Raw genomic sequence first — 60,948 nt, 5'->3', positions numbered from 1 at the left:
CACATGCGGCCCGTGGCCCCCCCCCCCCCCAAACTACCTGCTGTGTTTGCTTACCTGTTATCCCAAGTAACAGTGTCTTCCCAGAGGCTATCATCCCTAGTGCTGCTATAGGCACCATCTCTCCCTATTATACCTACTATCCCACAGCCCCTTCCCATAAACCAGGGCTGTCCAACTGGCGGCCCACGACCCCCCCCTCATGTGGCCCTCCACATCAAAGTCTGCCTGGTGTGTCTGTTTACCATATATAAAATTTAAAAGGTATCACTACAGAGATTAACTGGCCCCTGCATTGTTTAAACCTCAAATTCAGACGAATCCCCTGTATTGTTCACACTTGTGACACCTCTATTGTTCACACCCTAAAGCCCCATTCTGTTCATACCTGAGACCCAGACTGAATTTGCCCACATTGTTCAACTGTTCACACTTTATAGAAAAAGCTAATTGGGCACCAGTACTGTGTCACTGTATGTAGTATATCTTAGTGTGGTCCTGATCAGTGGAAACTGTCTCCTACTCTGTTCTGCCTGCCCTATGATCCCTGTGTGTGTCCTGCTCTCCCTGTGTGTGACATACTCTCCCTGTGTGTGACATACTCTGCCTGTGTGTCCTGTTCTGCCTGTGTGTGACATACTCTGCCTGCATGTCTGCCTGCGTGTGCCCTGCTCTGCCTGTATTTGACATACTCTGCCTGTGTGTGCCCTACTCTTCCTGTGTGTGACTTTCTCTGCCTGTTTGTGCTCTACTCTGCCTCTGTGTGACATATTCTGCCTGTGACATTCTCTGCCTGTGTGTCCTGCTCTGCCTGTGTGTGGCATACTATGCCTGTGAGTGCCCAACTCTGCCTGTTATTATTGCAGATCACAGACCACAGAAGTTGGACAGCACTGATCTATGTCATCTTCCAGCAGCCCCTCTGGCATTTGCCACAACCCACGGATTGTCAGTCTAGGCCTGGATGTAGGCATCACTCAAAACAAGTTATTACTGAATGCCACAGAGTGTGATAAAATTACAGTATTCTATCTGCTGGTTATAAATAACAGGTCCTGTTGCCTTAATAAGGTTCTCTTTTGATTTTGCAGACAAGGAGTAGACCTAGTATAACCTGCACAACATCCACATGCAATATGAGTGGGTGATGAATTTGACTGCTCATCCCAAACCACTGAATACACAACTGTACCCACTGCTACTATAGACACAATCTCTCCAACAGCCACTGTCCCTTCCCAGAGATTATTATACCACTGTTGCTATAGGCACCAAATCACCGTACTATACCTGCTATCCCACATTCACAGTCTCTTCCCAGAGACTATTATCCCCACTGCTACTATAGGCACTATTTGTGTTTGTCTAGCGATCAGTTGAGGACTTCTGTGACTCCGATGGAGAATCTGCATTTTTTTCAAGGAAGAAAATGATGAACAGCAATAACAGGGTCCTAGAGGATTTCTCCTTCCTAGATTCCGGCTGTCAGGAGTAAGTGCCATGTGACATCCAAGGTAATCGGCTATTGTCATCTGCACCAGTTCTGAAAGACGTGTACAGCTGCTGCGTGGAAACCAACCATCGTCTTCTGCTGCAACTGCCTAAAATTAACATCTAAGGTCTCTCCTGCTGACTTCCAAGGAGGTGACGGGTAAAGAGGAGAAAGATGGATAAATGTTTATGCTTTATAATTATGCTTTACTTCAATAAATGTTTATTGTTTTTATCAACATCTGTGTACAGAACATTATTTCCATAAAATCACAAGTGATTCCAGCATCAATGTTACTTTTACAGCAGTAATAATGAAAACAAGGGACACAATCTGTAACATATAGTATCCAAACATTTCATAACTGATTATAATTTGATATGATATTCTAACGGCATAAGAGCAAATGGTACGAGTATTGCTTCACAACCTCCTATGCTTGAGAAGGTGATGATGGAAACAAACCAAAACAACAGTTGCCACGATAAACCTCATTACCCCCAAAAAGAAAGAAACCAAGAAATGTTGAAGTTTCCACTCAGCAAAGAAACTCAAATCCAAACATCTGAAACGGAGCAATTTCCAACAATATCTTCTCCTAAAGAATCAGAGCACATGCTTCTCTTTCACACAGACATTGCATTTCACATCCACACGAGATCAGCAAAAGTGAATAAGCTTGAGTTTCCTTGGTTTCCCAGCATTCCACGAGTGAGACATTTCAGGAAGTGGGCTGCGTACAGGATTTAAAGGAACAGTTCAGTGTAAAAATAAAAACTGGGTAAATAGGATGTGCAAAATAAAAAATGTTAGTTAGGCAAAGATGTAATGTATAATGGCTGGAGTGACTGGATGTGTAACATATCAGTCAGAACACTACTTCCTGTTTTTCAGCTCTCTAACTCTGAGGTAGTCAGCGACTTGAAGGGGGGCCTCATGGTACATATCTGTTCAGTGAGTTTTCAATTGATCCTCAGCATTCAGCTCAGATTCAAAAGCAACAGATATGAACCATGTGGCCCCCCTTCAAGTCTCTGATTGGTTACTGCCTGGTAACCAGTCAGTGTAAACCAAGAGAGCTGAAAAGCAGGAAGTAGTGTTCTGACTGACATGTTGTACATCAAATCACTCCAGCCTTTATACATTACATCTTTGTCTAAATAACTATATTAGAAACATTTTTTATTTTGCACAGCCTATCTATTTACCCCGTTTTTATTTTTACACTGAACAATTCCTTTAAAGGTAGATACAGAAAAAAGGTTTGTATTTCTTCAAACACAAATACCACATGCACACCGCATCTGTCGTTACACAGACCTGCAAAGGAGACTGCTGCTCGTATCTCACTGTATTAACACAGGGATTAATTCAAGACATGAATAGGCTGGTAAGAAAATCAAATAAAGCAGACATTTACGGGGGGAGGGTTAAAGACATCTCATCTATACCAACCGTACACACACAGTTTGCTTGTAAACAGATGCAGACATTAAAAGGCTACAAGTGGTTTATAAACAATATTAAAAAGGACTAGAACACCATTATTATTATTTATTATTTAACCTGCAGTTAGTGAAGAGTTTTAGGCTGCGACTGAGCTAGCAGACACAAACACAAATGAATAAGTTTAAAAGCTCAAATCCCAAATATACTGCAATACAAGGCTAAAAATGTATATGAAAAAGTAAAACTGACCATGGTATCATATTTGGATGGCAACTTGCAAGATTAGCAAATAGCAAAAAAAAAAGAAAACTCAAACTAAAAGTCTAAAGACCAACAGGTGTTAAAATAACTTCCTTCTGTCGCACAGAAAGTCAGCTCTGCAGTTCTCCAACATGTTTGGCCGATATATTCGGAGCCAGCAGAGAGTTCAGCGCTTTCCACAGGCTTGATGAGATGATCACGTTGTTTCCCGCAGCAAAATGCTCCCACATTTCTAAATACAATCTCTCCAGATCCATTGTGTATTGTTTAGTGTTGAAAAGTGGGCTGGATATCCTTTGCTTCCAGACTTTAGCGCGGATCTTTTTCAGGCTGCAAAACAGGTTTCATTTCATTAATAATGACAGACTGCACCAAAGTATCAAATCAGAACTAGACAGATGACAGCTGGGCTTTGAGGTCTCCTCCCACAACATTTCTTTCACTATCTCCATGCACAAAATTGAGGGCCCTCTGTTGCCCCCAGAGTGTGGGGTCTGTCCCCTCTATAATTCCCACCACTGAACAAAACACAATCCTACACTTACATAACTGAAAATAATTCTATGTTGTAAATATGACTGGTTATGTGTTTGTTGTAAACTAATTTCACATAAGGAAGAAAAGAACCACAGACCTGCCATTTTCTGGCTAAACATCTTTGTTTTAGAAATAGCCAGCAGTAGGGGATATATATTTATATCTATATCTCCACACCAGGGAAAAGTTCAGCTGTAGAATTCTGCATCACCTTATCCATATAACCAGGCCACCCTTGACAGGCAACAAGGGATATGTCGCCGAATAGATTTCCTTCTTGTACCTTTTAGCCTGATTTTCCTTCTACAATGAAACCTCCGCTTTACACAATGTAATTTAAAATTCTCTCTGATTTTTATTCTTTTTTTGTGGTCCCACCAATATATGCATTTTCCTGATTTTACACCCATTTTTATGGCTGTCCAGCCTAACCCATTGCTAACTGCTTTAATTTGCTTCCAGTAATCATGGAAAAGTTCTCCATGCCTGAAGGTTACAGCCTCCATATTGTCTCCGCTATGCTATCATCCAAACTAGTACGTTGGGTCAGCATATGCACAAAGCCATAGTAGTGTTTTTACTAGAGGTATGTTCTGATGGCTATTTGCTCTGCTACAAAACAAAGGACATGCTATAGATCTAAACAGGGAGGACTCTTGGAAGCGGGATGTTTGCACTTCTATTGGCAGGAATACTGTTGAAGGTGGGCAGTCTGGATCTACTACACCACATTAGTAAGTAAGTGAAGTAAGTAAGGCTTAGTAAGTGAATATGCACCCTAACAGATGGACAACATCCATGTGTAACAGACAGGAAGAACTGAATTCCATCTTCCAATGTTTCTGATTTAAATCTATATCCACAATACTTTCAACTTACTGTTCCAGATCAGTTTGCAGTTTCATAGCAATATCCCCATGATCTTGCCAACTTTTAGCGATTAGTTCAGGGCAGCCAAAACATGAAAGCTGTGAAGCAGCCACTCTTGATGCAAGTGTATCGCCTGCAGAAGGGGAAATGCGGCACATGTTAAGTTCATCAGAAAATATACAGAAAATCATGCAATAAATAAAGCCAAGTTATGTTACCTTACAGATGATAAAATTCAAGTCATTGACTATACATTATTTGATTATTACACATTATTAAAAATATACTACGTGGCAGTGGTTCCCAAGTGGGACTGACAGCTATAAGGTCTAGATCTGAAGCAATTGCTTATTTACAAGAGTGAGTAAATAGATCTTAAGAGGCACCTATCAGCCAACAATTGTTTCCTCCACTGAAGGTGCTGGCTAGCAGAGCCTGTACTCCGGACGGGGGAAATAGAAAGCTTCTAATAAAATCCCAGATTCCTGTGCAGCAGTCATGTTGGAGCACACGCACATGTATAATGAACAGAGTGTGGACTGTGTTGGTCGGCAGTGCCTTTTCAGAGGAAAATACACCCTGCCTATGTTCTTAATTGAAAAACCAACACGTTGCTGGTTTAGGGCTTACTACCTCCCCTGTAACAAGTAGAGTTAATTTAACACAAGTGAATGAGCTTTGTATAAACAGCCCCCTTCCTCCACCTCTTTGTTGTAAGTATTCTGAATTAGACGTTATATTCCCAGCAGACACGAACTGCCCAATGGGCACAATGATTCCATTGCAGCTGTGAGGATAAACCTGATTACGGTTTCTTATGTTTTACATCTTAGGCATCAGCCGCCTTTACTGAGGGAAATACCGTGATTGGTGTAGAGCGGCAAAGAGCCAGAAAATGTCTGTATTGTGGAGAGATGAATATGCAGAATTGGCAGGGACGGGGAGGGTCTGAGTGCGTGTGACAGGGATGGCGGCTTTTACTGGAGGGTGAGGGAGCGCATCAGGGATCCGCACAGGTGGATCAACAAGGGCGATGCTTGAGGTGCCTGAAATGGCAGGAGAAATGTCGTAAAATTGCTGCTATTAGGGTAATTACGGTAGACCGTGATGTATTGGACGAAGCTGATTTTGGTTACTTATATTTTACATTTTAGGGTTTTCAGGGGCCCATATAAACATATAAATATAAATACATTATAGATTATTTATTAGTAAGACCACAAAAAAAAGAGTAAAATGAGGGAAAACGTAAAATGAGGGGATGTATTTTGATGCTTGAATACAATGTTATTAGTAGGGATGAAACTGTGTATGTGGCATATAGAGACAGCCAAAATAAAAGTAATGTATATGAATTATCATGGCTGTGACTTTTATTATTGGAATGATTCAATTTATTTTATACATGGTGACAACAGCAAATCGTAAGGTCACTCCAGAAAACCTACATTTTAACATTCTAATAAATGTAAAATGGGTAATTATGCTTTTCTACTCCTCACAACCAAGCTCCAAAGCTTTGCTAAACATGGAGACATATTTATTAGTGTTTGAGCAATTGGTTATAGACAGCGCAAGTGAGTTTCTGAAGTGAATCGCATTTTCTATTATTGATTACTTTGGCTGATTATTACAGAAGCAAACTTGCTGGGAAAAAAGCTTTATTTATTTTATCACTTATTTTACAATCTGTTTGCTAGTAAGCTAATGGGTTATACCTTCTATAACCGAATACTCATTTGTGCAGGCTTGAGCAATAATAAATAATATGCTCTGAGATTTTTGTAAAACATTCCGAAAATTGCCTCATATCTTGCAATTTACAGCAACTTCCACATGTGCTCCCACAAACAGACTCATTTTGGGCAACTGAAAAAGTGCACTTTAAGGTAGAAAAAAAGTTGAGTTGAGTTTGAAACATACAACCTTCAAGTTCATTCCTTTTATCAAATACACAATTCTCAAACTTCTGCTTGATCCTGGGGGAAAGGTGAAATACCCATCTGTAGCTCTTTCCAGCGGAAAATCTTTTCTGAAGGCAGCCAGTCCTGACAGTATCCAGCCAACAATACAAGACTACTTTTATGAGGTAGCTTGTATATTAAGGGTATTTTTGCTATTTCCACTAGGGATTCTGCCTTTTTTCAGCAGGATTCAGATTCGGCCGAATCCTTCTGGCGAACTGAATCCTAATCCTAATTTGCATATGCAAATTAGGGGCGGGAAGGGAGATTGCGTAACTTTTTGTCACAAAACAAGGAAGTGAAACATGTTTTTGCATATGTGGATTCGGTATTCGGCCGAATCTTTCACAAAGGATTCAGGGGGTTCGGCCAAATCCAAAATATTGGATTAGGTGCATCCCTAATTTCCACATTAGGAATGGTTTTAGCAGTGCTGAACTTCATCCTAGCTCTGGATACTAATAGGACATGTCACATGCAGAAACATTAGGAACCCCTTAGTCTCCTTAAGAATCATTAGTAAAGATATTCCACCAACAAGTAAGTCTCTTGGCTGCACTTACTGCTGACACCAATATGGCACTGGACAGGGTCTTCTTTACTAACAACAGGTCTTATTAGGCTACTGCTCCTACACTGAGCCTTGTGTTCTATAATAAAGACAACAGGCCAGGGTGTTGGTTATCTTTGCATGATAATTCCATTGATTCCACACGAATTACATTGTATTGCGAAATTCGAATATTTGACTATTTATTAATAAAATAGAGTATGTAAAACTTGGACGAATTTTACCGATTCGAAAACTGAAATCGAATTCAACCAAAAAAGAATCGAATATCAGGAATGCTACAAACATCACTAAATTGATTACTGGACCTTTCCCATTGACTTATACAGTAATTCGGCAGGTTTTAGGTGGGGAATCGTCAAATTCAAAGTCTTAAAGGGCCAGGGTATGATAAATCTCGAAAATCTAATTGTCGTTGTTTTAAAAACTTAAAACAAGTTTGGATAATTCCCTAGATGAATTTGAGAATTTTGATCATAAAAAATTAGAGAATTTGAATTTTCAATGCGACCCTCAATAAATCTGCCACTTAAGGGCAGATTTATCAAGGGTCGAATTTCAAAGTAATGGGAGTTTTTTTGAACTCCCAAAACAAAAATTGAGTTTTTTTCCTGCGGGTGAACAGACCATATTCAAATCGTTCGAATCGAAACATCTTATTCGATCGAAGTCGATTCAAAGTTTTTTTTAAAAAAACCTTTGATTTTTCAAAGTCCACCAATGGACTCCAATTGGGTTCTAGGAGGTCCCCCATAGGCTTAAACAGCAATTCTGCAGATTTTAGATGGCGAATGGTCGAAGTTGAATTTTCAAAGAGACAGTAAGTACATGATACATTTCGATATTCAAATTTTTTTAAAATTCAAATCAAATTTGTACTATTCCCTTGTCCAGTACACAAAGATAGCTCAGAATTCCCCCAAGTGTCCTTTGACTTTTTCAGCAGTTACAATCCATTCCAGAAACTGAACTTGTAGCTCTTGTAAAATATAATGTGTGAGATTCTTAAGGGTATTATCTTTTATCTATATAGCAGTGATCAGATACTTATCCCTTTTCATTACTACTTATATGCAATGTAGAAGTCAGCAGTTTCTGTAGGAGGGACTAGATCCATACAGAATCCCTTCATTGTATGAAAGCTGTTCTCTTCTTTTTTCATTTGGTTAGGGGATGCTATGGCATATGCACACTGAATATAGAACCACTAAGCATAAAAATATGCCAAACTTTGTGCACTTTACACCTGATTTTTCTCACACCTAGCACTAATGCAGCCATTGCCCCTGTAATGTGAAAGAGGCAAAATGTGCGCAAGAATTCAACTGAGCCCTGTACTTTACCTGCGAGTAAGGGGAAAGGGGTCAGGGAGTAGGCAGCCGTGGGGGGGGGGGGGGGGCCATACAGAGAACACAACTGAGAACTGAAAAAGCTAAGGGGAAGAGATGACACCATCTCAAAAACACCTTTTTATATATTATCCCATATGTCTTGAACATTTCATGCCTGTTGTTTTGTCCAGTCCATACCCAATTCAGCCTAAATCAAACCATGCCCTGTTCCATATAGACCCCCCCTATGAGTATGAATATTGTTAGTTCCTGAAAACAACTTGCTGGGATGACAGATCTATACTTATGATGTGATAAACTATCCTCGTATCCCTTTTCCTTCCACTCTCACCATAATAACCTTGCATTCTACAAATATACTTTACTTTACTGGAAACTCTTTCATTTCAAACCTTAATTATGGTACCATACATTTGGAAAAAAAAGCTGTACAATCAAATAGTGAAATGTTTAATATATATATATATATATATATATTTACACACACATATATTTATATATAGATATATATATATATGCATAACCATACACACACTTATGAATATGACTTTTGGCACTGTGAGTTACAGCCAAGCATTTTATCTAAAGAAGACAACCAACCAATAGCACCAACCAATATAGTATTGCCATAGTAATGTCTTCAGCTCTCAATTGCATGCTTGTTGCTCCATGGTAAACCCAATGATGCCCGCATGCCACTGGTCACATGACACACCTAGCTTAACTGTTACTTGCTGGTTCAGACCAACCGCCGTTTGGACAGTGAGTAGGAGAGAATAGGAGTTTTTGATCAGCGATTGCTAAATTTATCCAAACCGTGAGTAAAAATAAAAAACCGTATAGGAGGAGTAGTATAGGAGTAAAGAACAACATGGATTTGAGTGAGAGAAGGAGATGTCCGGCTGGACAGGTAGTGAAAAGCTGCATAGAAGGTAAGACCAACAAGGATTGGATCAAGGAGTCAGGAGAAAGAAAATCAGATGCAGCAAATGATAAAAAGATTTGCAGAAATGCACAGACAAGTCTGGATAGGAGCATTAAAAGGAGATGGAGAGTAGAGAAACAGACAGAAAATAAAGAGAAGACCATTAAAAGGATAAAAAATGAAAAAAGACAGATTGAAAAAGAAAGCCAGGCAGAGAAAACCAGTGAAGATGAGAAGATTAAAAGGAGAAGATTTGAAGGAGGAGATATAGAAAAGGAAAGCCAGGCAGAGAAGAAGACCAATGAAGATAAAATGATTAAAAGGAGAAGATTTGAAGAAGGAGAGATAGAAAAGAAAAGCCAAGTAGAGAAGAAAACTAGTGAAGGTAAGAGCATTAAAAAGAGAGCAGTTGAAGAAGGACAGTTACAAAAGGAAAGACAAGCAAAGAAAAAGTCTAGTAAGCTTGAGAGAATTAAAACAAGTCAGGTTGCTAAAGACGATAAAAAAATCAAAGAAGACAACAGTAAAGAAAGAAATTTAGAGCAAAATGAAGGGAATAGCAGAAGATCAAGACCAGAAGACCTATTAGAAGGTAAGGAAAAGACATTACCCTTGTTGTATGTATTTAATAGAGGCATATACTGTAGGTACATAATCACTGAATGTGAAATTGCTCAGTGCCGTTATAAGCACTTTTGCTAAGCCCCTATCATATTACAAGCATGGGACCTGTTATCCAGAATGCTTGGGACCTGGGTTTTTTTCCGGGTAAAGGGTCTTTTGGTATTTTGGATCTCTACACCATGTCTACTAAAAAATTATTTAAACATGAATTAAACCCTATATGATTGTTTTGGGTCAAAAAAAGATTAATTACATCTTAGTTGGGTTACCTTTACCTTTATTTTTTTAAAATATAAATTATTTGATTCAAATGTCTATGGGGGATGGCCATTCAGTGATTCAGAGCTTTCTGGATAATGAATTTGTGGATAACTTATCCTATACCTGTATTATCCATTAGGATGAACATACACATTTCTTTAATTCCTAGCTGAAATTGAATCTAAGTCCCCAGCACTATAACTGTTGTCCCACCATTAATAGTATATGGGCTATTGTAAATTGAAAAAGTGCTTATAATAGCAGGCTGCGCAATTTTACATTGTACTTACCGTATGTACATTTTATGTCCCCTTCAACCTATCCCCTCACTTGCTAACAAACAGCAAACTCAACTGCTAATTTCCCTATATAACTTGTGCTGGAAAATTCCCATTGATCCTTTATGCAACACTGACAAACGTAGGCACATCCATTTCTGGATAAAGAGAGAACGGCACGACTCCATTTTGGGCCCTGTGAACAGATTTGGAGAAAGTAGAAAAAACATGGCACTTTGCAGTACAGCTGTTTTCTACAATTTGCCCCTCACATTTGTAAATGAGCCGTTGGGTCATAAAATGAGGTTGCGAGTGGCCATACATATAAGTGGGTAGGTATCACCTTCTCAATTATATGTTATACTGTAAATAAGTACCTCCCAAGAAACCATTTATACATTTAAAAAATACATTTAAAATACATTTAAAAAGTTTGTTTTTTAACATATACTATTATGTACATTTTATAAGTTTTTCACTAAAAAAATTGAAAACTGCAGCAAAATTAGCCAAATGGCGAAAAATTTGCAAAATGCATTACAGTCTATGGGTCACAGCGACTTTTTGTTAGCAAAATATACTCTAGTCCAAATGGGTGTTTTTTCTCACTCCAAGTGCATTGTCAATGGGTGTTTTTTCTTACTTTAAATCCATTAAAGCCAATGGGCTTTTTTTCAAGTTTTTTCTCACTCCAAATGCATTGAAGTGAATGGACGTTTTTTATGATTAATTTTTTCGTGGCAGATTTTTGCTGCAGTTTCTTGAAAAATCCACCATTGGCAAAATTTCATTACAAATCCATGTGTGTTTAAAAAATTGGCTTATCACTACAGTTTGTGGTGTGATCTGTTAATGGAATTTTTTTCTCTTTAACAAGGTGGAAGCATACAGAAGAGACCCCGTCTGGACATTGAAAGACCTGCTCCCCTGGATAGTAACAACTACAAGTTCCACACTGTACTGGGACAAGGAGGCTTTGGCCAGGTAAGTGAAGGATTTCCCAAGTCATGAAGCATGTTTGCATAGCAAGTTACATTGTTTCTGTCTCTATGAGAGACCCCATGATATGAATCTCTTTTCTTATTTTTATTAGGTGATGTTGGCTTCTTTTAGACCAAATAAACAACTGGTGGCAATTAAGATCTTGAAGAAACAGAAGAACGACTGCTATTCCATCGCTAAAGAAGCTCGTGTATTGAAGATCAGCAGAGAATGTGCATTTTTATGCCAATCTTATGCAACTTTTCAGTCAGAGGTAAAGCATACTGATCCTTATGCACAATAACAGGTTAAAACAGCACTTTGTATGTGTCTCTGAGATTTAATTCTTGGAACTCGCAGTCCTTATTTTCATCTAGTACTAACAGCATAATCTACTTGGTCATTGTCAATATATTCTTGTTGGTATAGAGTGGTGGTACCTTCATGGGGTGTATTACAGGGGTACTTATTTAACATTTAAATATGTTAAACAAAACCTATTGATTGACTCACTTCCTGAAATGCACCCACACAGCTCCCAATACTGCCCTATTTGCCCTGTTAATGTTGATGCAGTTGGGGAGGGGGTATGAGATCATTGCAGGGGGCCCAAGTTACATAGATGGTTTTGTTCCCCTTAAACAAGTCCCTTTAGCCCTTCTTTTAACCAGCTCTATTTTTGTATAGTAATGTCTCATGTCTCACATTCTTCTAACCTGCACTTACCAGCTTGAAGCCTTCTTTGTCCTGGAGTATGCCAGTGGGAAATCTTTATGGCAAATGATTATGCGTGAAGGAGGTCTGCCAATGTCGACAATCATGTTCTACACAGCAGAGATGGTGGTTGCCCTCCAGTTCCTGCATTCTAAGGGAATCATTCATCGGTCAGTAAAATCTCAGTGTATTGTGTTTGTGTTCTTTAACACTTGTAAAGTTCTTTGAGGTCAGCTAATAAAATACAGTTTGTCTGGGGGGGATTAGATACGGCTACTTATCAACTATAAGTTGCAATCGTGTAGAACACTCTATTATGCCCTCAATGAATCAAGAGCAGTGGCACACAGTGGGCTTTGTTGTACGCTTAATTTAAATTAGTTTATCACCTTCTTTTGTGGTTAATTTAATTGAGGTAATTTTTAACAACAATTAACTTTCTTAAATAGAAGGGAATGAAATATGTGATCGCATTTAACTTACAAAGACTTCACTTATGTGATAAAGCTTGACCTCTTTCCCAGAATTCTTTCTATATTTTTCTGAAAGTAAATTGTTCTTATGTTTAACCTACAGTGATCTGAAGCCGGACAACATATTAGTGGATAAAGACGGCCACATAAAGATCTGCGACTTTGGCATTGTAGAAGAGAACATCTTTGGCCAGAGGAAGACCTACGGCTTAGCAGGAACCCCTGGATATCGGGCACCAGAGGTAACATAATTTGTTGTAAAATATTTACAATATATGCATAGTAGCATATATAATAGAAAGGTGTGTATCAAAAAAAAATGAGAGAATAGTATCAACATCTTTGATGATCCCATTCCCATCTATCCCAATCTATCACCTAACAAATGCTGGCACAATGCCAATTCAAACAATTTAGTTTCTTAGAATCTATTAGGGTCCAGTTTAGATGTTAGAATTTTCACTGATCTGAACCCAATGTGACCTTTCCATGATTACAGGTATGGGATCCGTTATCGGAAAACCCTGTATCCAGAAAGGTCCAAATTACGGAAAGGCAGTGTCTCCCATACACTCCATTGTATCCAATTAATCCAGATTTTTAAAAATGTCCTTTTTCTCTGTAATAATAAATCAGTAGCTTGTATTTGATCCAAAATAAGATTTAATTGATCCTTATTGGAAGCAAAACCAGCCTATTGGGTTTATTTCATGTTTATATGATTTTCTAGTAGACCTAAGATATGAAGATCCAAATTAAGGAAAGATACATTTTGCCAGAAAACCCCAGGTCCTGAGAATTCTGGATAACAGGTCATATACCTGTATTGAAATGAAAGTGAAACTGTCAGTCCCAATGTTATAACCTTTAAACTTGTATCAGAAAATAGACCAAATTTGTACTATTAACATTTAAACATGCCATACTTCAATATATTTATTAAACAACAGGTTAACACTACTTCCCACCTTAAAATCACTGGTGGCTAATATAAGGCACCCCTCCTGTTGCAATTAAACCTTAATTAACACAAAGCATTCTAAATGGCATTTAATACATTTTATACAGCACAGAAATGTTAGTTATAGCTACAAAGTCTTATATGGTATCTTAGTATTAATATGTACTTTGTAACTGCAGAACTGTAATTCATCCAGCTGCACAGGCTCCTACTGTGGAAACACATTAATCCACTAGTAATTCCTGTTGTACATCCAAAACTCCAGTGCAAATATATCCAAAGCTTGTGTGATTCAGTTTGTTAGTTGTCATAGAATGTTAAATTGCAAATTAAATTAAATGCAACACCCCTGGCGTCTTTTTCCCATTCTCATGTGTTCCTCCTAATTACCCGCCAGTGATTTAAGAGGTGGATTAAATTTTTAGGCCTGTTGCTTAATAAATATATTTGTTTTAATATTGAAGTAAGGCGTGTTTAATTGTTAATATTACATGTAGTTAAAATAACGGAGTCCATCCCTTTTCTGATGTAGTTTAGATGTTCCAATATGTTGCAAACAGACATGTCAATGTACCCTTGTAATTAACTTTCATTGCTTGGTTATCTTTACTAACACAAATATAAGGCGTAAAGTTGTTTGTTGCTATAATTCATTTCATTTTTTTCTTTTCAAAGATTCTATTAAAGGAAGACTACAATACAGCCGTGGATTGGTGGTCTTTCGGGGTGACAATGTATGAAATGGCCACAGGTGAATTGCCATATTCAACATCAGGCAGCATTTTAAGGCAGCGCTATATGATTTTGAACAAAACACCAAAATATCCATGTTATATGAGCGAGGAAATGCTGGACCTCCTGCCTAAGGTAAATAGATATACTGGCATACTGCTTATGTGCCTGCCAATAATGCAGGGAGTTACCTAGTATAACATCTGCAAAACTCTAACATATGACCATGTTTCTCTTTAGCTTTTGGAGATTGATAACACCAAACGAATTGGACAGAATGGGAACATCAGGGAGCATCCTTTCTACAGCACTATCAACTGGGATGATCTGGAAAATCGAAGACTGAAGACACCTTTTCAGCCAGAAATGGTAAATAAATGTGATGGAGCAATCAATGTCTTATCAATACTATTTCATGAAACAGTAGGGCAGAGGTCTTCTGACTTATTATACATGTATGATTTGTATGAAAACATAGTCATAAGCATCACTCTCCCACTGCATAAGACCCCTGTTATTATTGGGATGGAGGACAGGTCAGTTGCATAATAACACCAGGCAACTGAGTTCATCCTTTTCTTCCTTGTAGTTAGGAAGCCCTCAGTGACTTATAAGATGTGATAACAAATTACATTTAACCACTAGTGAAATTAATACAAAATTCTGCCGTGTGAAATGTTGTATAAAAGGTTAAGTTCTTTTTCTTTGTTCACAGCCATCTGCGGACGACTTAGATGAATATCCGCTAACATTCTCCCCTCATAGTTGCAATGAAAAGAATTTGAAAGATTTCTCGGAAGTTGATCCCAACTGGAATTGGCAGGAGTAAGGCATTACCTCTGTTCTAACATGGGATACCATCATTAGTTGCTGCCTGTAACAACCTGAGGCCTTTAACATCTGTGGCAAGCTGCACCCCTAAACAACCAATCCACCTGTTGTACCAAACCTAAACCATCTCCTGTGAATGTCAACTGGTTCTACCATCAAAGCCAGCACCAGACGGGATCTCTGACTGTAGCTTCTAAAGGATGGAAAATAGGAAGGTACTATGGTAAGGTTACATCTTGAATGAAAATTGCTAAATAAAAACAGGTTAACCCCACCCTCCCCCAAACATCTGCCTCCCTCCTATTCCCTTACCTGTGATTAACCCCTATCCTAAGTGGCCCACTCCAGTGGCATAACTATAAAGGAAGCAGACCCCATGGCCGCGGGGGGCCCAGGTCTACTTCCTTTATACTGTCTCCCTCCTACTCCCTACTCCCTTATCCCTGATTTGCCTCTTTTTTAATCACTAAACCACACCCCAAACTTCAGTCTCTCTCTTATTCTCTTACCCATGATTGACCCCTTTCCTAAGTGGGTCACACCAGCAGCATAACTTTAAAGGAAGCAGACCCTCTGGCCGCGGGGGGCCCGGGTCTACTTCCTCTATATTGTCTCCTCCTACTCCCTTTCCTCTGATTTCCTTCATTCATAATCACTTCACAATACCCCAAACATCTGCCTTCCTCTTATTCCCTTACCTGTGTAACCCCTTTTCTAAGCAGTGGTGTAACTATGAAGGAAGCAGACCCCCTGGCCGCGGGGGGCCCAGGTCTACTTCCTCTGTACTTTCTCCCTTCTGCTCCCTTACCCTTGATTTCCCTTCTTCCTAATCTCTAAACAACACCCCAAACTTATTTTTCTCCCTTATTTCCTTACATGGCATAACTATAAAGAAAGCAGACCCTGCGGCCGCGGGGGGCACTGGTCTACTTCCTCTATACTGTGTCCTCCTTTTCCCTTTCCCCTGATTTCCTTATTTACATTTCTCTCAATCCCTTTCCCTATTCCCAGCTTCTTTACCATCCACTTTTAATCCCTCCAGGTTTTCTTCCATACCTTAACCCTAGCACTTCCCATACCCATGCCCTCTTTGTCCTCTCCCCAACTTCTCTCCCAACTCTTCTCTGTGAGTGTGTGTGCTCTATGTATTTGTGTGTGTGATTGAGTGTAAGTCAGTTTAGTCATTTGAAATGCTCACCCATTTGTTGAACAGGAGAACACTGAGATATATTTCTTACTATTATCCACTAGTATTTCTAGGTGCGTCTAGAGTCATTTTACTTGCAGTCCATAGCCAGTTCAGAGGTCACTGTATTTGTAGAGCTTGCATTAATAGCGCAGCAGCTGCTGACTGTACTGCAGGTGAAATTGGATTAGAAGCACCTTCACATGCCCCTGTGTGTATCATCCTTACTGTTCTCCTGTTCAATGAATCAGTTACCAGTGCCAGGATATTTTATAACCTGGTACTTTCCCAAATGTATGCTAATACTGAACCAACCCATATGCCCTGAAGGTAGCATTGTACTTACTGTACAAAGCTACTGGTTTTAGTAGAATTAGGAAACCATTGATCCAGGGATTATACCGATTGCCATTTTGGAGTCAGGAAGGAATTTTTTCCCCCTTCTGAAGCAAATTAGAAGCTGCTTCAGACGGGGTTTTTTTGCCTTCCTCTGGATCATCTAAAAATTAGGTAGGATTTGTTTCAGCAAAAGGTTGAATTTGGACACCTTTTTTCAACCAAAAAATCAATGCCACACCTGGCTGAGAAAGCTCCCATTCACTCCATGGTATAAGTGCAGTGACAGTCATGGAACAGATTTTGGTGTGAAAATGTATATTTATGCTTCTCTGCACCAAAATCCACTCCGTGTGTATCAATGCACTTACACCATGGAGCAAATGGGAGCGGATCTGCTTTTTCACAGCCTGGTGTGGCATTAGCCTCACTACTAAGTAACTGTGTCAGTGCACATAAGATAATTAAAATCACCATTAGAATATAAATTAAACCAACTAAAACAAAATCTCCTAAAAACAAAAGGGGTACTAAACTGAATCAAATAGGAGGGGGTTCAGTGCTGGCTTTTTCAAGCCGGCAATTGGCTACATATGAATCTAGGATTAGGGACTATTCCAGCAAACCACAGCAATTATATTAACTTTAATATACCAATAGCTCACTATGTGATTTGCTTTAATATGCATGTATGTTGTATGGCTTTGTGAGACGTATGAGCATTGTAAAAACAAACCCAAGATATTGAGGGCTGTGTCTGGCATAAAATGCAGGGAAGAGCTTGATTAACCAAAACGCTGCCTAGGCACCACCTGTTTTGTACCCCCAAGTTTGAATAATTTGATCAGCTAAATAGGGACATCATTAGTCATTCACCAGTATTTAAAATCTAAAATCCTTACTTGTTAGGGGAGTATTGCAGCAAACCATATGGTTAGCCAAACAGCAGAGGTATAAATCCCACGTGCTCTATGTGTCTCAATGTGATTTTACAAAATAGTCAATGTTTGTGTGATGAAAGTCAGTTTTGTGTCTGAAAATCCCAGTGAAGAGCTTTAGGGACTAAATAGGGAATCATTGCAGCAAGTCATATGGTCAGCAAATCAGTGAGGATTTCATCCTCCTTATGCCTATGATCGCCAGCTGATTTGCTCCAACAAATAAAATTAGCTAGCGTATGTTTGAATGAAATCCAATATGTGTATGTGTGAATATTTAGCTTGTGCCTCTCAGTCATTACTGAGGAGGAAAGGTCCCATGACGGTTTGTCACTCAGTGCTGGACCAGCTAGGGAACTATTGCAGCAAATTATAGGGTGAGCCATTTGCTGCAATAAATGGACAGTAACAAGAGTTGAAGCCTTGACGTGGCGTTACTGCTCACATGGGTAACCATGTGCCAATTCAACCATTTATGAGGCTGTGATAGTGATTGTGGAGTATATTTAGTATTTAGACTATTGAACAATTCTTCATTTTACTGAAAAACTAATCTTACGCTTACATTTTGTTTTCTAAGCTATTTTTATTTTAACTGAATCTATGTAGAAAAAAAGGAAATATACAGTTTGCAAAGTTATTCAGTTCCCACACTTTAATATAATGTAAAGTTGTCTTTTGGCACAATAACAGATTGAAGCACTTAAGTAAGCATATACCAGCAGGAGACTTGGACTGCAAACAAAAGGGACTGGGCTTCCTACATAAGGTGGGAGGCTGGTTAGGGTCAGAGTTTTGGAGGATGAGGGGATGGGATTGAATAATCAAGGTATTTCCAGGTGGGATTGAACCCTAATTGTAGGGCAATTATTACAGGAAAATTAAACCTAAACTCATTAGGAGTGGCAAAACTTGAAGTACCCCTGTTTTATGACAATCTGTAAGTTTTTCTCTGAATTGACAAGTTTAACTTTCTATATATGCCGCAACCATTTTCCCAGATTTAGACTTCTGCCTGCACAGTAGAGTAAAATCAGTCTTTCCTGATGAAAAGCAGCTCTTTAGGGAAGGACCAATTCCGTCATTGCTGCACTCTGCTTATAGGGAGTGGAACCAAATGGAGCATTTCTGATTGGTTTGTCATTGATAGCATGTGCCGTGGATAGAGTGTTTCCTACTCTATTTTTGGGACATTTTTACTACCTGTTTTCTTAGTATTTCATTGAGCCAGTTAACAAACAGTATCAATTTCTAGACAACTACAAGAAACAGCTGCTAATCTGCAGGTTTAATATAAAAGCCTTCATGAACTTCTTCCTCTGATTCTACCAAAATATTTATACAACCATTCACTATTACATTCAAGTTATATAAATTAATGCTGTGGAAGACAGTGCAGGCTGAAGGCAGTGCAGGCTGCAGTGACACATACACAGAGAATTAGGGATTCCTGGGTAGGAGAGAGCAGAATGCGAGACATTTGAAGTCATTTTCCCCTTCTTTGTGCACGGACAGTAATTTCCAGCTGGGGCAGCTCAGAGCCAGACACTGACAGTGGGAAATGATTTAGCAGGCCCGGGTGGGATTAGAGCGGAGACTCTTTCTCCTCACACAGTCCTTCTCTTTCCCCTGTCACGGGAGAGGGTGGGCCGGAGCGGTTTATGTTGCTCACCCGGGGACCCGACTACCTGCGGCAGATCACAGTGCCTGGGGACCCCATTATCTATATTATAGGCAACACTAGAACAATATGGAGTAGTGACCCGGAGCCCACACAAGACACACACCTTTAGTGTCACAATCACACTGTGTATAGTGTCACACTCCCCGGCACAGATGTGATAGTAACTCAGAGTGAAACACAGATGCGCCTCTAATACAGCAGCAGCTTTTAGCAGTGTGAGAGTGGAGCGGGCGCAATACAGTGTGGAAGAAGACTCTGGGGAAGCGAGGTTTGTCTCCCCCGGCTCCGGAGATCTTCCCTGGTATGTGGCAGTGCAGGAGTGGGAGGCAACGGTGAAGTTGGCCCCGTGCTGTGGGGGTGAGGGCCCTGCACTCAGGCTTGGGGCACATCGGGGAAAACTTTGCCAGTTTGGAGCATCAGTCAGCGGCCAGCAGGATCCAGCAGCAGAGAGCCAGGGAGGAGAAATCGAGCGCCACTAGATGGATGGTCGCCCTGTCCCCTTTTCCGAAGAGGAGCGGAAGCTGAGTTATTTCTTAATAAAGACTTTGCAATTTTAAAGTATAATTTGTCTTTGTGTTATTTATTCATTGTGTACTAAGGAAATCTTTTTTTTCAAAAAATTTGATGTTACTGGTCCTTTAACAACATCAATTATGACCTTTAATATAACGTCATCAAAAGTGCCAATATTCCTTCCTTAGGTAATGTGTGATTAGCTTAAGACAGGAAGAATCTATATTGAATATTTCTCATGTGTTTGACTTGCAGACTATAAATGGAGGACAATTCTACGATCAATTTTGTGTAAACATGAACTTATAGTTTTAGTCATAAGCTTAATTGTATTTTATTAGCAGTGAGCAGTGTCAGCCACAAGTGGGAGACATTTATGTTTCTGCACAAACACAACATACATCCAGCTATAGATGAAATATACATTTTTAGCTGCTTTTTTTAAGAAATTGGGAGAGCGTATTTAAATGGAAAAAAATCAAAGCTATTCAACCCTGAGTCAAAATAATGATTAATCCAATAGTGATGCAGTATTGGAAATAACGAAATGCTAAGGGGTTCTATGTAGGGTAGGGGGGTAGAGTTTGTTTTTAAAGTTTAAATAATTCTTTTAGTAGACTTAAGGTATGGAGATCCACAGAAAGAACCCTTATCTGGAAAACCCTAGGTCCTGAGCATTCTGGATAGCAGGTCCCATACTTGCACTATATATTGGGTGGTCAGCTGGTATTGTCTTTGGAAGTACTAGCCTCCATTCTCTGCCTGCCAATAAAGCTTAATAATATTCCTTGTCATTTGTACATTTTTAATAGCATAGTTTTGCTTTTATAATGCCTTTACTTGAAAAGTTTCAACCAGGTTTTTTAATCATAAAGGTTATTCTGTCTATCATTTTTCAACACGGCAATCTACAATTTCCCCATAACAAAAATCACAGTTAATATAGAATGTTCAGGGGCGCTCAGGCGAGTTGAGAAACTTGTCTCATGCGGCAGCACCCGCTGGTTGCCAGGGGCAGCAAATTAGCTTCTCCTGGTAAGTTTAAGAGCCAAATTCCCATTTTTCAACCAGGAAATTCTGCTCCTTTAGTGCAGCGAGTGCAACTGCGCTCTTTGCACTAGTGACATGGACCCCCCGACCCCCTCCGCTGCTGAAAAGGTGAGTGCCGTGGGGAGGGGCGGCAGAACAAAATGGCCTGGATCGCACCTGAGAATGTTGATCTAGACTTCCATGTAGTTTAGCTCTTACGGAGAGACACTACATTAGCAGTGGAATGGGGACCCAAATAACTACCGCGTCTAGGGCTATTCTGTTGTCTTATGAATTAAATTGACAATTTCACTGATTAAGACCAGTAATTAAGAATACAATTTCAGGTTCCACTGTAATTCAGTAAAATTCCCATGGTTGAAGTGCTCAGTGTAGAATTAAACAATACCTCATACCTCATTAGTGAATGCAATGTCACTTGCAATTTTCAAACCTGCTTTATAAGAAAAGACGTTTCTGGGCACCCGATAGATTGCTCAGTACTTAAAAGGAAGAAATGCAGGAAATGTACATAAGATGTGAAATATGTTTTATACATTTTGTTATGAAACCTTATAATGTGGACCAGGTGTTGTAAGAACCCCATCAATCATCAAAAATGCACCTAATGGTTCACCATATTGCAGGACATGTAAGCACGAGTGTGTATATAAAAATCCAAATTTATTTAGAATTTTCCAATAAAATCATTGCATGAGGACAGACAAATAAAGCAGGCAGTGGAGATCAAGGCTTAACGCGTTTCGTGACTGTGCTAGTCACTTCCTCAGAAACCAGTGCGCCCTCTGCCGAAATAACACCTTTATAGTCACATATATAAAGGATTGGTCTAAAGGCTGTTATACACAGTCACATAAAGCGATAGTAGTCATGATAAATACTGTGGATATCGTAAAATTAATTATTATCGTTGTACCATTCCCTAATTAATATGTAATAAAACAGCAATATTTATTGCGGCAGTGAACAATTTTAAACATACTAAATGGAGTTATAAATATTGCTATAAATACAATATAAATACATATAGGTAAGAAATCCAGGCAAGCCAGAAAAAATATAAATATATATGTACATGACAATATACAGTATCCTCAATGTGGATTGAAAGTAATGGGCAAACATGGAAAGAGCATGTATAAAGAGGAGAATATAAGGAAAAACATCAAGTTAATGCATAAATGGCCACTTTCATAAAATAAGCCTAAAAAAAAAAACGTTGATAAATTCATTATTATATTATAAATACAAAGGGTACCCCCAAATTAATCAATAATGCAATTAATTTCCCAATCTCCATGAAGCCCTCCCAGGGTAACTGTGCCAAGCGTGTAAATCCAAAATGCTTCCCTCTTCAAGAGGGATTTTCAAGGTTTCCTTTCCTAACCCCAGGGGTATCACCCTGTCTATCACTTGAAAGGAGACACATTGTTTTCCACCATGTTTTTCTATCAAATGTTTGGCAACTGCTGAGCTCTTATCCCCCCTAGAGACACAGCTCATGTGCTCAGAAATACGTTTTCTCACCGGTCTGATCGTTTTACCCACATATTGGATCCCACAAACACAAGTAATTAGATATATTACCCATTTTGTACTGCAAATGGCATAATATGTCATCTTATATGTACGAGAGCTGTCCCTAGAGCCAAATTCCTTAGAAGATTTCATGAGGTTACATGCATGACAGTGCGACCTACCACATCTGTAGCATTACATTTAACCAGTAAGAGTTCCTAGTTTCTTTACAATCCAAAAATAAACTAGGGGATAGTTGTGAACCCAGGCTTTTACCCTTCTCAGCAGTGTTCCTAGAGGGGGGCAGGCCCTGGTGTGTGATGCGCCGCTGGGCCCCGCCCCCCTCAGTACGGGTTGATCTCAGTGGCGTGCGGCGCTGCCGGGGGGGCCTGAGGGGGTGCGGGCCCTGCTCTCCCGGTAGTTTTGCCACGGACCCTTCTTAAAAGTAAAGCACGGTCGAGGGGATAATATTGTTTTCAAAGCCAGGTCATGTCTCAAAACACCCCAATGTTATTGTATTATTCTTTGTAAAAGGGGGGTGTCCTTTGAGTATGTAGTAATTATACGGGGGCAAACTGGATTGGCCTTGCGGGTAAATGTCATCCTACAATGCAACATAATCCCACAAGGTTATTTCTTAAACAAATACAAATAGCTAAAATATAGCTCTTTGTAGTTGATGCCTATATGCTTGATAGAAATTTCAAATGCCTCAGACCAAGTTTCTGGAAGTTTTGGTTTAGTCCCCAGCCATGCCCTGTTCTGCCAAACCCCATACAATTATGGCCAAAACACAACTCCGTATACCCCATCAAAGCCCCTTTGCTCCACCCAAGTACATAAATATAGGAGATTAATGAAAAATACAGGAGGCTTGACGTGTAGTTTTAACTAAAATTTATAGAGGGATTAAGTAAAAGAATTAAGAAACAGTCAATGTTCCTTTGATAAGGTTGTTCACCTTAAAATTTACTTTTATTATGCTCTACTACCTTTTATTATAACCATTTTATGGCCTTGGGATACTTGTTCTTGTGCCGTACATTAGACGGCCAATATTTTCATCAAGGTAGAGCTCCTGATGGGGCCAGGTGTCGAGAGTAGATCCCAGGGTAACAAAGTCTGGGCACCCCTGCCATAGCCCCATAAAGAGATTCGCATACGAGGGTGCAAATCGTGCTCCCATTGCAGCTGCCTTCTTCTCTAAATAATATACATTATTAAACATGAAATAAATAGTACTAGATAAAGTAAAGCCTGGATCAAAAATTCATTTTGTATATCCACATATAAACCGAAATGTTTTAACCAAAATCTGACTGCTAATATGCCCCTATCCTGCTTAATAGACTATTAGATCTATAGACTATAGCATAGATCTATGCTATCCCTCAGATAACTTAATAAACTTAACACCATGGACAGCAACAGACAATCAACATATTCAGATAAAGGTTCATTTAGGGAGCCAATGCCAGATACAATTGGTCTGCCCCGCACCTCATCTAGACTTTTATGAACCTTAGGTAACCAGTGAATAATTGGAACGTGGGGATTCACTCTGTTCAGATAGGTACACTCTTTATCATTCAGAATCAAATGGAATTGAGCCCGATCAAATAAACTTAACAACCGGGTACGAAACTCAGTAGTGGGATCTAGTTCTACAACCCGGTAGGTAATATTATCCTGAAGCTGTCGAAGAGACTTGGAAAAATAATATTCTGCATCCAATATCACTAAAGAGCCTCCCCTGTCTGCATTTTTTATAACAATGGATTTATTAGAGGTGAGGTCTAGTAATGCCTTGATTATTCAAATTCCCAATAGTAACAAGGGGGTTACCTTTTCTATCAAGTTTACATAAGTCTAACGTGACCAGTTTCTGAAACAAATCAATATACGAACCCCTACTCTCTATTGGGTAAAACTCGGACCTCTCTCTTAATCCTCTATGTATAATGGGAAGAAACACATTATCCTACAGTTTAGATTCGGACTGAAGATCCTGCATCATGTTAATCGCGCGTACATCCTCAAAAGTAAAATTTGACCAATCTACACAATTAACGAAGTGGGCCTCATTATCAATACTAGATGACATGTCCTGATTCCCATCAGTGTCAACGGGGCTCCCCGACTCCTTTGTTATAGAATTATAGTGTCTTACTACGGTAAGTTTACGAACAAACTTGTTGATGTTCAAAATAATGTCATGTAGGTCTTTATCAGAGACAAAGTTCAATCCTAGACTCAATACTTTTAGTTCAGCATCAGTTAGAACATGTTTGGATAAATTGATGACATTGCATGTGGGGTCATATATTTTACCCCTACTCTCTCCATTATTGCCAGATTTCAATAGTGCCTGCTGTATCCCCGGTCTCTGCTCCCCCTCCAAGTCCATTCCTGGTCTCCTGAATACATGGCTTCCGCCTGGCTTCGTGTTTTGACCCGATCTCTGTGGAATGGTGTTCACCTGTAAGGCCTTTCTCTCATGTAGTCTTCTATTTCACCTCTGGAAAAATCCCCCTCTGTATGTAAAAAAGAGGGAGAGGAGGCCGAGCTGCCTGATGCTTGGTTATCTGTATCCTTAAATCGTACTCTCTTCTCAGGTTTCCTGTTAACAAAGGGTTTCCTTGAAAATATTTATTCTGAGTCATAAAGGTCTTGTTACGAAAATTCCAGTCGTATACTCGGTTAAGCTCATAATCCTTCTTATCTCTGAGAAATTTATCTATCTTTGGGGCAAATTTACTAAAGGGCGAAGTAACTAAAACGGGAGAAAATTCGACAGCTAGCGAAGGAGATAGACTCTAGCGGTACTTTGCTTCCTAACGCCTATCGAATTTGCGCTCTGGCATATGGACGTAACTATGCAAATCCACTAAGATACAAATTTTATTGAACGCTACCTCTTAGCAACAGTTTCAATTATTCGTCAGGACGAAGGGAGGTTGTACCCCCCGAAACGTTGATATTGGTGGTGAATATAAATAAAAGGAAAAACTGCAGAAAATTGGTGTGTGCGGATCCATAATTGAAACTGTTGCCATTGGAAGGCCACGTCAGGCCGAAGGATAACCAGCACCACTAAAGCAGATAAAGTGAGTAAAATTCCAGGTGTGCGGTGTAACCATTTCAATACTATTGACGTTACCTCTTAGGCCAGACTTGCCTTCACCACCTCAGACCAGGCAAAGTGCAATAGAGTAGATAGGACTTCCTAAAAAATGCTAGTGTCTTTTCCTTTTTCAGGGTAATGGGCTGAAAAAGAGCGTAATTTTTTTGGGGGGGTAACTGGCTTCCCCCCTACATTTCCTAACATATGGCACATAAACTAAACACTGGGCCCATGTGTAGAGCAATATAACAACTTTATTTTATTAAGGTTTCCCGGGTAATGTATTTGCTGCAACATATACCTCCATTGAACTTTAACTTCCCGCGGTATGCAAATTAGGCAACGCTAGTGAAACTTTGCTTTGCTTGGCGCAGTAATGCTAGTGCAACTTTGCCAGCGTTCGGGCCCGGAAGCAATTTCGGATTTTAGTGAATTAGCGTTGTCCTAGCAAATCTATGCCTGTCGAAGTATTGCGCTGTGAGCGAAGCCGTCACTGGCGAATTTTCGAAGGTTAGTGAATTTGCCCCTTTGTGTGTTTGAGCTGTGTCTCTAATTTGTTAACACGATGTTTGATGTTATCCAGCCATTCAGCTATATCCACGTCAGCTTCCCGTTCAGCCAATTGGACTGTAAAGGTGGCCATAGACGCAGAGATCCGCTAGTTTGGCAATGTCGCCAAATGAGCCAATCTCTTCCTGATATGCCCACATTGAAGTGGGCATTATCGGGCAGATCCGATCGTTGGGCCCGCATTCCAAACGGGCGGGAGGATCGCGGGACCGCATACACGTGGCTGCGCTCCAGCGGGATTTTTACCCTGCCCGATTCAGATCTGCCCGACTTTCAGCAAGATATCGATCAGGGAAGCCCGTCAGATAGCCTAATACACGGACTCGGCATGTCGGCAGCCTTTATCGGCCCGTGTATGGGGACCTTTAGTCCTTAATGTTCGCCTGTAAGAACCCAAACAGTCTAAAAACCTGTTGACATTTGCTCTTAAAATTAAATGACCCAAACACTCTAAAGTATGTTCTTATAGTAAAATGATTGCTGTATGTAGGTAATTATAAAATACTAAAATGAGCTAACTCACAGACCTAAAAACTGCACGTAGTTTAAGCACTCCATTACATAACATGGAATGTCTTTACTTATACAAAACCAGTGGTCTTTCAGTTGGACTGCTGTAAACAAGAGGTTTGCACATTTAAAAGGACAAATAAATATGAGAAGGTATATGTATCTTATGTGGACCTACAGATAACTCTTCTTTTTATTACATTAGTTATCCTATAGTGAATTGTAGCCTGTCCATTTATGAGTATCCTCCAGCTGAGTTCTTCCCCCTGCCCTTAAATACATAAATAGATAAACAGTTAAAGCAATGTTCCCTCTAAGTGAGCGCTCGTGCACGAACAGGGCCAGCACACACAACAAATTGTGGTGTGCACAAAAACACTTGTGTGAAAACACAAAAGGTTGTATTAATATCAATAAACTGAGCACACTGGTTGTAAAAACTGTGCACACTTGTTTAAAATGTGTGCACAAAATACATTTTTAGCCAAGTTAGGAATTAGAAAGAACATTGCATTTAAGGTATATATAACACATGCACACTAGCCTAGAACAGTGGTTTTCAGACTTTTATTGTGTCTAGCACAACTCTGAGACCATAATTAACCCTGAAGTTGGACTTTCAGCTGTATCTAAAAAGACAATCGCATACTTCCCAAATTTCTCTCAACTCTCTTTATTCTGCCCCATCTCCATTAAAGGCTTTGAGGCCAACCCCACACCAGAATCACTAGAATGAAGACTCTAGATCACTGATCCCCAATCAGTGGCCCATGATCAACATGTTGCTCACCAAATCCTGGTTTGGGGACAAGTTTTGGTTGCATAAAAACTAGGTGTAGTGCCAGAGTCTCCTGTAGGCTACCATTCCATATAGGGGCTACCAAATAGCCAATCACAATCCTTAATTGGCAATCATAGGAACCTTTTTCATACTTGTGTTGCTCCCCAACTCTATTTATATTTGAATGTGGCTCATAGGTAAAACGTTTGGACCCCTTCTCTAGATTTAATTGAATGGAATTAAAACGTTGCCGTTTTCTCTTGAAAAGAGAGCCAGATGTAGTGGAAGCTGCACCAGACTCCTGAAGATGTAGTGTTTCTATGACTGATAAGATCAGGGCATCTATCATCTCTGCGGAACGTGGAACCAGGTCATCTTCCTCTTCGTCACTGAGGGATAGTTCCCCTTCTTAGAGAGTGTTCTCAGGCTGTCGAAGCATGCACCTTAAAGGCGGATGACCTAGAGAATAGGCTCCTCCGTAACAATCTCTTGTTTATTGGTTTCCCTGAGAGAACGGAGGGAGAGAACCCGGAGCGCTTCATAGAGACTTGGCTAATAGATCGATTCAGCCGTGAGGCTTTTTCACAAGTTTTCGTGCTCACAGAATAGCAACGAGACCACTTATACCCGCAGCTCCACCACATCCATTAATTGTCCAACTACTGAGCGCCAGAGATAGAGATCGCGTGTTGGCCCTAGCTAGGAGATGGATACCCTTAACCTTCAGGATGCCCGGATCTCGATATTCAGTGATTTCTCATCTGAGGTACAAGACAAAAAGCGGCACCTTCGGGGCCTGGGATTACAATACGATATGCTATATCTGGCAAGGCTGCGTGTGGTGGCAGATGGATGGCCAGACCCGATTCTTCACGGAGCTGCAAGATCTCAGCCGCTGGCTGGACACGGAGGGCAGATCACCAGCTAACCCCTAACCGGATGGAAGGAGACCGCAACATTACCCTGTGACCGTTCACGGTCCTAGGCCCCAGATCTGCATTAACTGGTAAACCTGGCCTGAGTTACTCCCCCCCACCACCTTGCTGGGCCCAATACCTGTTGACTAGTCAAGACAAAATCGGAGCCACTGGGAGGCCTCACCACGCAAGACGCGTGGATGGCGAGTGCCTCACCCGGTGTAGCTTGGCACACAGGGAAAACATGCACCCTTTGACTTTAAGTTTTAGCCCCCTGAAACTGACATCACCTATGCACGAAACCCAGACCAGGGACGGTGGGTCCAGGTTGGGCTCCTGTCTAAGACACCCTCGTCCACCACAGGACAAGTGGCCTAGCGCTCGTTGGCACCCCCATAGTTTATTATGTGTTACGGGTTGAATTCTGCCAAAAGTTGGGGATCCGGGCAGAAAGGGAGGGTTATGAAGCTTAAGTTGGGGGAAGCTCTAAGGTTAAATGTTATGTGTTCATCCTCAAGCAAAATGTTTATACAAAATGTTGTGCAAATTTTAGTTAGTTATGGCACAATTTCAGGTACAATACATATGAAGAATGCTACAGATCCAAAGCCCAAGGCAAAAGCAGTAACATATCTGACATTGTATTTACTACTGTGTATAATAAGAGATTCACAGCCGCCAGCTGGTAAAGGTAAAATGCGCATGATGAAGGGTTTATCTCCAAAATCCAGTACCTGTCATTTTATTCATAAATGTATGCAATATGGGACTTAAGGTTATAACCTGGAATGCTAGGGTTCTAAATGATTGTATAAAGCGCAAGCTAGTTCTGGAATTTCTTAGGAAAACAGGGGTAAATGTTATCATGCTCCAAGAAACCCACCTAGCGGGATGCAAAACGCTGGCCATAAAACGCCCCTGGATAGGATGGTATTACCACGCACCGTACTCATCTCACTCCTCAGGAGTAGTGGTGTTAATAACTAGAAACATCCCCTTTAGAATGGACTCAATAAAAACGGACAGTAGGGGCAGATTTATCTTTATTCATGGCTACATTCATGCGCAAGAGGTTGTACTGGATACTATATACATACCCCCTCCATTTAAAGATGATTGTCTGGTGCAGCTAATCAGCTTCATGGCTCAGTATGAACATGCAGTGGTTTATGCACTAGGGGACTGTAATACAATCCTAGATGCCACACTCGATAGGAGCCCCCTACCAATATAAATGAAATTACATAAGTGGCTGGGTTAACTGAGGCATGGAGGCACTTCAACCCCGCCCACAAACAGTATAAATGCTTCTCCAGCTCACACACTGTGTTATCTAGGATAGACCACTGCTTTGTTAACCAAAAGGCTCTGACGCAAATCAATAGTATAAGATACCTTCCCAGAGGGATATCGGACCACGCCCCCATTGAGCTTATTCTCACATTAGAGGAGAAGCAGAATAGGCCCAGGTGGTCCCTTAACCCAACTTGGCTGAACCTACTAGAGAACTATGATACCCTGGAAGCTGAGATCTTAGAATTCACTAGAATGATTGAAGACACAGCAGATCAGTGTACATTTTGGGATGCCATGAAGGCTTACTTGAGGCGGGTGTTGCACGCACAAATCTATATATATAAGAAACAGGCTTCAATGGAGGTAAAAGGAGTAGAGAACCAAATTACATCCCTAGAAAGTGGCAGTCCTGAACCTTCAATCGCAAAAGTTTGAGGAGCTTAAATGAAATGGTTCAAATATAAGCACTTATTTGGGAAAATTAATGTACTGGAGTACGGAGAGAAAGCTGGTAGAATGATAGCCCATCTCACTAGAATACACTCATCCCCCTCCACAATTATCCTTTTAAGAGGTGCACAGGGATCACTCACCACGGATCCACAAGAAATCCAAGAGAGCCTAACTAAATTTTATGAGAAACTATACTCCTCTACACTCCAGGGTACTTCGCTAAATACTATAGACGATTTCCTAGAGAACCTAGACTTGCAACAACTACCGGAGGACTATCAATCATACCTAGACTCAGAATTAACACTATTGGAGGTGCAGGAAGCCATTGACTAATTTCCCAACGATAAGGAGGCAGGGGCTGACGGGCTTCATATTGAGCTATACAAAAGACATAACTGTAAGGAGTTCTTACCTGGCGTCCCAAGATGGCGGAGTCCAAGATGGCGGCGTCCTCCATGTGCTTCCTTCTGGTCGCAGTTCTGTGACATCACACCAGCGTCAGAATATCCACCAGCATCGGATTGGTCGCCGGCGCCTAAGCGCCAGCGTCAAAACGCCTGCGTGAAGACGCCAGCGTCATGACGCCACTGCGTCCGTTTTGGCGCCAAAGGAGGCCTATAAAAGATGCTGAAGCACTGCAGACTGTGCCCTACTATAGGTTCTTCCTCGTGAGTTCCTGGGTGTGCTTCCTGTGATTATCATTCCTGATCCTGTGTATTGACCTTTGCCTGATTTCGTATTCTGAACCTTTGCTGTCTGAACCGACCTTATTGCCTGGACTTCGACCACTCTCTTTCTATACCCTTGCCTGTACCTCGAACTATTGGACTGTGCTTCCTCCTTGGTCCGCTACTCCTGGCTGAGCCTTCGGGCCCCTTACAAAAACAAAACAATGGGGCCCATGCTTCTTAAAGTGTATAAACATACTATACTAGCCACAGCCCTCCCAGGCTCCATGTACGAAGCTGCAATAGCCTTAATAGCAAAACCTGGCAAGGACCCCACAGAGCCAGAATCATATCGTCCCACATCGCTCCTCACAGCTGATGTTAAAATATTCGCCAAAATAATAGCAAACAGATTAAGAAAGGGAATACACAAACTGGTTAAGGACGACCAACTGGGGTTTATGCCGGGGAAAACAGAACCCAGAATAAAGGGCTGGAAATCTAAATCAGGGGTTGATAAGCTATACACAGATGATACCCTGGTGTACTTGGGTGACAGAGGAGGCTCGCTTCGGGAGCTTGTTGCCATGACCAGTCAGTTTGGTACCCTATCAGGCCTAAAGGTTAACCCCTCAAAATCCATGCTATTCCTAGTAGATCAACAACTACCTGCTAAGGACTTGGGGAGCTGCACTATGCAGATCTTGTCTTTGTATATTTAGGAGTTAAAATTGCACTTCCAATCTCAACTTATTACTCATTAAATGTGGCCCCATTACTAGAGTGGGTCAAAAATAAAGTTGAGGCTTGGACCTCGTTACCACTGGGACCGGTGGGCAGAATAACTCTAATGAAAATGTTTATTCAACCAAAAGTCGCATATACCCTATGGCATGCCCCCGCTACTCATACCAAAATCTTTCTTTAAGAAACAAGAGGGTCTGTTTAGAAGTTTTATATGGGGTAACAGTTGACCTAGACTAGCTTTCTGCACCTTGATCAGACAGCAAGGCAAAGGTGGTTTGGCTGTACCAGACTTCCACATACTTTACATTGTATTACAACTATCCCATGTGGCTGCACTGCTGGGTGGAATGACTAGCTCTGCTGTGTTACAGTGCTGGACCTCTATACTCCCCAAAGATCATAATACAGCCCAATCATTGCTCACTCCCTATAAAAGGGTTTGTGAGGAACTAATTCTATCCTGTTGGCTACAGCAGAAATCTTCCTCAAAGCAACTACGCAAGTGTTAGTTGACACACTGGACACCTCCACACCCCTATGGAGGAGTGGCGGCTCAAGCGACGTGACTGATCTTGTCCCCCCCCCTAGTGGGCGGAAGCAAAAGGGCATCCTTACATTAGGGCATGTTTGGCAAGATGGAAATATCATCTCCTTCTCAGCCCCATTAATAAAATTTGGCCTACAAGAAACTCACTGGTTGAGCTACAGGATGTTGCACCATCATTGGCACAGACGTGTACCAATTAAAATGGAGACCCATCCACTCCTCCCTATACTAAGCCCCAGGTCCCCAAAGGGTATAACATCTAACCTGTATAAAAAGAGATAAGTGCTCGCCACCTCAAGGAAATTCCGAACAAATCTAGAACTGCATGGGAGATAGATGTGGGAGATATAGCGGATGAGCAATGGGCGGAATTTCTTAAATCCCCCAATAGAGTCTCGGTGAATCCTAGATATAAAATCTTACAGCTCTACTTGGTACATAGAGCATACTTTATTCCTTCCCGTCTCCACAAGTTCAACTCACCCCTATGTCTGAGGTGTAGGAAGGCAGGAAGGCACCTTGTTGCATACCACCTGGTCCTGTAGGGTGATACAACCATACTGGAAAGATATAATAAATGTGGTATCATCAGTCCTAAAACAAACGATACCTCTTGACCCACTCATCTGTATCTTGGGCATATTCACAGGTCTTACTTAACAAATTCTCCAAAGCATGCTAGTAAGTAAAAAAAAAACAAGATCATTGAAAGAACGTATTAGGGAACATATCAATCAAGTAAGCAATACTAAACTAAGCAGCAAAACCAATATCACTAGACATTTTCAAGAATCCAATAATAGTAATTTACAGTATTTTTCCATACAGGGAATTGAACAAATTAAGACAAGCATTAGAGGGGGAGATCTCCTGACGAAACGAAAGAAAAGAGAGGTTTATTGGATTTTTCACCTACAAACTAGGTTTCCACTCGGTCTCAATTATATGTTTGATGTGACTTGCTATATTTAACTATATGTATACTATTTTTTATATTGTATAATTATACTTTTATAAATGCCCTGTAACATGAATTATCTAACACATAGATCATTGTATTTGAACAAAGCCATTAGCCCTATGGATGATATATGGCAGTTGTAACACATGTTTTGGATTGTAATTGGTTTTATTGAGGGGAGGGACTTTGAGAGCTAGTATTTAAGGAACAAAGGAAAAGAAACTAGTTAGATTCTGCCTATGACTAAGTGCTGGGTAAGCATGAAACGCGTTAGGCGCTAGAGGGGTTATTTCCTATGTATTTTAATAACTGATGTAAATAAAGTATATTTTTTTTACTTACTAGCATGCTTTGGAGAATTTGTTAAGTATATGGTTATACCTCTGTTTGGTCACTAGAGGTCTCCAGCATGCTTATAATGAATGTTTACTGGCTTCTACCTCCAATTTGACTAAAATATTCACAGGTCTGCCAACTACCCCACAGATTAAGGCCTTCCTTAGCAAAGCCATGTTTCAAGCTTGTAACGCTTAATTGGAGATCAAACAGCCCATCTGACCAGGGCCAGTGGATTAGCTCAATGACCAACCTAGCCTCAGTGGAGAATCTTCTCTCCAAAAAGAAGGGTTTATTATCTAAGTATTACAGAGAGTGGTCCCCTTGGATCAGTAAATTTCCCTGCCCCACCATTCATCACTCTAGTGACCACCCACCCAATTAAAGTGGGGACACCTTCCTAAAAACCACCTCAGATTTGTGCACTATAGTAGCCTTCTGGTAACTAGCTGTAAAGCCGTTTTTCATATATACACCTGTAGATACAGACTGCTTAAATATATAAATAAGTTGAAGTGGATGAATCGTCTGTTAACTCATATGCGACTCTTTATTGCCAATTGCATACTGTGCACGCTTGTATATACTATTTTAAAGGGATTGAATAAAGTTGAACTTTTAATTTATTCTTCGGCTCCACCGCTGATTATATTCATCCGGATGCTACCCCCTACGTGAAGCGCTTGTGAAGACTAAAAACAGCATGTCTGTAATAAGTGGCAACAATTCTTCATTGATGTATGTTTCAATACATTTACTTGAAACAAAAAAAAAAATTAATTGTGCACAGCAATGAACAATACATACATACATACATAACATTTCAGGACTGGTGGCAGGACCCCAAATTTGGAGGGACACAGCAACTTAACCCCTGAAATAATACCTAACTCTGAGCAACCAGGGATTGAGGAGCAGCAACTTAAAGGTTCTAAAAAATCTTTATCTAAAGGTGGCCATACATGTAGAAATATGCACGTTTGGTGATCTCTTCCCAACATTGAGGTGGGCCATATCGGGCTGATCCGACCGTGGGCCCTAGAGCCCAACGATCAGATCATAAGGGTTGTAGCACACGGCCAGATTCGGGAAGATTTAGTCGCCTGGTGACTAATCGCCTCTTCTGCGGGGCAACAATCTCCACGAACTGCCTTCCCCCTGCTATAATGTGAAAACGCCAGCGCCAATGCACTTGCGGCATTTCGATTTCTGAAGTCGCTCCAAGTTGCCTCACGAGGAAACTTGGGCCACTTCTGAAATCTAAGTATAGTGAGTGCATTGGCGCTTTCGCATTATAGCAGTCTGAAGGCAGTTCGGGGAGTTTGTTGCCCCGCAGAAGAGGCGATTAGTCGGCAGGCGACTAAATCTCCCTGAATCTGCCCGTCTGCTAGCTCCATAATGCATCCGATACGGGCGGTTGGATCATGGGACCGCATATACCCACAGATGCGGCCTCAATCCAACAGGATTTTTTAACCTGCCTGATATCGATCGGGGAAGCCCGTCGTATGGCCCCACACACGGGCCAATAAGATGCTTACTCGTTCTGTCAGAAGCAGTATCAATAGAATTATCAAATAATCTGTTGCTCCTTGGCAATTTGCTTTGCCATTTGTCACTTACCTTGCTAAATTCCTTTCACATTGTAGTTCAGCCACATTTGTGTTCTCCTTTGCTTGTCTGTAGTGTTTCAGCTATTCAGCAAAATCTTCTTCTTCTTCCTCATTGTAGTTACCATCACTGTAGTTACTATTACCATCATAATCATTTGCATTTTTCTTATGCTTTGGGGATGTAATATAGCTCCCTGGCCCATGCTGAAATGAAGTAGAGAAATAGCTTTGCAATTGCTGAAAACTCCTAAAACGGTTATTTTAAAGAGCTTAAAGGACCAGTAACATCAAAAAAAAATGTTCAAAAATTCGTTAGAGCACAACAAAAAATGAACACAGAGACAAATGAAACTTTTAAATAGCAAAGACTTTATTAAGAAATAACTTACAGAAAATCCACTTCCTGTCCTCTTCAGAAACGGCGAAAAGGCGACCATCCACACTGCAGCAATCGATTTCTTCTCCCTGGATATTCACTGACATCCTCCTCTCGTTGTGTCTAACAGCAGCTGGTTTGTTCCTGTGCTGGCGGTGATGAACTGACAGCAGCGAGTCCTCTCGCTTCCCTTCCACTGGCCTGGTCGTCTACAGTCTCCCAACGGCACACTTGTTCCTGCACTTTCACTGTGCATCGGCTTCCCTGCTCCGCTCTCCTCACCTCCCTCTCCGTCTCCCCTCCTCCCCAAGCTGCTGCCTTATCAATGGGCTGCTATAGACATCACGCGTTACTGTGAATATAAAATGTCTGGACTAGCCGGCAGTGCAGCATGCATGTGTATATTTTCAGCAGCAGTAGAGCCGATCCTGCCCAGACCCTAGGGAAGCAACTTCATGTACAATCAGCGCGCCAAGCCGCGTACTTCCATTCCGACCTGGATCGAGTCTGGTTACTAGCTGCCCTTCTCTTCCTCCTCCCTCACTCACACCAGCGAGCGCCACGATCGGCTTTTGGGAAGGAAAGCTCAGGAGGCAGCGGCCGCGCTGTGGGAAATGCTGCCCCGGATTCCAATTCCAGCGCCGGGGAAGTGAAGGCAGAGCACGAGCAGAGATCCCAGACGCACAATCTGTCCCCTTCCCAGAGAGGAAGGGAAGCCGATGCACAGTGAAAGTGCAGGAACAAGTGTGCCGTTGGGAGACTGTAGACGGCCAGGCCAGTGGAAGGGAAGCGAGAGGACTCGCTGCTGTCAGTTCATCGCCGCCAGCACAGGAACAAACCAGCTGCTGTTGGACACAACGAGAGGAGGATGAATATCCAGGGAGAAGAAATCGATTGCTGCAGTGTGGATGGTCGCCTTTTCGCCGTTTCTGAAGAGGACAGGAAGTGGATTTTCTGTAAGTTATTTCTTAATAAAGTCTTTGCTATTTAAAAGTTTCATTTGTCTCTGTGTTCATTTTTTGTTGTGCTCTAACGAATTTTTGAACATTTTTTTTTGATGTTACTGGTTCTTTAATAATCTAAACTATACAGTGAAAAGGTCTCTGTGCTTTTTTATATAATTCATGGCAAACATACCTGTGAATATTGAACATCATAATCTCTGTACATAGTATCTTTGTGTGACCTTTCTCCATGCTCTGTATCAGAATCACCACTGTACTCTTGAGCTGTTATCACTTTCACGAACGTTATGCTGCAAAAAATACGAGGCATTATACCAGTTAAAATAAAATAATAACAGATTGCAGCTAGCTTAAGGTGGATGGTACTGGAACATATAGAAAGACCTTTACAAGGTAATGATAGAAGGTAATTAATATGAAGCTAAATGGATAGACAGGCTGAACAGTGTTCAACCACTTGGGATGAACGAAGCCTGGAGCCTTAAATGTTTTCTATGAGTAATAATAAGGTGGTTAAAAGAATGAATAACTTCTGCTGCTTACACTATATATATATATATATATATATATATATATATATATATATATATATATATATATATATATATATATATTCTTTACAGAGAAAAAATTCTGGAGGACCATTGAGATGTGTGGACTCTATTACTGACTTGATTTGGTGAAAAACAATTACTGATACTATTGACTTATAACACTACTGAAAAAAATCACTGGTGTGGGCTTTGGATAGATGGCAACATAGTATCCCTTTGTTTATTATTGTGCTGATGGAGCTGAGGAAACACTTGGGGGCAAATTTACTAAAGGGCGAAGTGGCTAACCTTGCAGATTTACTCTAGTGCTACTTCGCAAAGTTGTGCTGGCGAAGGCACGTAACTACGCCAATTCACTAACTTGTGGATTTTACTGAACGTTACCTCTAGCGCCAGACTTCCCTTCGCCACCTCAGACCAGGCGAAGTGCAATAGAGTATATACGGCTTTCTTCAAAAAAAGTCCCAAAAAACGCTGGCGTCTTACTTTTTTAAGGGTGATAGGCTGAAAAAGATTGTAAATTTTATTGGGGGTACCCTCCTACCCCCCTACAAATCCTAACATATGGCACCTAAACTATACAGTGGGCACATGTATAGGGCAAAATAACAACTCTATTTTATTTTATGAAACTTTCCCAGGCTTGTGTAGTTTAATGTATTTGCTGCTACATATACGTCCATTGTACTTAGACTGCGTTGTATGCAAATTAGGCATCACTAGCGTAACTTCGCTTTGCTTGACGAATTAACGGTAGCACAACTTCGCTACCCTTCGCCTCCCTGAGTGCAACTTCGGATTTTAGTTAATTAGCGGCGTCGCGGAACCAACGCTGGCGCAACTTCAAAGGTAATTAAGTTTGCCCCTTGGGGCTTATGGGTAAAAAAATGTTTAAACGGTCATCGTGTTAACAATGTTTGTAACTTGCACCAGAGGAAGGACCTTTGAGGTCCGAAACATGTAGTGCTGTAATAAAAACGTAATTTCTTCACACTGGAAGGCTCTCCAGTTCCCTTCATCTTTCATGATACTGCTGTGGAGATGGCTACTCTACTGTTGAAGAACTTGAGTCATTTGGAGGATCAGTTGGGAAATAATTGATTATACATTTAAAATAAAAAAAAATCAACACGGTACTCAAAATCTCCATAAGCACTCTGTGTACAAATTTATGTGAACATGCAGAACATATACAGAAAAAGGGCATTCCTCCTCTTTCTGAAAACAAATGAATTAACAAGCTGAAAAACATTGAGTTGTAGTGAACAAATCAAAGGGAAAATGCATCTTACCCTGTGTTTCTCTTGTCTGTGATGTTTTCCTTTCTTTTTTGGCCTTTCTTTTCTCTTTGTGGACTTCCCGTTGGTCTTCTATTTCCTTATTTCTCGAGGCTTCTCTTCTACACCTAAATCTTGTACTTCACCCTCTTCCAATTCCCCGTCTTCTCTGTAAGATAAACATATAATTCATAACAAGAATTAACATCTACTCAAGTGACTATTGGTGTGGGCATATTTTCTGGTGTAACTTTGATTTAAAGCAATTCTACTGTGTGTAAGTATTATTGATAGAACAGGCAGATACAAAGATACAGGGTGGCCTACTGAGTTTTTTATAGCACCCAGTCTGGACAAAAGTCACTATGATTTAAAGCAGTATTTAAGGGGTTCAACTAGGGAAACTGCCTACAACTCTACCCACAGAATAAATAGAGCAAAGACTAGCATTTCTAGAATGCCAGGATGATAACTATTTATACCTATGCTCTAAAAATATTGCCCTTCAGCTGCTGTTAAATTACAACTCACAGCACCCACCTACAGTCTTTGAAGTGCTAAGAGCTGCCATTCTACAAATTATGAAAGACCACAGATTTGATAATTTTACTATATATAACGGGGGCACTGGTGGACTGGATTATCCGCCCAGAGAGATTGGTATCTCTGAGAATTTATGCCAGGCCAGGGGTAGGTTATCCAACTAACAGATCAGTATAAAGTGGCCATTAATATGAACAATTCTTATTTAAGAGATTTGGAGCTCAGATTTGCCTGAGCAAACAATACATGTGCCACTAGCCTAACATAAATAATGAGCTCAGTATAAGCAAACAACTCCCTTCTCACAGCTGCAAATCAGGCTCTGAGATAAGGAGATGCTCATTATACAGAGGACTTATTTGAGGCCTGGGTCATTTATTGGATGGGGGCTTAAAGGAACAGTAACCGCAAACAAATGAACTGTTTTAATGATTAAAATATAATATACAGTTGCTCTTCACTGGTACAACTGGTGTATTTGCTTCAGAAATTCTGCTATAGTTACATAAACAAGCTGCTGTGTAGCCATGGGGGCAGCCACGGAGAGCTGAAAAAGGAGAAAAGACAGAGGATACACAGTAGATAACAGATAAGCTCTGTAGTATACAATGGGATTCTTCACAATTTATCTGTTACCTACTATGTATCATGTGCTTGAAAAGCTGCCCCCATGGCTACACAGCAGCTTGTTTATACAAACTATATTAGGGTTTCTGAAGCAAATACACCAGTCTTACCAGAGCAGAGCAACAGTACATTTTGCTGTCGTTTCTTTATAATACTTTAATTTTTAGATGTTACTGTTCCTTTAAATGAAATTAACAATAAAAAGGTGGCCACACCTTGTATGGTATCCATCCTTTTATACAGTCAGCCAATTGGTTATATACCAAAGAGTATCAGCCAATGTATCGCTACCTTTAGTACAAAACATAGAAATTTCATTGAATTTGTGCTGAACAAGAGAGTATATTGCCCCTTTAAGTCTGCACTCAGTAGCACAATGGAAAGGCTCCTACAATGAATGATACGTGGGAAGTGTTATTTTGTTCTATTTCTGAAAAACTTGTCGTCATGTTTTTTCACTCATTATCTAGATTAAATGTAATTTATCTAGTATGATCACAAATACCAGAAACTTAAAGATCTCAACCATTGGGTTTACAGTCAAACGCTTGTCAGCTCAGGTAAAGGCAGTTTTTGGCCTGAAAATTTGACCATTTTTGAGCCAAACACCAGCTAAATAATTAAATAAATAAATGTAATATAAAATTAGTTAAATTATCTATTTAAGTGGATTTAGGTGTTTGTGCAGCAGCAAAAAAAACCTGCTATGCCTAAGGTTAAGGTTATAATTTGCGCTTTCTCTGCTGACTCGTTAATGCCAATAACATCAAATATGGCTCTGCGTCTGTAGGGAGTGTCACTGATGGGATTCTCCTATCGCTGCACATAGGGTGCATTTTGGCAGGAAAAGTGTTCATTTGTGCAGTTATGCCACTGTCCACTGACACAGTTAGGCACTTGGTGTTCTCTGCCAGAGAAGTCCGACATTGACTACTTTATGAATTTAAGACTTATGGGACTTGTAGACTTTAGTTGCCATTTTTTCTCAGAGTGAATAAAGAGACATGATGCCAGGAATTAATTTAAACCACTTCTCATCATAGGTAATAGGACACAACTGGGGTTATATACATACCTCCCAACTGTCCTGTTTTTAGAGGTCCCTCTTTTGACAGCTCAACCTGCAGTCCCTCATTTGTACTGGAAAGTCCCGTTTTTGTCTGCACTGAACAGTCAGAAAAAGAAACAAAGTTTCTTACTTAATTGGCTTTTGGCAGAGAGCCCAGAACAGCCACAACAGAAGATACATTTGTAACAATTCAAATGTATCTAGATAAGCAAATAAGTAATTGTTACAAGATAAGATAACAGGTCCCTTGGGAAAAGTTAGACTCACAGCTTAGGGTAAGGCCAGACGAGGAGATTCGGGGAGGTTTTGTCGCCTGGCGACGAATCTCCTCGTCTGGCCTTACCCTTAAAGTGCAATTCACCTTCATTAGCAAAACTGTAATAACTAGAAAAAAAACACAGTATGTTCAAACTTTTACAACCTGCGAAATTTTGTAAAATGAACATGGTAATTAGGGGGGGTGATGTCAAAAATGGGTGTGGCAAAAAAAAAATTTCGCCAGGCTACACGCGGCAACTTTTTTTGTCCCTCTTTTTATTTCCAAAATGTTGGGAGGTATGTATATAATTAATGGCACTAAGTTTGCCCAGGGGCAGTTACCCATAGCAACCAATAAGCAGGTAGAATTTATTAGTCACCTGTTTAAATGCAAGAATTTTATTGGTTGCCATGGGTTACTGCTCCTGGGCAAACAGTGCCATTTATTATATAACCCCTTAGTGGCTTATATTACATATGAGGGATATGATTATAATGTAGCTACAGTTCCACCCGCACTACAATCGCTATTATCTAAAATGGGAAGCTATATGAGACAATTCCTACGTGGATTTTCAAAAGTATTTTTTTTTTTTTTTACAATTACACAATTCCATTGATTTGATTAGTGATAACATGGAACAATAGATGGTGAAGATACAATGCTAAACAGCCTCTGGTAAGATTTGCAAACACCTACAGATGCATTCAGATATGTTATTAACTTGATTTTCATACTGAATCAATGATTTTTGTGACCTTTTAAACACTGGTGGGTAAGTAAGGGAAGTGGCAAAGCTACACTTCAATAAAGGGTTAAACTATTTGATTACACTGGTTAGAGGTGTGAAAGACTTAAATAAAGAGGTTAGTCTGTCAAGGTTGGGGTTGTTTTCTCTGGAAAAAAGGTGCTTGCGAGGGGACATGATTACACTTTACAAGTACATTAGAGGACATTATAGACAAATGGCAGGGGACCTTTTTACCCATAAAGTGGATCACCGTACCAGAGGCCACCCCTTTAGACTAGAAGAAAAGAACTTTCATTTGAAGCAACGTAGGGGGTTCTTCACAGTCAGGACAGTGAGGTTGTGGAATGCACTGCCGGGTGATGTTGTGATGGCTGATTCAGTTAATGCCTTTAAGAATGGCTTGGATGATTTCTTGGACAGACATAATATCAAAGGCTATTGTGATACTAAGCTCTATAGTTAATATAGGTATGGGTATATAGAATTTTAATTAAAAGTAGGGAGGGGTGTGTGTATGGATGCTGGGTTTTCATTTGGAGGGGTTGAACTTGATGGACTTTGTCTTTTTTCAACCCAATTTAACTATGTAACTATGTAACTATTTGCATCTATTAATCACAGGGAGGAGTATGGGAGAGACTCGTATCACTACTTGCCACCAAAATGAATGTGAGCAGCTCTGCAGCTCTGTGCTGTCCCACAAACACACATGCACTTTCTTATAGATAAACACGAGTGCTTGCAGTGTACAAATTCCCCACTACTTAGAAACAGTCAAAAGCCCCCCTAACATTTCTCCCCTACAAGTCGTTTTGTTTTACACTGAGGCGCACACACTGCACCAAAAAGAAAAGGCTGCATCCCCCACACAACTTCCAACAATTTCCAAGACATGAAAAATAAAGAGAGAGAGAACATTACTGGACCTTTCATCCCCTGCATGCTCACAGTCTGTCATGTTTTTGTCAAGGGCTGGGTTTGGGGGTCTGGAGAAGAAGCTTTCAAAAGCCATGTCTGATGGATAATGACAGGCCCTTGTTTCGTACTTACTTCTTGTGCCTATATAATGATATGTTATTCCACTGTTCTGAAGATGATGAACAACAGCAACAAGTAACACTGAGATTCAAAATTGCCGCGACGCGGAAGCCTATTACCACTTCCGCCGGAAATGCTTACCATATGGGGCAGTGTCAGCGCTAGAAGTGTACGTCATACGCCGCTCTAGCGCAGTCGCAAACTTTGTGGTAGTTGCAGTAGAACAGGGCAGGGTTACCATGGCCGGTGCTGTTCTTTTTAGCTGCTGTGCAATTCCCTGCCGCGCTTGTGGGCTACTCCCTGCCGCGCTTGTGGGCTACTCCCTGCCTACGTCTCTATACTGCCCACTACTCCCTGCTTACCTGTTTTGATTCTGCCAACTTATGCGGGACCGGGACATTGAGTCCACTATCCGGGACAGCCGGCAAAAAAGTGTCCCGCGGAAAACAGGACGGCCTCACATGTCCTTAATCCGCCACTGCCTACATCAGCCCCCAGCCCCAGTACACGGATCTTGCCCCATCCCAAAGTCCTGCAGGATATCTCAGCTCCCCCTGCCCTGGACATACACAGGAACTGATAGAGGATCATATTATTACCTGACGCGCCTCCTTTGCTCCTGGCTGCTCGCTCCAGCCCCGGATTCCAATATTCCCCTATTCCTGCTTTTGCCTCCGCCCCACTCTCACTTTTCTACCCAAATTCCTGCTGTATCCCCTTCTGACAGTCTCCAACTGCAGCTCAGTTCACTCTCCTCCTTTTGTACCTGCTGCTGCTGCTGCACGGACTCCTTTAACTTCATTCAAGCGCTTGGAGTCGCTTGTGCGACAAATCACCATCTGCTGGTCATTAGTTGTATTGCAGGTGTATTGAAGGCTAGAACGTCTCGCTGTTCAGCAACTAAACGCGTGGACTGCCTGCACTCCATTCTCTTCTCAGCACCATATCAACTGCAACCATTTTAGCCAATGTTTAGAATTTGTTTTGGACAAATGACTGGGTCTCTGAACAGTTGTGCCCCTATGATGGCGGCTGCCCTGCTGCTGGGTATAAAGAAGAGAGTGTGCATGTTTTATTTAAAACAAAAAAGTTGTAGTAATGTAGAGTGATAGTGAAACAATATGTAGTTAAATGTAGAAAACAGTTCAAATGCCTTAGAGAGGCTCTTGTATTGCACCGTCACCTCTCGCTCAGGTAATGGGCGCTTCTCTCAAGCTGAGCAGATGAACTGTGGAGATTCTGGGCGAGTAATACATTTTGTAACCCCAGTCCCTACAGAAAGAAGACACCCTGGTCTCTTCAATAAATTCTACTGGATAGTTTGAGCGGTGTAAAGAGATTGTAATGCTTTTCCCTGGGGCATCGCCACCATTTTGTTAACCCCAGCTTGTGCACTTCCGACTTCTGTCCTTCACTTCCTGTTTCTGACTGATATGTGTGAAGTGCAAAACTGGCCCCAGCAACATTTTTTGGCCCTTGCCTCTCTCCCTAGTTCAGTTAACTTTTACTACTCTGAGGTGTAATTCCCAAAATGATGTGCTAAGAGTTTTAGGGCAAGGTCACACATGGCGTTTTTAAAAATGCGCGGTCGAGCGTAAATACGCCAGTGAAACCACACATACAATAAAATTCGTTTCTCAGCCTGTCGTTTACTTTTCCCAACATGCATTTCTGGTTTTTTTTTTTTCGCATTCTCCACAATTCTAGTTTTTTAGTAAAGTTTTGCGAATAAAGCCAAGTGGAAACCAATTTACATGCAGAATGTAGCCGTACTGCTAGTCCATACGCAACATAATTACGTCACCAGCATACGCCGTAAATACGTATATGCGAAATCCATCTTGCGACAGTTTGGCCGTCATGTTGAAAATACGCAGCGTATTTCAGCTAATTGTATTTCCAAACCTGCAGATCTAAAAGAGTTCAATTATATGGTGTTTCCGTGGTGTATTGGCGATTCTGCTGCAAGCGCCCTGTAGGAATTGCTATAGGCTTCCTATATATTTATCTTTTTTCCCTATTAATAACATTGGGATCAGCCATCATTTTACCGGCCAGGCCTACTTGCGCCTGTCAATGTTATACTCTGCCCTGAATCTTTAACTGACAGGCTATGCACCTAGCCCTATGCATGACTGTAGCCTTGTTGTCTTAGAAGGGGAAGAACATTCACTGACCGCATTTAATCTCTCATTCTACATTCTGACATGCCACTTTAGGGAGAGGCTGGCTCGTCTTCATGTCATGCTTTCAGTTTCTGCCCTTACCTGCACGAATAGCACTTATCTGCCAAGAGCAAAGTTTGCAGAACACTTTCATAATGTGTTATATTGTCTGTATACAGTGAAAGGTCATGTAGATAGTATACGTGGAGTACATATGCATCTGTGTGCACCACAAGCTTGTCACAACACATGGAAGCAAATTAGGTAATTACAGGTAATTCTGGGTCAGGCTGGTTCAGCAGGATTTGCTGCAAATCCCAGCCTGCTTCCCATTCTGAGTTCCTAAATTCCTCTTGGTTGCTGGAGAGAAAGCAGTATAAAGTAAGAAGACAAATGGCAAGTTGTCTTACCATACTACCGCCTACATCATACTAATAAAATACATGTTGTGATAAGCTGACAGAGAACTCATAGCATGAGGGTTAAAGGCACATGTCCATCACATTCAGCACTTCACACAGACAGTGGCGTAAATAGATATTACTGGGCCCCACAGCAAATTGTTTTTCAGGCCCCAAAAATGTCTAGAGGTTGATTTATTTTACCAGTATTTATTCAAAATGTATATGAATTAGGGCCTCATGGGGCCCCCCTACAGCAGCAGGGTCTGCTTCCTCTGTGGTTATGCCCCTGCGCACAGAAAATTCCTTCCTTCCTGCCTCTAATCTGCTCACAAGGTAAATAAACTCCAAAATGCCAGTGTAACTAGGCCCTGTAACAAGGTTGAAGAAAAAGTAGCAGCAAGATTTACTACAGGTGTTGTTGGTCACAACAGCCTATCAGATATTCCCTTTTTAACAGCAGACCAGCAACTACTGATTGATAGCTTTGAGTTAATGGAACTGGAACAAATGTTTTATTACTAATAGCGTGTCATGCCTATGACTAAGCGCCCGAGGGTGCGAGACGCATGGGGTGGGATATGTGGGGGTTAGTATGTACCGAATACTTTTTTAAATGTGATTAGCAATAAATTATTTGTTTTTACTCTAAGAGGCCTTGGGACATATATATTTTTTGATATAAACGTTTTTGCAGTTGGATTGCCTTTGGAACTGGGGCAGGTCCCTTCAGCCTGGTTGAATAGTCATATGGACTCCCGACCCCCCAATTGACATATGCTATGAGTAAAGGCCACATTTATTGGGCAATAAGGGCACAAAGAGACTGAAGATTTCCTCCTCTATATCTTATTGTTTATATGTTATTATAATTGTGAAACACTTAAGCTTGGTCACTTACGTCACAGTAGAATGCAATGTTTGTCAGCTACATAAGTTGTGACTGTGAGTACATAACTGCATTCTGACTCTGGGAAAATCTGGGGTCAAATCATGATTGGGAGCAGAGACTTTTTATTCCCATGCACCTGAGGAATTATACTTAGTCTTAGATCATGAGGTAGAATCTTGTAACGAGTGAGCTTGTTAAAAAAAAAGTAGAGGTATGGGACCTGTTATGCAGAATGCTTGGGATTTAAGGATTTCCAGATAATAGATCTTTCTGTAATTTGGATCTCCACATCTTATGTCTACTGGAAAATCATGTGAAAAATCATGTAAACATTAATAGACCCAATAGGCTGGTTCACTTCCAATAAGGATTAATTATATCTTAGTTGTGATCCAAGTACAAGCTACTGTTTTATTATTACAGAAAAAAGGGAATTTATTTTTAAAAATTCAGATTTGGATAAAATGAAGACTATGGGAGACTGCCTTTCTGTAATTCAGAGATTTCTGGATAACAGATCCCATGCCTGTATATAAAAAGTATATTATTATTCTTCATAATACTACTAATACAGTAAAACAGACATTCTGTTTTTTTAATCAGAATTTAAAATTTTTGTAGTGGCTTTGATTCCATTATATTCTAACTAGTTGTATTCATGCATGTTCAGAGTCTCATATTGGGTTGATATTACATTTTGGTTTTTATAGATGAAACATATAGTACTGCATTTTCTTTCTTATGCTTAACACTCATTCAAATGACAGTAGAATAAAGTTTGCATTTGTAACTCACAAAAATGCACTTAGTTGCATTTAAAGAAATGCAAATTAATAAACTATATGTATTTTAATGCTTATCATGAGTTTTTAAATGTTTTAAAAAGCCTTCAAGAACAAGAAGCTGGAACAAAGAGATGAATGTGCCACAGACCAGTCCTATAATAGGAGGGGACTTTCTGAAGGATGCCTGAAGGTGCAATGGAAGTACTGACTGGGCTTGTCTAGGCTTGTATAACACCTACATCATTGAAAAGGGTTGTATATCCAAAAATGTAAATTTGTGTAATACAAAGATACTTAGCAACTCCCCACTATGCATTCATTACAGATGTTCAGTGGTTTTATTTGCAAACATAATAGCTATTCAGGGGCGGGGGGTCCACCTTGCTAGTGCTAGAAGAGGAATTTGTTTTGTTCTCAGCATTCCTGCCACTTATTTTCAAAAGCAAATAATAATAAGGCACATAATTTAACCTGTTACCTGCATGTCTAATGACTTAAAATCAGAACACAGAAGCATCAGTGCATCTCACATACGGTCTCCCCTAGTTTGTGGTTTCCTGTGGCTAATGATATAGTGAATAAAGCACCCCCTTTTGTAAAATATAAGGATATTATAAGTTACCGAGGAGTTTCATGACCATATAAAAACACGAGGCCGAAGGCCGAGTGTTTTTATACAGGTCAGGAAACTCCGAGGTAACTTCTAATATCCTCATATTTTGCAACTGGGGGTACTTTATTTATTATAATACACAAGTTTCGGTGAGTCATGTGACAGAAATGATATCAGTACTCACCGTTTATAACTGATGACATCAGAACTCACCGTTTATAAGGATATAATTTACAGGATATTCATGGCTTTTGTGTATTATATATATATATATATGTGTATGTATTTGTGCCTGTGTGCGGAAGAATTAGCATTTAAGCTTTACCGAGGCAATGTGTTTCTTAATATACAGTGTCAGTGATATGTAAATAAAGAATAATAATCAACATACTGCCATGGCTTCACAGTTTATTGTTATTATGTGTTAATACTGCTGACATGAAGGTACAGTACTGATTTAACATTTGGCATGCTGTAAAGCCTAAATTCTGCAGTACCAGCCAAGTTACCTTTGGTCTGTGCCATACCATGTTTTAGCCTGACAGATAAGGGGTTAATATACACATACAAAAAACATATGCAGCTGAAATTGTTGCTATAGATTCCATTTTAAGCAATTCACATTTTGCTAAATGATTTCCTTATAATAATAAAACAGTAGCTTGTACTTCATGGTAACTAAGCTGCATGCATCCACATTATTGGCAAAACAACCCTACTGGGTTTATTTAATGTTTAAATATCTTTTAGTAGATTTAAGGAATGGAAATGTAATCTATGGAGAACACACTTATCTGTAAACCCCCAGGTCCTAAGCGTTCTGGATAATAGATCCTATACCTGTATAAATTAAAAGAGAAGGAAAGCTACCAAAGCAGTTTATTGGCAATAGATTAGCCACTATTTATTCTGCGGAATTCTTTACCATACCTGAGTAAACTGCTCTAGAAGCTCTATATTTGTTTAGGATAGCAGCTGCCATATTAGCTTGGTGTGACATCACTTCCTGCCTGAGTCTCTCCCTGCTCACTCAAAGCTCTGGGCTCAGATTATAGCAGGGAGGAAAAAGGAGAGAGGAGCAAACTGAGCATGCTCAAGCCCTAGCCCTGGAGGTTTACGCTAAAAACAGTCTGATACAGAAGCCCATGTGTACACAATAGAAGGGGAAAAAACTTTTGACTGAGGACTCAGAGCAGCATTAATTTGAGGGTTTACTGGTGTATTTATATAGACCTTTCTGATAAAGCTTACTTCATTTTAGCCTTTCCTTTTCCTTTAAAACATATTTTTGTAAGGGATCTGCAACTCATGGAAAATATATCAGCGTCCCAAGTTTCATATTTGTTGCATTGTAACCCATAGATGCTAGTGAGTTACTTCATTCAGGTTTAGTCTTGCCTGTGCTGCCATTGTCTCCCAGGCTGCTCTTCACAACTTTATATACAGTATAGCCTCCCAGTATCACCCTATTGCTCTATAATAAAAAAAAGAATGGGGCCTAACAGATCAAGCAGCATTGCTATTCTTCATACCACAGTAAACTTTTTATTAGCGTGTAAAAATAATGGCCAAAATAAATATTGTGGCCCATTTACAATGAGGCATACCGCGTGTTATAGGTACCGGTATGAGACCTGATATCCAGAATGCTCAGGACCTGGGGTTTTCAGAATAATGGATCTTTCTGTAATTTGGATGTTCATACCTTAAGTCTACTAGAAAATCATATAAATATGAAATAAACCCAATAGGCTGGTTTTGTTTCCAATAAGGATTAAGTATATCTTAGTTGGGATCAAGTACAAGCTACTGTTTTATTATTACAGAGAAAAGGGAAATCATTTAAAAAGATGTGGATGAAATGGAGTCTATTGGAAATTGCCTTTTCGTAATGCTAGATAATGGGTTTCCGGATAACGGATCGTGTATAAAGAAAGAGTGAGTTAACCCTGTAAATGATGTATTGATTGAGAATACAAATTTTTGTTATTTAAAAATTTCCACAGTGTAACATGCAATGCAGACAGATGAAATCCTAAAACACTGTATTTTTTTGTACACTCGCACTATTTTACATTTAGAACCATCAGTGAGAATAAGATACAGTGTCCAACATCAGCCATGAAATCTTATAAAAACCATGTAAGGTTTTGTTGTGGTCAATCTCCCCTTCACCTACATTAGAGCAGGGATGGATGGGTAATTCCTGGATGAATATGTTTCTTCATCAGTTCTACGTTCATGGCTAATTCTATTTCATTTCTCATTGCCATTGCCCTGCACAGATTGTTATCATTCTTTTTATGCCACCATGAAAGTGAGTGTGATTTCTCTATCTGCAGGTGAACAGAAAGCGCAAGTGCTGGGCGGTTTGACATGAAATCCATGATGACCATAGTTTGACTCACCGTTTGACTCACCATTTGACTCACAATTTGGCAGGTTGATCCACAGTTGGATATGTTTGTGTTGAAATTTGGCCAACCATTACCGTTTAGGGTTGGATGCGAGTCAGACTGGGGAAATCCACTCCTCCATTGTACCCAAAGATTCCATGTCTTGGAACCAGAGACACGCACAGAAGCAACATACAGAGCAGGAGGATGCAGGTACGACCAGTGAGGATCCTACAATGGCAACATTTTGTGAATTAGGGTCACACATCACTAACAGACACAGTTACATCTAAACCTTGGCCAAGTTACTGGGTGACCTGTACCCTGCAAGATAAAAACATATTTATGATGTTCAAGTTCAGCTGAACAACAACAACTATGCCTGTGCCATAAACAAACATCTTGGCTTGGAAGACTTTGTCTGACACCAACAGCACCTGCTCGCTTGTACACTTTGCAGAAAGGAACAAAAGGAACCGCTGTCCTTTGTACTGAACTGCAAACAATACTGATTCCTACTTTTCCTGCCCACCCAGCTTGTATTTTCCAAGGCAGCCACAGCTTTGCCTGCTGAGTGCTGTGTACACAAGTGAACAACTGCTATAACGCTCAAAGTAATGGAAAATGATCCGCAATTAATAAATGCAGTAGTAGAGTGTAGTAAAATGTAAAAAGTATTTTCTTAAAAAAATATTTAAATTTCACTACACTCTGCTACTGCAATTATCAATTGTGGATCTTTTTCACTCACTTGTATGTATTTTTTCAATTTTTGGTCACCCTTGGACTGGGGGTTCTAGTGAACAAGACCACTTGGTGACTCATCCTTGACAAACTATTAGGGATGTACTGAATCCACTACTTTGGATTCGGCCGGACCCCCAAATCCTTTGCGAAAGTTTCGGCTAAATACCGAACCGAATCCTAATTTGCATATGCAAATTAGGGGTGGGAAGGGGAAAGCATTTTGTACTTCCTTGTTTTGTGACAAAAAGTCATGTGATTTCCCTCCCTATCCCTAATTTGCATATGCAAATTAGGATTTGGTTCAGCCTGGCCAAATCCCAAACTGAATCCTGGATTCGGTGCATCCCTACATACTATTTTTATTTTTCTTCTTTAGAGAAGCAGAAATACATGCCATTTTTTGGTTTATTGAGTTGTGAACAACTGCTGTGGCTCAGAGCTGCAACTCATCCGTGACAGGATGATGTATACACACCCCAAGAAAGAAGCAGCAGTTTTTTTACGGACAGAAAACTTTGGAAAATCACAACATTGCAAATTATATTACCAACATACTCTGCTTTATCAGTCAGCCATTTATTCCCCTTAGGGCAGGGGTCCCCATCCTTTCTTACAGTGAGCCCCATTCAAATTTAAAAAGAGTTGAGGAGCAACGAAAGCATGAAAATGCTCCTGGGGGTTCAAATAAAGACTGTGATTGGCTATTTGGTAGCCTATGAGGACTGGAAGCCTACCAGAGGCTCTATTTGGCAGTATCCCTGTTTTTGCAACCAAAACTTGCCTCCACCCTGGAATTCAAAACTAATCACCTGCTTTGAGACCATTGAGAGCAACATCCATGGGGTTGGTGAGCAAGATATTGCTCGCATGCTACTGGTAAGGGATCACTGCATTAGGGCAATGGAACATGCAGTGCTTTGTAGCATTTTGTGTTTAGTAGCTTCAATGGCCAGTGACAAAATGCCAGGAATTGCTTCCCATTCACTTCAGTAGCTCTCACCCATGTGGTGCACTTGCAGGGTACTTGATTTTCACTCTAAAAAGCAGAATACTGCATTTGAGATCCACATGTGCTTTGGGTGCATTTTGGGCATTGTCACTGAAGTGAATGGAAGGCAATTTTAACTTGCTTCATGGCAGAAAAGACACTGTCTGTGTTCCTTTTTAGTGTTTCTGTGAGTTTTTGAGATGGCATTAGATGCTAAAGAAGGTAAGCAATACTGTAATTTAGTCTCAGTCATGTTACAGCATGTTAACTTCTATTTACTATACAGAGCTGAAATCTTTATATGGCATTTGCCTATTGTTTTGTATGCTATCCGCCCTATTATCCCTGAAAATCAATCACCAGAAATCAAACCCTATCATAACATTGTCTTAGCGTGAGCTTTAGAAATTTCACCATAAAATATGTGCCTGACGCTATTACATTACCTGTTTAATTCCCCATTTTCCTGTATGAGTGGGCTGCCATATTTGTGCAGCAGTAGTCCAAAATGCTGGCACTGGTGAGGGTGTGGAATCCTTCTGGGTAGAGATTTTGACTGGGTAAAATGTTAAAAAGAAATTTTTCATTAGTGTATGTTATAAACCACCTCAAATGAGTGATGAGTAGGAAGCCCAGCTACTCTTACAAATAGAAGCAGCTTCACAACTAGGTCAATTTATTATTATTATTGGTGACTTCAATTATCCAGACATTGATTGGGGTAATGGATTTTATTTTTGCCTTTACATCCCCTTTACTGTTGCCAACTCCAGCTGCAGGGACAGATCAGGGAGCCAGATTTAAACAGATAAAATGGGATTCTATTTGGATGATTATTTTGCTGCAGCCACTGGTTCTGCAGAACGTTTGTATTTAACAATACAAAAACTATAAAATCCACATTAGATTAGAAAGGATAGAGTGCAGTCTCTATATTGTAATTTTTAATCAGTCTTGCTGTATTGGCTTCTGGCAGATATTATTTGACTTGTACTCTTTTGATAATTTATGACGATCCCTAAGCAGCCCAGACCACACTAAGTATGTGCATAGTCTTGGCTTTTGCAAAGATGTTTAACAAAGTTACAAGATGGTGACCCCCTATGGCCAAATTTAAAAACATAAATCATTTGTTTGATTAGGCTTGTGGTTCATTAAGTTCATGTTTATGTTTAGTATACAAAATATAGCATTTCTAGACTTATTCTATTTTAGACTTTACTTCCCCTTTAAAATGCTGCTTAATAAATATACATATCAGTATATTCCCCTTGTAAGCAAGGAACATTGTTGCAAAGCAAAACCTTTTTGGTTCAATTAATGTGTTGGTGTTGAGGTGGGTAAGAAAACACATGCTTTTTTTTTTTATAAATATTATTTTTATTTTGGTTTGTAGGAACATACAGAAAAAAGAAAACACAGATAAGTTAATGACATATTGCAATACCGAGGCATTTGACAATGTACAGTGCTGTATTAAGTATTTATCGCTTTGTAACCACATCTCATTGTTATTACATTTTCATTTGGAAAACACATGCTTTTAAGGCTTTCAAGTTACCTGGTACAGTTGAATCATTTATAAGGTACAAGGAGGCCAATAAATCATGCAAAAAAGCATCAGACAAGCTAAAATATGGATATGGAAAAGGATATTGCGGCAAGCAGTTAAAATAATCCAAAATTATTTTTTAAATATGTAAATAGTGAAAAACTTAATCAGGAAGGGGTGGGACCCTTAGTATCAGAGGTGGGTCAGCTGGTTGATGAGAACAAAAAAAAAGCTGAGATTCTGAACTCATATTTTTCGTCTGTCTACACAAATGAGGAACCAGTTAATGAAGGTTTCCTTCTTAATAGTCCCAATTCGATTAATACAACTAATGATGCATGGTTTACACATGAGAAAATTCAAAAGAGACTAGAAAATGTTAAGATAAACAAAGGTCCGGGGCCGGATGATATTCATCCCAGGGTACTTAGTGAGCTTAGCTCTGTGATTGCCAAACCTCTTTACTTAATTTGTCAGGATTCATTGAGTTCTGGCATGGTGCAGAGAGAATGGCAAATTGCTAATGTGGTGCTGCTATTTAAAAAGGGATCCTGTTCTCAGCCTCAAAACTACAGGCCAGCTAGTCTGATATCAGTGGTAGGAAAGCTTTTCGAAGGGTTAATAAAGGATAAGATACTGGACTTCATAGCAAATCATAATACTGTGAGTCTGTGCCAGCATGGTTTTATGCCTAATAGATCTTGCCAGACTAACTTACTTTAATTTCTTTTTATGAGAAGGTGAGTGGGGACCTTGATTCTGGGATGGCAGTGGATGTGATTTACTTAGACTTTGCTAAAGCATTCGATACAGTGCCACACAGAAGGCTACTGGATAAATTAAGGAATGTTGGCCTGGAACATAGTATTTGTACCTGGATAGAAAACTAGCTAAAAGACAGACTACAAAGAATGGTAATTAGACCAGTGTTGTTAGTGGAGTAACTTAGGGCTCTGTACTAGGTCCTTTGCTTTTCAACTTGTTTACTAATGACCTGGAGGTGGGCCTTGCAAGTACTGTTTCTATATTTGCAAATGATACTAAATTGTGCAGAGAGTGATTTGTCTAAGTTGCTGGGCAGCAAACGGGAAAATGAGGTTCAGTGTTGATAAATGCAAGGTTATGAACTTTGGCAAAAATAATATACAGTAAATGCATGTTATACAATAAATGGCAGTGTTTTGTGAGTTTTCTAGGGATTTTTGTATATAACAAGTTGTCTAATTCTTCTGTCTTGCATAAAAAAGGGCATAAACTTAAGGGATGAAAACATAATTATGCCTCTGGTATCTAGTCCTTAAGAGGGATATAAATGAGCTGGAGAGAGTGCCTAGACGTGCAACTAAACTGGTTAGAAGGGTGGAAGCAGGGTCAGACAGGAGCAATGGGGGCCCACCGGGACTGCCACATGAAGGGCCCTCCAGGCAGTCACCGGGGCCCCCCCCGTTATCCATAAAACCCCAGCTCCCAGGCATTCTGGATAACAATTCCATACCTGTACTTGGTTTATTATTCTATTTTCTTTTATATTTAAGTTTATTGTAGAATGAGCATCCTGTACAATTGTGTCTCTGCTTTGTTACAATACATACCTATTGAATGCTTTGATAAAAGAATTGTTAATTCCAGGGAATGTCCGTTGGTAAGATTGGTGCCAAGTAATTCCCCTCTGTCCCTGTGTGCCAGAAGTGCTGTCCCTGCTGTTACATCTGAGGCAGGTATAGCGAGAGCGCGAAAAGCCTTCCAAGCATAATCAAAATGGCGGCCCCACACACTGAAGGGGGTGTGCGCTCCTCCTCTAGAGGAGTCGTGAGAATGCCGCTTCTGTGCGGCGGGCATAGTTATGGCCCCAAAATTAAATGCACCTCTTCGCCCCGCAAACTGCTCCGTGCGCCAGTAAAAAAGGCCTGAATGGCGCAGAAGAAGAGGAGCCCGCCCGGTCTGTGCACAGCGGTGCACTTGTGGAGCACCTCTACCGTGGCAGGGCTGCTAGCCGGTTGTATGTACAATGCATAGGAAACTGCTGCCTCCGGCGCCCCCACCTGACCAAACGCCCCTCTAGTGACCGGGCTGCATCGAATGTCAGGCAGGCTAAAAGGTCTTGGCCCTCATGCACCCCCAGCCCTTCAGCACAGAGCCCTGTGCCCCCCCCTTTTCACAGGCCAGTCCCCCAAGTGAAGAGGAGAAGAGAGAGGTAGGGGGAAAAAGGGGGGTACCAAGATTGTACAGGGAAGGGAACTTACCTCAGTCCAGAAAAAACAGTTCTCCTCTTGTCTGCCGGCCAGTCCCTTCTGGCCTGTCAGTTGGGCTGGTTGGTCTATGCAAGCAGCACTAAAAAGACCCCGGAGACAGGTTCCCACGTTGGGGGATGTCAATAGGGTCAGTGTAAAAGACCTGCACCTCCCCATGGTGTCAGCTTTAGCTGATTTAGAATTCTCCACCTGTAAGGGAAAAAACATCCTAACCTCCTGAGGACACAACTAAAACTGAAGTTTAGCTCCACCTGCTGGGGTATAGCCAGTGGAGGAGGAGCCAATTTCTTTTTATTGTTGTGTCCTGCCTCCTAGTGATACCAGTGGAAGGTACCACCACAGCTTGATGCACCTTTTTGCCGAAGTATGTCAGGTACAGCAAAAGTGTCAAAGTGGTAGAGGAGTGGATCGAGGTCCACTTTGCTGCTTTGCACAGCTGTTCGACCGATGCCTGATTCCTGAAAGCCCAGGTCATGCTCATCCCCAGGAGGTGTCTTCCCCTGTGATATGCAGGCTCACTGAACTGCCTGCTTGATCCATCTGGAAATAAAGGCGCTGGTGATCCCTGGAGTGGGCCTGAATTGACTACAAAGAGTGAATTGGTTTTGCGGATATCGTGGACCTTGGGTAGGTAGAACTTGAGGGCACGTACTAAGTCCAGGGAATGAAGTCTCCTTTGCATTTTTTTTGGAGAAGGACAGAATGTTGGAATGTTTATCCCCACTTTCAGTAGGAATAAAGGCACTGTGCAAAGAACTGGAATGGAAGGTGAGAAACAGTGGTTTACATGACAGGGCACTGATCTCCAATACGCACACAATGAGGAACACTGTCTTCCATATGGCCCATTGAAGTGGTAAGGATTACGTTGGTTCAAACGGTGCTCGCTGAAGTGCTTTACGGACTAGTGTGAGGTCCCATGTAGCCGCTGGTGTTTCGAAATGGAGGAGCGATGTAGGCCACTCCCTGTAAGAACGTCTTGACATCCGGTATCAATGCTAGTCTTCTCTGGAATAGTATAGGGCAGGGGTCCCCAACCTTTGTTACCTGTGAGCCACATTCAAAATAAAAAGAGTTGAGGAGCAGCACAAGCATGCAAAAACCTCCTGGTGAGCCAAATAATGGCCAAATTAGCCATTTAGTAGCCCCTATGTAGATTGGCAGCCTACAGGAGGCTCTCTTTTGCAGGACTCTTGGTTTATATGCCACCAAAACTTGCCTCCAAGCCAGGAATTCAAAAATAAACTCCTGCCTTGAGGCCAAAGGGAGCAACATCCAAGCGGTCGGCGAGCAACGTGTTGCTTGCGAACTACTGGTTGGGGGATCACTGGTAAAGGGAGTGCTGAAATCTGTGATTTTAGGGACCTGAGGGAAAGGCCGATAGCTACACCTTCCTGGACGAATTCCAGAAGATTGGAAATTGAGAGGATTTCGAATTTTGTTTTTTCGTCTGAGACACCACTGCTTATAGGTGGACCACACTAGATGATATGCTCTACCCAAAGTAGGCTTTCGTGCAGCACGCATGGTTTGGATCACTGCATCTGAGAATCCTTTCCTTTTTAAGATGCGGGTCTCAAGAGCCATGCTGTCAAGTTGAGGCTGTGAGGATTTTGGTGTCGAATTGGACGTGGATGGAGAAGGTCCGGGAGAGGTGGTAGAGTCCATGGTTCTTCTATGGACGTGTTTAGGAGGTCCGAGAACCAGGATCGTCTGGGCCAATTTGGTGGTATCAGAATGAGGATGACCCGTTTCCTCTGTTCCTTTCGGATTGTTCTGGGTATCAGAGGGAGTGGAGGAAATGAATGTGCCAGATGGAAGTTCCATGGGGCCGTGAGGGCGTCTGCGGCTAAGGCCAGAGGATCCCGGCAGCGTGCATTGAAGTTTGGTACTTTTCTGTTGTGGCGAGTTGCCATGAGGTCCACCTCAGGCATCCCCCAACACGCTATTATTTCTAGAAAAATCACCTCCTTTAGAGACCACTCGCCTGGATTAGTGTTTGCTGGCTGAGGAAGTCGGCTTCCCAGTTTAGCAGACCCGGGATGAAGATAACTGAGAGTCGGGTGCTGTGTAGCTCTGCCCATTGGAATATGCGCTTGACCTCTAAGAGTGCCGCTCTGCTTCTCGTGCCGCCTTGGTGGTTTAAGTATGCGACCGCTGTGGCGTTGTCTGACTCGACAAGACTTTACCACTGTCTGACTCGACAAGACTTTACCACTGTCTCGACAAGACTTTTTTCCAATGTAGAAAGCCCAGGCAGATTGCCCGTATCTCCAGGATGTTTATGGGCAAACGACTTTCCAAATCCACAGTCCCTGTGCTGAGCGGCTTTCAAGCACTGCTCCCCATCCCGACAGGCTCGCATCTGTTGTCATTATTCTCCACTGAGGCTCTCGTAGCGGCTTGCCCCAGATAGATGTGGTGTCCTGAGCCACCAGGCCAGAGATACACGTGTCTTGTGTGAGAGGTGTATCTCCTGAGAGAGAGATTTCCGTTTCCATGACTTCAGAATGTTCCATTGAATTTCTCGCCGATGAATTTGAGCAAATTGGACCGCTTCTATAGTCGATACCGTGACACCCACTTTCATGCAGAATCTGATCAAGTGGTTTGGTTTTGCCAGTAAGGCACGTACTAGTGTCTTGAGGTTGTGAATCTTTTCTGGTGGCAGGGACACTCTCTGGTTTTGAGTGTTGAACAGTAGTCCTAGGAACACCATGGATTGGCTGGGTTTTAGAAAGGATTTCTCCAAATTGATGGCCCATCCGAGTTCTTGTAGTTTTGCCATGGTGAAGTGGAGTGCATCATGTGCTTTCAAAAGTGTGGGTGCCTTGATCAGTATGTCGTAGAGGTATGGAGATATGGAGGTTCCCGCTTGTCGGATCTCTGCTGCAGCTACTGCCATGATTTTGGTAAAAATCCTTGGGACTGACGTCAGGCCAAAGGGGAGAGCTGTGAACTAGTAGTGATGGTTTTGGGCAGCAAAACGTAAGTATTTCTGGTGTGAGGGAAAGATAGGTACGTGCAAGTATGCGTCCTTGATGTTGCGAGAGGCTAGGAATTGGCCCTTGTCCATTGCTACTATTATGGAGCATAGAGATTCCATTTTGAATTTTCTTGGTCGGATGAACCTGTTTTTTGGGGACTACAGGTTGGAGTAATATTCCTTGAATTGCTCTTTTGGTGGGACTGGTGAAATGACCTCTGTCTGGAGGAGGGAGGCCAGTATGGCGTTGAAGGCTTTGTGTTTTCTTGGTGCACCCTGGACATGACGTGCCACGGGGGAAGAGAGGTAAATTCTAGGCGATAACCTTGTGACATTACTTTGTGGATCCAGGCGTCTTTTGTGATTGCAAGCCGATTGACTGAGAAGTGATGTAATAATCCTCCCATGGCTACCGCGTTTGGCTGTGGCCCCTTCATAACGAGGTGGGCTTGTCCATCGTTGTGGTCTTACAGCCCTGCCAGGAGGATCTAGGTTTTCCACCAAATTTTTCCTTGTTTGAGGACACCTGACGTGGTGGGGAGTGTCTCATGCTTTTTCTTTGTGATGGGCGAAAAAACTTTCCTCCCGTAGCTTGTCTGATTATCTTGTCAAGGTCTGCGAGCTGCTTGAGTTTCTACTAACTACTGTCCTTGCAAATGTAGTCATTAGCTTCTTTGATTTGGGTTGCCCACTGAGAAAGCTTGTGGCGTGGGGATCCTGAAATTATGGCTTGTGACAGATACTCAGACCAGGATTGGACTGCCCTGGCTGTGGCCAGAATCAGGCGAAGAGATGTGCCTGAGGCAGAGAATAATGACCTGAGTAAGCTGTCCGTCTTTTTGTCCATGTGGTCTTTAAACGAGGAGGCGTCGGGACTGGTAGAGCAGTATTTTTTGAGAGCTGCAAAAGTGGAGCATCCACTGAGGGTGGTGATGCCCATTTTTCAGTCATTTCTGGGGAGAAAGGGTAAAGTTTGAGAAGTCTACGGTTTGGTTGAAAACGACTTTCGGGCTTATCCCATTCCAGCTGAATTATCTGCTCCATTTCTGAGTAAGCAGGGAAAGTGGGAGACTATTTGCTGTTTCTCTTAAACAGGATCTTGGAAGTGTCAGAACTGGTCTCAGGTTCCTGTATGTTTAGAGTTTCCAGTACTGAAATGATTAATGAGTCCATACTTCAGTAGAGAATTTGGTGGGCTCCTCTTCCTGCAAGTCTGAGCTGTGTGATATCTCCCCCTCTAATAGGCACAGTTCCTCCTCTCCCTTTGGTGTAGGCGAGGGTTCCCTGGAATGATTTGCACTCTCATCATCTGATGGGGAGGGTGCCCTACGTTTATGTACCCTAGCCCTGGGGTTGTCTAATTGGGAGAGCAGTTTGTCCAGTGATAGGGCTAGTTTGGGTAGGCCTGTGGCTAAATGTGTGGCCCGGTCTGGGGGACCTTTGCTATTGCTGCAGGGGGTCCCCTTGTGAGGGTGCTGCTTGCCTCTGAGGGGGCTGTTCTGCTTGGATAGGAGCAAGGCCTGGAAGTTTAGCATCTGGCTCATATGGCTTACAGCTGGAGCAAAATTGTTCTTTATGCCATGAGGGCAGCCTTTTGCGGCATTTGGCGCAGGCCAAAAACTTAACAGAGGCAGCCTGGGTCTCTCTGGCAAAAAAGATTTTGGTGCGGCTCAGGGATTTAGTCCCCCAGCTGTATCTCTTCCCATTTGATCCGCCTGGTGAATATCACAAGGGGGGTAGGGAGTGCCTTCTGCTTTATGGGCTTCCCAGTTTAGCAGGAACCTTGGGGCTCCTCCTTTCCCGTGAAAGAAGGAGGGAGTCCAAGGCTAGGAAGTATTTACACTCCCCAGGTTGCCTGTGTCCTGGCCAACCGCACTCCTCCTGTGTAAATGATAAGGAGTGATTACGGCTGGGTGGTTAGAAATTAAAAACCCCAGGTACACATCCTGCGTTGGGAGACGGCAAAATTAGGCATACTACACAGTGTAATTGTCTTGCACTTCTCCATATGCCAGAAACCTGTCAAATAATTGTAGAGTGTAGAGAGGATCTATCCTGACCTCCTGAGGACACAACAAAAAACTGACCTAGGCTACACCTGCTGAGGGGGGTGTATAGCCAGAGGAGGAGGAGCTATTTTTCTTCTTGCTGTGTCCTGCCTCCTAGTGGTTGCAACTATACTCCATTGTTCCCTGTGTCCTACAAACATACATTAGAGAAACATATTTGTTCCTAACCATTTGTGTATTCAACCCAACCCATAACTAAACCACATGCAAAAAATCTATGGGGGAAATAATCTGAATGTGGCAGAAGATACACACATCCTCTCTGACACTTAAACAGCACGTGTGTAAATAACGAGACAGGCAATTACAAAATGACTGAAAATTAGCCTTACCTTCCTTGAGGTGATCACCTTCAGCCTTAGACTTTTTTTTGCCTTTCTGACGCTGCCAAGTCCACTAGGTGCAGTTTGGAGCGAAAGCTGTTGTTTCTGTTAGAGTAAATTGAACATTTTACAGCATAACAAATATACATACACAACTTTCTTGTGCTTGTTGAATGGTACCAATAGCGTGTGATGCAAAGAAGGCATGTCAATTTAAAGGGGAAGTCTAAAATAGAATAAGGCTAGAAATGCTGTATTTTGTATACTAAACAAACTTACTGTACCATAAGCCTAAT

At 41.1% G+C, this 60,948-nt stretch overlaps 1 protein-coding gene and 1 non-coding gene across 6 annotated transcripts; one reads left to right on the top strand and one right to left on the bottom strand.

The window, feature by feature from the left end:
* Nucleotides 1-2,670: 2,670 nt before the first annotated feature.
* LOC108698321 lies at nucleotides 2,671-46,169 on the bottom strand. 5 transcript variants are annotated; one of them, XR_005963333.1, is made up of 6 exons: nucleotides 42,496-46,169; nucleotides 40,442-40,531; nucleotides 38,212-38,365; nucleotides 12,289-12,427; nucleotides 4,616-4,739; nucleotides 2,671-3,529 (listed from the first exon to the last, which is right to left on the bottom strand). It is a non-coding gene; the product is annotated as an uncharacterized LOC108698321 (transcript). The 5 variants fall into 5 exon arrangements; XR_005963334.1 differs by having other exon boundaries at nucleotides 43,083-46,168; XR_005963337.1 differs by lacking the exon at nucleotides 40,442-40,531 and having other exon boundaries at nucleotides 2,672-3,529; nucleotides 43,083-46,166.
* On the top strand, nucleotides 9,023-15,822 carry LOC108705964 (protein kinase C delta type-like). Its single transcript, XM_041572672.1, has 8 exons — nucleotides 9,023-10,010; nucleotides 11,459-11,565; nucleotides 11,675-11,836; nucleotides 12,292-12,446; nucleotides 12,853-12,991; nucleotides 14,386-14,577; nucleotides 14,683-14,811; nucleotides 15,158-15,822. Exons 1-8 carry the CDS (start codon nucleotides 9,365-9,367, stop codon nucleotides 15,269-15,271), a joined length of 1,644 nt encoding a protein of 547 aa, XP_041428606.1. The 5' UTR covers nucleotides 9,023-9,364; the 3' UTR covers nucleotides 15,272-15,822.
* Nucleotides 46,170-60,948: the final 14,779 nt, after the last annotated feature.

Source organism: Xenopus laevis, chromosome 8L (genome assembly GCF_017654675.1).
Source record: "Xenopus laevis strain J_2021 chromosome 8L, Xenopus_laevis_v10.1, whole genome shotgun sequence".
Taxonomy (NCBI): Eukaryota; Metazoa; Chordata; class Amphibia; order Anura; family Pipidae; genus Xenopus; species Xenopus laevis.
Note: the sequence above shows the minus strand (reverse complement) of the source record. Positions and strands in the feature narration are given on the sequence as shown.

What these genes read in the sequence shown, in the direction of transcription:
- LOC108705964 (XM_041572672.1), top strand. Translation starts at nt 9,365, where the DNA reads ATGGATTTGAGTGAGAGAAGGAGATGTCCGGCTGGACAGGTAGTGAAA. An exon ending in TCTAAGGGAATCATTCATCG is followed by an intron (nt 12,447 to 12,852) that starts GTCAGTAAAATC and finishes TTTAACCTACAG; the next exon opens with TGATCTGAAGCCGGACAACA. An exon ending in CACCTTTTCAGCCAGAAATG is followed by an intron (nt 14,812 to 15,157) that starts GTAAATAAATGT and finishes CTTTGTTCACAG; the next exon opens with CCATCTGCGGACGACTTAGA.